Source organism: Anser cygnoides, chromosome 12 (assembly GCF_040182565.1).
Source record: "Anser cygnoides isolate HZ-2024a breed goose chromosome 12, Taihu_goose_T2T_genome, whole genome shotgun sequence".
In the NCBI taxonomy this organism is placed as follows: Eukaryota; Metazoa; Chordata; class Aves; order Anseriformes; family Anatidae; genus Anser; species Anser cygnoides.
Window position 1 is genome coordinate 17,108,439 of NC_089884.1, and position 72,089 is coordinate 17,180,527.

Here is a 72,089-nt window from a genome sequence, read left to right on the forward strand (position 1 = left end):
TTCTAAATTGTGATGTTTTCTTTCCTTGGGCTTTATTTGTACATGCTGCTGTGGTTTTCAAGGGTAGTTGTTATAACTGCATCTGCAACCACACTGACAGGTACTGAGGCATACGCTGGATAAACGTGGTCCTGTTAAACACACGTGCAGATTCTGGTTTTTGCTCACTGAAGCAAGGATTGGCTTTGTCACTCGGACTTTAGGGCCTACTTACCTATACTCAGTCTTGGCATGGGTTGGTTCCCCTTCATATGCTCAGCTCTGAGTTTCTGCATTTGCTGCAGTTGATCACAGGCAGCCAGACTGTGTATCAAATATGTTGCGTGTCTTAACAACAAACGACAGCAGAATTATTTACGCTAACGGCCAAGTGGAGCACTGTATGAGCTGAGCTGCATACAAGAGTCAGAGCTGTTCTAGCTAGCTGCTGTGACAACTGCTGCTTGTCCTCTGTGCACATCAGCTGTGCAAGACTCGGCATCAAATGTGCACCTTCCTGATTGCAGAAATCAAATAATTAAAATAAGCACTTGATGGGCTATTTATTTGCTGGGCAAAGGGTCTTGGAAATGAACTGATCGTACACACCCAGAAGAGCCTGAAAATGAAACCAGGTTTTGGTGTATAAGAAGGAAACACTATTATTCACATGTGAAGAATTAATAAAGAACTTACTGAATTTTTAGATGCTTTTTCTATTGGAAAAATAGAGCAAAATTCAGAAAAAGTTATAGAAATTAGTTTCAGATCTTGAAAACAAATCCATAGCAAGACTTAGAGAATTCAGTGTATTTATGGCCCCTAAGAGTGTGCTACCAGCAGACAATTTAATCACACAAGGGAAAAGGAAACAAATGGATTAAACAACAACAAAAAAATCTTTTAACCAAGTGACAATGCATAAAGAAGTTTGAGTTAAAGAAACTCAGATCAAAACTAGTATACAAACCTAATATTAAGACTGATTAACCACTAGACAATTTAAAGTGGTGTTTTCAAATGAGGGTTCTCCATCATTTGAAATCAAGAGTGGATATCTTTCCAGCTAGATGAAGCCAAGGCTGAGGATCCTCTGCCATGCTTGCCTGTCCTACGCTCTTTCTCAGGCTAGCTCCTTAATCTGTTTGTACTTGCGACCCTCCACAAAGATGTATGAAGTGTTTAATAGAAAACTATTGTTTGTGGCCTTTTTCTATCCTCAGAACAAGGGCAGTAGATAAAACCTCTCATTTTACAACTTCCTCTGTAAATGTTGGCTTGACAATTAGCGTTTTCAAAGACTAAAAGCAACCTTCAAAGACAACTAGAACCAAACAGAAGGGTGATTGTGGAAACAAACATCAGGATTAATGGCAGAGCGTTAACAGAGTGACAAAGTCCACCTCTGGTGTTTATTTAGCATCCTTTTCTGTCCTCACTAATACCGATGTAATAAGAGGATGTCAACTCAAATACTCCCAAAGTTACCTTTGAAGAATATATTTACAAATTCCACATTTGCGTAATATTGACCCAAAGCGCTGGGAACCTGTTGGTGCTCCCTGATCTAGGAGGGCCTGAAACGCAAATCCTGCCGTGCAGTTCTGCCCACGGCCAGGCACAGCTGCCCACCTTGGCCAAAGTGCTGGCCAATGTTGATGTGATCTGACAGATCCTGGGCTTCGCTGCCTTCTGCGTGGCTTTGCTTTGGCCTCTCACTGACAGCCAGCTCTGTTTGCAAGCAGTTAGGGGGAAAAAAAAAAAGGGGGGGCGGGGGGATTTGTCGCTTTTTTTTTTTTTTTGCCAAGTTTTCAGCATTCTTCTTTTCATTCAAGCTCAGTGTATGTAGTTGGTTGAAAGTTGGAGTCCTGACCAGACCTCTTCTTTGGATGCTGACCAAGGCAGGTGTGGCTGAGCCTTGAGCTTCGAGCTTTCAGTTTGTGCCTGTGCCTGGGGCTCTGGAGATGACCACAGCGGTGGTGGTGTACAGGCTTGGTTTGCGGTAGTCTGTGTGGAGTGAACCCTGTAAACACATCCCGTTGTGGTAGCTGTTCAGAAGGACAGGAATAAATCAATCAGCTAAAAGGATCTTACTGTCCATGGAGAGCACCTTACAGTGCTTTTCTCTAATGCCTTAAACTGTGATGGCAAGAGCTGAGCACAATTGGAAAGGACTATCCAGAACTCGTGGTATATAATATAGATTTTCAACAATTCTTTTCCTCGTACAAAACAGAGAAAAGGAAGTTATATACAATAGAAGGAGAACAATGGGAGGGAGGTCTTGACTGCATATTTCAGAGTAAAGTTGGAGGAGAGCAAAACCAGAAGACATTAGCCTTTGCTCACACTGTGCCCTAAAGGCCTGGCAAATGCTTGTAGCTTTACAAACAAAATCAATTTTATTCTTCCATAGAAAATGAAATAGCTTTTTTTTTTTTTAAATCCCTAAGTACCTTTCCCTTTTATTTCTTGTTCTATAGTGTTCTCCAGCCATTTTTTGATTTGAAATTAATATAGTGCTGGATATTAAATAGTTTGGTATACAAATGTTACTATTGCCAGTCCTTCCCAGTGTGCATGGACAGATGCAACTGTTGCCAGATGGAATCCTTTCTGAATAAAATCCTTGTATTCAGTTCAGATTCCCTACAGCATCTCCCACTAACACAGTACAGTTTAGAGAGCTGGTAACCATTAATTAAATTCTGTTTTATTATATATCTTCATATCGTAAATCATCAAAAATGAGGCAACAGAAATAATTAAAAAAAAGTTTTCAGTCAAGTTTACATCTGAAAGTAAACAGCCCCAGTCATGTGTAGTATTGACAGAATTAAAACTTGCGAGCAAAGTTTGTCCAGCTGCAGTTCCAAAGCAGGACTGTTCTGTAATGCAGCAGCATGTGAGTAGGAACCCCTGCCACTTACTCTGGATAGTTCAGTTTTGGAAACAGTCTGTTGGCGGGGGAAATTCAGCCAAGTGCCCTAGAGCAGAATGATAGCTTTCTTTCTTAAGTGTTGTGATGGAATTGCTGAACCCCGAGTTTTTGTTTTGTTTTTAAACAATGCAAATGACAGGTTATTTGAATTTGTGTAAAGAAGGACTTTTAAAACTTTTTTTTTTTTTAAAGCTATTCAAGGTTTGAGCAGCTGTAATTTTGTATGAGCTGAAGGCAAGTACAGAAGGACTGCAGCAGCTGAACAAGGGCTGAGCTGCACTGCTTCAAAGCTGACAAAAAGCTGTTTCAAAATTCTCTGAGAAGAATAGAGTAAAATTGGAGAAGCTTAAGAGAAGAGCCAAAAGCATGAATCAAGATCTGGGAAACCAGTGTTACCTGAGAAAGTAAATCTATTCTGCTTATTGAAGAAGAGGTTAAGTAATGACTTGGTCAGGGTGTATTATTATCTTCCTAGGGAGAAGACCTCATGTTCAGAAGGGCTCCTTTAATAAAAAAGAAGGGTAGAAAGACAAAACAGCTGGAAGCTGAAGCTAGTTGAAATCAGAGCAAAAATTGGACAGACGTTTTTGATATGAATGCTAATTAATCATTGGAATAACGTAGTATGTGGCAATTTTCCATTGTCATTAAATCAAGATAAAGCAGAACACAGTTCTAGAGAGATGCAAAGCTTCATAGTAGAATAATGCAGAATTCCAGGAATTGAAGTGACTCGTCAAAAGGGATTTAAAATTCTAAAAACAATCCATTTTGCAATTTTAAAATTGTAAACCAGAACTTCTGGGACTCTCTTTTTTTTCCCCCAGTCCTTCTTAGGTTTAAACACATCCTCAATATGCCAATGTGTATCGATGACACCTTTGTATGCTATGTTGCAAAAGCAAGTCTTAGGTAAAACCTGGGGAAGGTGGTTTTCAGAAATAAGATTGTCTCCAAAGCCTCTTTTGTGAGGAAAGTGGAAGAAACAGAAAGGAATAGAGAAAGGAAGGAACAGAAAGGACTATTCCTATATGAAATAGTCATTGTCCAGCCCCTCAGCTCCTGCGTTTTCCATCTGCCTGTTCTATTCCTGAACCTCACAGAAGCCAAGGCCAAATCGGTATGAGAACTATGGATTTTGAGGCTGCCGTAGACATTGGTGGATCCTGTGGTTGTCTCAGTCTCTTTGAAAATGTTTATCTGTCCCTCCTCTATCTTTTCCGTGAATAAAAACTGTGTATGTGACCAGGCTGTAAAAGAATGTTAGCGGTGCATCTCGACAGGGCAGGTGGTGCTGCTGAAAGGAGTGGTCCGGCTCTAGCATCCATCCGCTTCCTTTCTCCCAGTGTTACAGCTCTCTGCCTGCCTTCTACCAACTCTGCCAGCTTTGCTGAGCTGACTCAAGTCTGTCTGGGCAGAAAACTATTCTTTTTTCTGTACACTTCAGCAAGTTTATCGGCATAATCTGTTCAGAAGGCCAACACAAGAGAAGAGGTGAGAGTGCGCAACTGAGAGTGGGAGTGGGGATGTGCAAAGGGGAAGGTGGATGGCAGAGACCGTCCTGCAGTGCTGAGCCACAAATCAGCTCAGAAATCTCCTGTGCCCCAGCTGGAGTCACATGGAGTGTGCACACTGCTTAGTGATAGATTATGTTTTCAGTGCTTATGAAACTCAAGCTACCCGTAGACATTTTTGCTACTGCTGCAGCTTTATATAACTGTGGCCATTACTGTTCCTTTTGTCTTTGTTCTCTGGAATGTTTAAGAGAGTTGTGCACATGCTGTTTAACAAGATTTATTTGGCCTGCAAGCTGCAGATGGGCAGAAATCAAAGGAGGTGGAAGTGGACATTGACATGACCTCCAGCATGTTGTTTATGGAGAACATCCTTCTAGTGATGTATGACAAGTCTGAGGTCAATGATTAGTATCTATTAGCTCTGTGAAAAATGGAGAAAGCAATAGTTCCTGATGGCGCATGTTTTTAGATCTGGATAAAATGGAGAAGCCTGATGCGAGGAGAAAAAAATGCTTCAGTGTCTATGTATACAATTACCATACAACACCAGTGCATCTTAACACTCCACATACTTACATACCAAGTTATGTTAGGAAGAACTGTGGTCTAGAGTCCTTCTCTCCCGTCGCCCCCTGAAACAGCTGGATTTGATTATTATTATTCACTTCTTCCTCCTTTTTCCTCTAAATTCTCTTCATTTCTTTTTGTTTTTGTTGAAAAGCTAAATCAAAGAGGAGCTTTACATTCAGTTCTGAGCACAGCAAATGATGCCGTAACATGCTCTTCTGCAAAGCAAGAATTGTGGGGTCGTGTGAGCCACCTCATGCCAGCTCTGTTGCAGTCTCTCCTCCAGCTCAGCCCACATGGTCCAGAAAAGGGCAGGATTTCCAAGAATTTGGGTAACTTCTGATGTAATATTTGCATGAAGAATCTCTGCAGTTGTCTAGAGTAACTGATAAAGTGATTTCTAACTGTCTAACCACTAACATTAAGTAGTACTGCAACAATATTTGCAAGGTTTCCTGTGAGGTTCAGCAGTCTTCTACAGACCTTTTTTTTTCACATCATACAGAATTGAAATAAAATTGATTGGTCATATACATGTAAGAAACTGTGAGCAGCTCCACGTATACCTGAAAAGTGGAGAGCCAGAACTGGCAAAAATAATTTTATTTTACAATTTTATTAGTAAGGAAAAAGTCTTTGTCACATAACAATGGTTGACTCGTCAGGAAAAAAAAAAGTTTCTAAAATTTAGAAGAAATAACACCATGAAGTATTCCTTTGCTTTTATTGTTTATACTAACAACGAGTACTTGCACAGAAAAAATTGTCATGGAGCCCCAAAAGATGTTTGTCTTTAAAATGAGATGGGAAACTCTTTATACCAGCAGTATACTTCAAAGTTGTTTTCTTCAGAAGCAACCCATCTTCCCCACCACACAGTACGTGTTTGAGGTTGGCAGTCCCCGGTGACAGCTACTCTTCGTCTTTGCAGCGCCTAGGCAAAAGGTCCTTTAGGAAAACTGGTGATTTAGCCTTTGCATAAAATTGCTGAGGGGCTGCGTGAGCTGCTGGGACGTGAGCCTGCGATGCCTCTGCGTCTCTCCGACAGGCTGTGCTAGAGGACACGGTCTCACAGAGCAGCTCTCGTAAATTCTTTTGAAATTATTTGAATGCACTTTCAGTAACTGGGGAGGGCTAGCTCTATTGTCTGCGAAACTGAGGCTCGCACGGAGCAAACCACGGTTGATTATAGGTTGACTGAGACATAAAACCATCAAAAGGGCTCCAGAGCCTCTCATTGCCAGTATTTCCTCCTGTTGCTTTGGAGATGTAGCTCAGTGAGCAGCATGCCCGAAGTTCCACATAACTTTGGGTGAATTGTTTTCCTGTAACGGAAGGGATCACCGTTTGTTCCCTGGCAGCTCCACTGCAACAGAGCAGTGAAATTTACTCCGGGGAATACTACGGGTGGGTGTCCCCATGGGAATGTGTACGGGTGTGGAGAGATGATCCTGTCTGTGGTGTGTGCTGTCAGCCAGGTGTGGGCATCTGTGTTGCCAGCTCACAGCAGTCAGATTCTCTGCTATGAACCCCTAAATCTTAACTCAGGCCTCCTGTCTTTAGAAATCCTCTTCTGCAGTTTTTAGCACTTTACACAGCCACACAACTTTTCTTTTCCATTCATAACTCGGAGTCTTATGTCTCTCTCTCTCTCTCTCTTTTTTTTTTTTTTTTTATAAATTCTTCTTTCACAGAAATTAAATGGCAGTGGCTGGCTCCAATCACCACATTCTCTCACTGCTAAATTTCTGCTACAGAGTTCTCCAGTTCTTTTATCTGCACAGCTGTTTTTAATGGGCTGTTCAGAGAAGGAACTGATAATGGGCACTTTGTGCTGTTTGGATTATCACTAGTTCTAAGGTTGGCAGCCAGCACTGGCAATATGCTCTTCTTTAGGCAGCATTTTTTTTAGCTGGACAGCAACCCACTGACACTAGACAAAGCTGCAGCAGCAGGCTGGCTAGCAGCAGCATGCTATCTACTCACTCCGCTTTAGCTAATACCCCGGTGGCTGTGACTATCAACTTGGGAACTGTTTTCCTTTCTTTCTCCCTTTCTTTTTCCCCCCCTTTATCCTTGGACTTGTCTTCAAGCGAAGCATGGGGTGAACCTGCGATTCATCAAGATATGTAATGTACACAGAGGGGAAGCACAGAGCAGAGAGAAAAGACATTGCCATTTTAATAAGCTTCTTTTTTGTGATAAGGCAGGCAAACAGATGTGCAAAGTTGGGGTGTCTAAATATGCTTTTGAAAATGTCCCTGCTTTTCCCAAAATTACTTCTAAGCCTTGTCACTTGTAGTAAAATAATTGTGAAAATGGAAAGGGGCGGATATTGTGTGACCAGAGTGTGAGGGAAGCATAAGGAGGATGTGTATTCCACTGCCATTTCAGGCAGCCTCTCCACACAGTTACAGGTGGCAAAGAGCTGTAGATGGTCTGTCCATTTCTTATATCCTCTTGTGACCTCTAGGTAGATTTCTGCTCTGCGTGTGGATATCTCTATGAGGAGAAAAGCGAGAATCTATGAAAGAAAGAACATAAGCACAGCATTCCTAAGTAACAATAATCTTCTCCTGGTTGTTAATATTGGCCACCAACTTAAGGCAAATACATGTGATGAAGAGTTCAGGCTTATTACTTCAGCCCCACATGGATGCTATCATCATTTTGAAAATCACAATGCTCTTCAGATCAGGTCAGATGCAGAGTCTCTACTCAGTCTGCTTTATGGCAATATAAAGCATTTTATTCATCTCACTGAGTAGCTTAAAATACGAAATCCATTAACTTAGTTAAATTGAAAAAAAAAAAAGATACTAGGTTTGGAGCAGTTTCACAGGGTCAGCCACTAGACAGTGTGTCTTCAGTTGCCAGGGATTTCTAAGAGCTGTTTCTTCTCTGTAGTGTGTACTCTAGTTCAAGTACCAAGGAATTTTATCCACACAAACAGGGCTAGTTTCATGTCGGTTTCTGTAAGTTCACTGTATGATGTCTGAGATGGCAACATTTTTCTGATTTCCACGTGTGTGTGTATATGTATCTTAATTTCTCTTTTGCTTGGTAATTATATTCTGATTTTATTATTTTGGAAAAGGTCAATGTGGTCAGTTTGTCAAAGCTGCAGCTGTAAGAAATATTCTGTGGCAATACTTCTTGGTACTCAATAAAAACCAAAAAATTAAAACTTACTTTTAAGCTAAGAAAGGGTGGGTTTAGATTACGTATTAGGAAGAAATAATTTCCTCAGAGGATGGTGAGGCACTGGCACAGGCTGCCCAGAGATGCTGTGGATGGGGGTCCCTGGAGGTGTTCAAGGCCTGGCTGGATGGGGCTGGGGGCAGTCTAGGCTGGTGGGAGGTGTCCCTGCTCATGGCAGGGGTTTGGAACTGGTTGATGCTCAAGGTCCCATCCAACCAAAGCCATTCTGTGTTTCTATGAAAAACAGAATTGCAAAAGCTTCTCTTTAGTTCGATTACCTTTCGAAAAACAGAAAAAGGAGGTTCAAAAAACTGCTCAAATTCATTTCTGAAAGACAGAAACACCTTCAGGTAGCTAACATTACCGCTGGAGAAGTGATTGTTCACTTTTTCTGAATTACCAACTTTTTTTTTTTAGTAATTAAAAAAGCAATATTTTTTAATTTAGTAATTAAGCAATTTTTTGGTAATTCAGGAAGAGAACAATCACTAGCAAAAAATTGTCATTACATTATTTTAGTGATTCTTGAGGAGTTACCTTTCTCATAGTGGAGAAATAGACAAGTGCAAAGTGAAAGTACCTAAAGGAGATTAAAAAAATGAAATCATATAAAAGGTGCTGGGGGAGAAAAGAGAAAAAATATAATAAAACTGTTACAAATATAATATAGTCATCTTGTACAGAGCCAACATTTGAGATAACCTTGATATCAGTATACCTGGAACATAGCTTTAAGTTAAATCCATAAGGAAGTGTGCCTATTTTTCCAGAAGAAAAAGCTGTATGAACTCAGCGTGATCGGACGATTCTTAAAACCAGTGTGAAATCATCATGAACTTCAATTTCTGAAAAACCGTCTGCATGGTTTTGTGTGTATGCTGAATTTTTTGAAGTATAATAATATTTAGTATTTTCACCACACATTCTGTCTCTTGTTTGGCTTTGCACATATTAATTGTCATGATACCTCTGTGAGGTAGGCAACAATGATAGGGTGAAATGAATAATTCACAATGAACAATTTATTTGAAGAAGTTAGTCCTGTAGTTTTCTGTCAGAATATCCATTAGAAATTTACCACTGCTAAGACTTCAAGCATTCAAAGCTTTTATTTATTTATTTATTTATTTAGCATTCAAAAGGTATTTCTTAATTATATAATTACATAAATAATTCTGTTCAACTGTAAGCTATTTCAGCTACTTTTTGTGTGCTTGGTGTGATCAAATACAAGGTTGAAGTAGTGGCAAGATAGTAAGAGCTTGTAGCCAGGAGGTGAGTACATCCTGGTCAAATCATATTTCCCTTTCGCTCAGCCTCTTAATTTCTCTGTGATGGGCCATAGTACTCCAGGTCTTGGGACATACTTTTTGTGCTAGAGAGGCGGGACTGTTTTCCCTGGTTAGTTAAAATTGCTTTGCCTTAAAATGGAAGAACAGTACCTTGAAATTGAGTCAAATATGTAAAGCCAACATTAAAGAAGTTAATATATCTAAAATCCTGCTATTTATTGCTGCTACAGGACTGCAACAGGATGTTGCCAACATCGAAGGGCAGGCTTCAAATTCAAGAAGTAAAAAAATAAATAATTGTTTTTCTGAATAAGAAAGAATTGAGGAAAGGGAAGGAGGAAACATCGCTACAGGCATAGCATGTTTAAGGTCCTCATCTTTCTGTTAGTAGATGAGCTAGGAGGTTCCAAGGTAGTCCTTGAAATCAAGGGCCTGATGGAAGCCATATGAAATCAATGGGAAAAAGTCCCCAAGTGCTTTGTTAGGACTAAGACTAAATGCTCAATGTATGAATAAGGGGTAATCAAGAGTGTCTAACTTTATGTGGAAGATCTAGAGTGAAAATGTGACCTATACTCACTGTTACAGGTTATAGTAAGAGAAAGTGATTATGATTGGTGGATTTCATAAGATTCTTAGAAATCTTCCCTTGCTTTGGTTTAAAAAATGAGCAGAGACAAAACTTCAGGTGTTTATAACCCATGCTTTATAGTCCGAAGGAAAGTTTTCCACATCAACTCAAATACAATGTGTGTGTTTATATTAATTGCACTACATTGTATTGTCAGCTTCAGTAAACCGATGTTATTATAGACCTAATGTATGGAAAGTGTCGTGAATGAGGCTGCACAAGGGCACACACTATCCGAGACTTTTAAAAAAATGTTATTTAACTTTTAGGAACACTAAAAACACAAACTGTGTCACATAAAATTAGAAATCAGTTCATAAAATAGTAATAACTGACCTGCACAATGTAAATTTCCTGAAATGTGCACTCATGTTGGCAGCAAGTAACAGCTAATGAAGGGAGTTTACAGAGCTGATTAACAAGGCCCTATGCTTTTTATTAGACTCATTTTGTTAATCCCTAAAATTAAGGAATTCCAGGTGTATGGAGCCAAGTATGCAAATGATTTCCTTCCGTCTAGCTGCTGATTTCATAAAAGGTCCTCCAAACAGTGAAATAAAACACAACATGCATAATGTGGAAAGCTTTACTACGTATGAGAGAACAGTCTGGCTTTACAGAGTTAATCACAGTGTGCTGTAAACTCACCACAGATACAAATTTGAACAAAGCTGTAAAATAAGTATAAATAAATAAATTAAAGGAATGAATAAAATGGAAGAGGAAAAAAAAAAAAGGAAAAAGCATGCTTTCAGTTTTCTGGTTGTCAGCTCAGCTGTTGATACAGCTGAAAACAATATACCTAAAATTAAGCTTATCAGACTAGTATAAGGCATACAGATCTCTGCTGCAGCAGAAACAGATGTAAATTGATAAAGGAAACCATCATAATCTGCTGAAGATGTACCAATTAGTCTGGGGGTGCTGTGTTGCCGTCTATGCTCTGTATGTACTAAACTTATGTATTAGTCTATAATGTATGCAAATACCTGGCTCACTGTTTAATTTTGGGTATTCAGGCTTGGCACCATTAAAATCAATGATAAAACTCCCCTGACTAAAACAAATATACACCCTCAAGCTGCTCATTACTTTCACCTCCTTTCATCTTGTCACAGTTCAGCAAAGTACTTTAACATGTGAGGAGTCCCAGTGACTATTACAATTAACCCTAGCTTTTGAAATTCAACAGGCTATAAAATGCTACATTTTGAGCAGACTTCGCTGCTTCTGTGTGACAGAATGGACAGTTCATTTCCACATTAAGGTTTTAGAGCTTATCATTTCTGCAAGTACAACGTTATATGTTTGAGTGCTCTTTCTTCTGCGTAGCCATGGATAGGCGCTGCCCATTCATCTGAGAGCAGCCCTTATTTACTTTGTGGGACGAATGAGGCTATAAAGCATGCAGGAAAGGGAGGAATTTCCAGACTGGCAAACTGTGACTCACCTGGAGTCAGTAAAAAGCCATGAGGCCAAAACCTGGAAACACAAGGCTGAACGAGGAGCAAGTTCAGGGGAAGGTAACATGCTGCTCTATAAGGCATAACACGCCCTTTATAAGAGGTGAGGGCTCCAGAGCCTGAGATGAGACTGGCAGTGGTTTTGACGATGTGATGAGACAGGTACTTATTCCACATAAATAATTAGCTGTCAGTCTTTGTTTGCCGAAGTCCATGGTAATTGATAGAAAACACCCTATACCACTTTATCACTTATCTTATATTATTTACAATGAACTTACCTTTAGAACTTGGTCCTGAGAAGGAATCTTTACTCAGATAAATAGGTGGAGTCAGTAGGAACATCCCTGTAATGTGAGCTTGCTTACAAGTACGCAGGACTGGCTGTTTAGGTAGGAAACTTGTCTGGCCAGAGCATGGCAGGTTGAGCTGATGGCATCTGATGCAGTTGAAGCAAACTACCTAAGGGCGTATTGTGTGCTCTGTCCTGTGTGCTGCTGAGGGATCTAAGCAATCACCTAGCTTCAGGATTGTATCTGCAGGTTACACTGGCTAGGGATTTCTCACAGAAAAGCCCCTGGAAGGCTACCTGTGGGCACAAGCAAGCTCAGCTTCCAACTTCATCTTCCTGATTAAATGACACAGAGATTTTCTGTGTCCTGTCAGCTTGAATTTTGCACATAATGCTCTTGGATTATTCCTTTCACATAAAGGAGGCTTCTTTCAATAAGACTCTTTCAAAATGTTTCTTGGTTTTAGGACACTATTTAATGCACTGGGTTTGAGGCAAAGAAACAAAAATTGCCTTTGTCCCATGCATGTGTGTGATTGCAGTTGCTGCACTCCAGCATTGGTCCTAATATGTATCAAAATGATATTGCTCTGGTGAAATGCTGAAAAACAAAATCATTTCAATTCCAGCCAGTCTCACTCTATTTTTTTTTAAGGTGCTTAAAAGGAGGAAATAATTACATTTATAGCAACTTGGCCATAACTGAGTTAAATGGCAGTAATGTAAATGACAACATGGCCATGTGGGCTCTTAACACACTTGCACTATTCACATGCTTTTATATGAGACACTGAAGTTTGCATCCTCATGAACTAGCCGTGCTTACAGTGCGTTTACTCATGACAAGAAAAAAAAAAGGTTAAGGTAAATATTAAAAGGCTGTTTTAGTTATTTGACTTTCCAGGTTGTTGTATGTTCATTGATAGAGCAGACAACCATAAAGTGTGTGCAGAGGATTAAAGGTACTCACTGTATGCTGGAAATAAGAAATAATCAGTCTGAAAATCCTAGGATTAAGCACCAGTCCTGTTTGGTGAATGTTCAGATGTGAGTCCAACTTTGAATCAATTAGAAATATTCTGATAAAATTGATGCAATTATATTAAGTGCCATTTTTTCAGTCCTTTCTTTAACAGCACTTGCATGTTATATAGTACAAATCATTTCTAACAGGCTCTGGAGCAAAGAGTTCGGATTAAAGTTGGAAGTGTGGCATGTGGTTATTATTACAAATTTTGTCAGGGAAGAGTAGCTGTCAGGACTTGGATTGACAGTGAATGATCACACCACGTTAGTACACAGGGCATCAGTTTGCAGTCAGTGTTGCATAGAACATGCCAGTGCTTTTTTTTCGGTCCCTCAGGAAAGATGTAGGAGGACGTGATGAGAGGCAGTTGTGAATGAGCATTCTTTGACAAAGGTCAAATGCAATTGTTTGCCATCTGCCCTTTGCCAAGTGGGTTGTATTTAATCTCAGTCATCATCTTTAGCAAGCTGTACCAGTGAACTGTATGACACGCTGTGAAAACAACATCTCCAGATACACCTCTCTGACATGCTAGATATACTTTAGGGTTGTAAAAAAAACATTTTTTGAATAAAAATCACATGTAAGAAAAACCTACCATTAAATGAAATCAACAAGTTTGTTATTCAGTCTATCATAAATACAAAAGTAATAACAGATTTCAGCATCCACCATAAATTCATTGCAAAACTGGCATAAAGAAAACCTTTTACAGCTGCAAAAAATACGTCACTCATCCAACCCAGTGGTAACAAGAGTAAATACAGCTCAGAATTGTATTATCCAATGTACAAAACAAAGTATTCTTTCATAAACTCAGCTAATTAGTCCAACTAATGTACGTGTTCAAAGTTTGGGCATTAACCAGATATACACATACTATTATATTCTAAGAATTTTGCAGAAGAATGACAGGATTTTTTTAAGAGGAAACTAAACTTGAGACTTGGATATTTATCATTGACATTTTGTTTTTATATTGGAAAGTCTGCAAACAAAAGCTTGATCCTTGTATTACATACTTTATTACTGTGGTTTTAGGTGAAGCTAATGCATTTATTTATGGGAGTCTGCTGGATATCAAAAGTTGGTTACTCTAGCTCTAGTTCATAGAATTTTGTTGTGAAAAAAGTGCTGTGAATTTGAACAGATAAGTACATTGTGACACTGAAATATTGTTAGACAAATATCTAATAAGAAGTCTGTGAATAGCGTTTCCGTGAATGTAATCACAGCAACTATGCGGATAGTTGTTGTTCCATCCTGTTGTGAAGCTAAATAAGCATCTTCTGTTTCAGATCCTCCTGGAACTCAGCTTTGTCCTTGATAATGAAACGTGCGTCCTAACTTAGCCAAGAGCCACAATCATTTGCAAGCTCAGAAATACTCAGCTTGTGATCTTGATCTAGATTTTAGTACAAAGATGTACTTTTCTGACAGCGTCCTTTTTTTCTGTGCTTATATGCTGGTTTCATGACTGTCATCAGGTTTTCATTGGCAGAGTTGGTGTGTACTAACTGTCCTCATAAAATACTGGGGTAAGAAGGGGGGTATTTGTGATCAAAGCTTGACTTTACAGATTTCCTTTCAAGAATTAGATTCCACCTAAAAACAGATCAAAGAAACTTTTCTTTATAACGATGTTTAGAGGGTAGCTAGCTGGCATTCTTCTTGGCTTTCATCTTCCTGCATACATTTCTGAGTAGATTAAGCCACTGCAGCGCTCTGCTGAGGAAAACAATTCCCCAAGGAACCTCAAACTGCGTTGTCTTGGTGTCACTTTCCGTATTTCTCTAAGGTAGAATTTCAGGCAAAGCCACAGTGACTAGGTTATTAGTTTCATGTACTTTTCAATGTCCTACAAAGCAAGGACTGGTCTTGGTCCTCTCTCCCTGCACCTCAGGAGACATGCTGTCTAGATTCTGTTCCAAAACCCTGTGTCTGACTCTTCTTCCACTGTACATTCTGCCAAATTGAGTCAATGACAATGAGGAAGATTCTGTAAATTCATGCTGTGTATTTAGTACATGCATATAAGTTTAACATCTTATTATTGAAGACCTGGAAATGAATTATTAGTCCTTATGGAACTGCTATTTCAAGCATCCTCTGGGATGCTTTATTGTGAACAATTTAACATATGAACATATTGTAGAACTTAGACTTGAGGGGATTATTGTATCTCAAAGTTATAGAAACCTCACTGCCTTTCTAACTGCAAAAAAGACTGTAGTCAGAGAGTAAGAGTTCATGGTAGGATGCATAGGGGATAAATGATTTTTAAAAAGTATCATGTAACATATGGAGAACTATAGTCAACGTTTGGAATAAACTACCAGAAGCAGCGATAGCAATAATTATAATTTCAGAAAAGTTACACAAGTGTATGGAAGAATAAAATAAATCTACTAGCTCTAAAAATGTTGCAGGAATGGACTAGGCACAGACTTTGGTCTCCTTTCATGTTATAATTTTCTATTTTTGCTTTCTCTTAGAGACTAAAGCATATATTCAATCAAACTCACTGCACTAAATCTGCTATGTAGTTATCTTGAGCTTTAACTTCAAAGTATTTGTACCTATTAAGAAACTGATTGTTCCTCTGTAATTGAAAGAGGAAGAAAGTATTTTCAGGGTTTAAAGATAACACAACTGTTTTACTATAACATGACATACATGTTATAATTTATGTGCATTGGCTCAAGTTCTCTTTCTGCTTACCTGGTCTGGTGCTCTTTTCTTATATGCATGTGACCTTTAGATGGTGGAAAAATCCTTTTTAGAAGGAGGACAAACTGCATTATTACCGAAGGAAAAGAATCCATAGATATGGTGGTGTGATTCAGAGGTTAAATTCAGTTTCTGCCTTTCATGTTCTATAAGACACTCATCCATAACTCTTGCAGTTCACAAGGATGCTAGAAGTTATCTCAAATTGGGAGTTGAGACGAGAAGAAAGGCAGGTTGAAATGAAGCAAGTACTTTTTCATCCAACTAAAATTTTAACTTACACTCTATTTGACTTTTCTTGGGTTTTATTGTAATGTCTGAAAAGGTAGGAAATAATATTTCAAATCAGTTTAGAACACCTGATTACCTGTGTTCCTGTAAGTTGTGAATCTAGAGATTCAGGCTGTTGCCTTGCAGCTCACTTCAGCATTGCTGGTGGCAAAATAAAACTGTGCACACGGCATGTAGGTGGAAGAGAACCTTTGGGGTGTCAAATGGAGTTCCTATTTTCAGAGCAGGGAGCAGGTTGTTTTCTGATCTAAAAGAGCTTTATGCCTACAATATGGGCATAGCATAGGTTTGATTGACTGTGAGCCTTTCTTGCTATTTCTTCTCTCATTCTCCTATAGGCAAAGATCAATTGATGTCACACCTACCTGTTTAAAAGTCATGAGAAGTCTCTGCTGATTGCAGCCAGAATTACAGGCTGCCACAAAACTGCCTCATATTCAGAATGTAATGGTTACTCAGAACCACAGTGTTAATTCCAGCATAGGCAGAGCTCCAGATTCTTGAAACATTTTGTAGAGTAACTAAGAAAAAAAACTTGAAAAGTGTCCGATTTGCAAAAATAGCCTGATCAGCCTAAAAATACTAATGTCTGCAGTGCAGGATAAAAAAATGAATAATCTTAGTGCAGCAATACTTTAAAGATTACATTATTTCTCTCTCTTTAATAAGGAGGAAATCTTTGTCAGATACTGTTTTGGTAGGTGTTAGCTGCTTAGTAATGCTAAACTGTAACATTTTGTGTTAGAGGACAAAAAACTCCCAGAGTGAACATGAATTGCCAGTGATGTTTGGGTGACCTGAAGTTTAACAGCTTTAGCACTAGCACTGTAAATGAAGGAAAAACAAGACAAAAAATACCTCAGACTATGCATTAGCTGCTAAATCAGCAGAACTGTGGTTATTTCGGCAGTTTTTTTTTTTTTTTTTAAGTTGTTAAAAGTTACTGAGCATTAATTCTCATGTGAATGAATAACATGAGCCATTCCATGCAGAAAGAAAATGAAGTTGATGTAAAAACTGCTCCAATGATGTGGCTGCTATCACTGAGTACTACGGATAGAATAGTTAAAACCAAACTGACTTTTTGTTAAATGATAACAGACACTGCAATGTAAATATGGAGCTCTTGTCTGCCTTCCTCATGCACAAATGAATTTAAAAATGTGTTGAACAGCTCAGAGATTTCCCCATATTTAACTTGTTATGAAGTCAAATTGTAGGAGGTCATCCACAAAGTTCAATAGCAAGGTACATAAATGGCACAATAAATGACACAATGTTAACTACTGAGAAGTAGGAAGTAAGTTTAGAAAAAGAAGATCCTCAAGAACAGAAAAATATCCCACCATCCAGCTATAGAGCAGTAGAGGGCTTCATCCTGAGACATTACACATCTGCTGGGTCAGGGTCAGAGCCCAGAGGTGCTCAGCTCACAGCTGCACTGCCTGCTCCTAAACTGCTACTGCACCATGGTGAGGGCTTGAATCAAAACTGTTGAGTTGTTGCTGTTGTTGAGCAGAAATGCCTTTTGAAGTGTTTGGGGTTGCTTGATATCCATAGTACGCTGTGCTAGGCAGGCTTTTATAGACTATTAAAAAATCAGAACTGTGTCTCCCAATCAAAGAATTTGCCCTATTGCCTCGAGGAAGCACACAGAAACTTTTATTCTTGTCTGTGAAACTGTAGGAGTGCAACAGGTGTGTAAAGAGGCAGCTCTGGATTTCAGCAGGGATCTGTGGAAAAAAGGAGATTCCTTTTTAAAATTAGGTATAGCTTCAAGGGTTGTGTCTCGTTCTTTCTTTCACCAGCAGTCTGGCCTCTCCTTATCGAGTGATTCGGTCCCAAGTTATTGGCATGTTTTCCAGGCTACAGAAAGTCTCTGCAGAGGTTATGAAAAATTATTTTAGTGTCTACTGTATAAGTGTGTGTGACTATTCTAATTAGATAGATGTTAAATTATATTTCAAATTTAGCTGGTTAATATGAAAACTATTATTAAGGAACATCTCTTCGTGTTCTAAATGAATGATTGAGTATGTCATTAATTTATTTTATGGCAGGAACGTGACTAGGGGAAGAAATTCTAGGTGACTGTTTGGATAGTAAGTACAGAGATTTAAGATTTGATTGACAATCAAAATTTCTGTTAACCAGAAAGAATTGAAGAAAGAGTCTAATCACTGACAGAGAAAATCCATTCGCTTCAACATATTAAACAAGTGTTTCTTTGTTATAAAAAGGAACATTTTGTTGATTTTTAAAGTATTCAAAATAACAGTTTTAGAGAATCTAATAGTTTTTTATATTTAGGCACCATTAAATTGATTGTTCTGAATGCCTTGAAAATTTAATCATATGAGTAACTATACACACAGCTAGTTCTATTAATTTTGAAGAATTGCTTACATGCACACAGTTATAATTTTCCTCTATTATGAAAAGCTATCCTATATCATGCAGCTGGAGCCTGTCAGACGCTCCTTGCTCATGCAAAGACCATGTAAGACAGTTAGGAGATTTGGTCTGCAGCAAGGAAGGCTTTGCCCAGAGCCCATGTGCCCAAGTTTTGCTGTAGTCACCTTTCGTTGTGGCTTAAGGCCACCAAGTGAGGTGCCTCTCTCTCACCTCTGCCACCTCAGGGCTAAAGCTTTTCCCCTGGAAATAAGCTCTGCCCACTTGGATTGCTGCCTCCCCTCGGACAGGCAGCACAGCTGCAGTGTCCCTTGCCCTGGGGGGCTCTGAAGGACCTGAGAAAGCATTTGGTGCTTGGTTTGGCCTCTCGTACCAATTCCTTCTTGGCTACTTGGTATTCCTGTCTGAAGTGAGCTGTGTTGCTGGTCTTCCTTACAGCTTCGCTAACCATAATATTCACTTTTCTCTTAATTCACAAAAAGCTGTTTTAGTTTCTCATGTGTCCAGCATAAATTTTGATTTCATTTTCCCCACTGGAGGACTGTTCCAACTCAGGAATTGTAATGTCCTGGCAGTTAATGAGGCTTGCAAAGGAGGGAGGGGGGTAAACGAGTTTTAGTACTTCTCTCTTAGGATTTGATCTCTTTGAGACAAAGTCTGCAACTCTGTTTAATTAAGGAGTAAATCTGCAAAACCATAAAAAAAATGCAAAACCTCTGCAAACCATAAAGTCTTTCTGATTCAAACTTCTATCAAGGAGAACAGAATTTCATCTCTTAGTTTGGTGAAACGCGAGGATAAAAGCTTTTTTATTGTTGTAATAGTTTACAGTATAATAAAGTTGAAGACAGAGTTTTTAAAGGCCATCTTCCAGCTGAGGTTTCTTTAAGATGTGTCAATAAAGCAAAGAGTTGAAAATAATCAAGTATGCATGTAAGGGTCTAAACATAACTATTAGCAGTGGTTATTGTAATGTGCAGTTGCAATGGTCACTGTGCAGAAGCTGTGAGTTAGGAGTGGTATCTTTGCTCAAGAAACATACCCGTATTGTACTCTTCCAGCAGTATCATGGACATTTGCACTGGGTGAAATCCACCATGTGCCAGGGGTCAACACGACCTAGTCACCCCTTAGTTCTCTCTTCAAGTGCTGCTTTGAAGGTGTGGGTGATTCCCAGTCCTTGTGCCCTTGGGAACCACCCTGCCCACTGCAGTAGCTCTGGGGCTTGTTACAGCAGGTCTTACTTGGCCACAAGAGAGCCTACGAGCCTGCCGCACTGCTGAGCAATCAGCACAGCCCAAGCTTCATTTTCAGTGGCAGAAATAAAATGGTCTATAAGTAATGTAAGCTGTGGTGCTGCTCAGGGTGACTGAAAAGTGCTGACCACCTGGGGTTGGATAGCACTGACGGACAGTAGTGTTTCAAAGCACTCACCTCTTATGAAATTATCATAATAAAGTCCTCCAGAGAAAATTAATTAGAATGCTGTTCAGTTGCTGTCAACAATATTCCAGCAAGTTTAATTACTTTTCTCTAGGACTGTTACTACATAATTACGCATCTGGCATAAACCATATTATATTTGCACAGTATTGAGAAATGTATTTTAGGGTGCTGAGTGCTTGAACTTTGACTACTACTACTTTTTTGCTTTGTTTTGTTTAAGTTGAAAACTGTTACCAAAACAAAAAAAATCAGGTTAGGTACAAAATGCACAAATGCAAACACTTGCTCAAGGTACACATTTCTACTTGCAAGAGAATACAGTATCACACATTGTACAGTGAACATTTTGAGCTGTTGAGAGATGGTAGTCTGGTTTTACAAAATCTATATATGAGACTAAAGCTGAAAAACTAGTCCACAAAACCTCATTGGAGGTCTTGTGTGTGCATTGATTCTGTAGATACCAAAACAAATGATCAGTAGAATAACAGATTGCAAAAGAGGATGCCTCGCAGGCTGACAGAATTTTCAATTTTATTTCACAGAAGTGGATTTGAAATTACAACACCCTCGTGACCTCTGTCAAACTTTAACTGAGAAGCAGGGGTAGTGCCATGAAGAAAAAAATGAAATGCAGAAGTCAGAATGGAAAACTCCCCTGAACTATTTCAAACTACAATTTTAAGTTATAAGTAAATGTCTCAAATCATCTGTAGGAAGATGTTAATTAAAAATACAATTGGAACACATCCCTCATTGTGCATCTAAGACTCTAGACTTTAATTTGTACCATATCAACAAGATCGTTTTACCTCTTTTCTCCTACAGTGGAGGGAAAGGGGCAAATTTCATTCAAATCTATGGTCACGGGAACTTCAGATTAATATTACAAAGCTCAGACATTGTAGTCAGTAAAATTCCCTCTGTCTTCAAAGACATGGACCCTAATTGCTTTGAGACCCTTTACAGTAAACATCCAAATATATTTAGATTGCCTAAAACATACATCCTTCCAAGGACTAAGGAGTTGTTATTGCCATAGAGACACTTGCAGCTGCCTTTAACACATGCAAATGATTCTAAGCTAGTTTCTCGTGGTTTCAAAAGGTCTCTGAACCAACCCACAATATTTGCCAGACACCACTGATTTGAAGTTGCTTTTTAGCATGCAATACTTAATTCAATATGGCTAATGAGTATCTTGAACTTGTCTCGATCCTGAAGGCGATTGCTAAATTCTTCCAAAACCTTCATCTGTCAGTGGTAGTTTGCCTCATCAGAGAGTGAAATACGTTCCTTGGTAAACAACATGTTTGTTATGTAGGATTAATTTCCTTCCCAGCATTGGACCATAGTGCCACACATTGAGTTTAAGTTCTGAACAGAGGAAGAAATTATCAAAATCCATAGTTCTTGCTCTAAACACATCAGAACACAGTGTTGGAAAAGCAATGTGATATCTAAAGTCAAATCACAACAACACCTGGTTAAACTGGCAGTAAGTAAAATCTGGGTTCAATATCAACTCCAGCCATCAGAGTATCTAATCACCTTAGCAGATGAATGGATTAATTGAACGCTGCATAAAACACTGAACATTTTCTTCTGTTAATCATTCACTGATTCACCTTGAGGGTAGGATAAGCGGTGGATTAACCTAAACTGAATTTGTTCCTTTTTAGGCTCCATACTTGGAAAGAGCCTCACTGTATTTGTGCAGTGGTTTACTCACCAGCTGCACTGGCTGACATCTTATCCTTTCAAAGCTCTGACAGATTTTCAGAATTTATAAAAACATCTGCTGAGTTGTATAGACCTCTAGATGCTGCAGGTGATAATGTGGCTAATTATTTTGTGATAGTAAACTCACTTTATAGTTTGCCCTTTAATGTCAAACTTCTTAAAGCTAACAAAACTACATATTACTAGGTGAAGTTTGGGACTAAGTATTTGCAAATCTTTCTGCTGATGTTGTCATCAGTATCTCTGAAGGTAGTTTCAATGAACGTTTCACATTTTGCATTTCAAGAGAGTAGCTGAGTGCCACAGCTGGCTATCTTAAATCATTTTACAAAACAGTGATTTAATTTTGTCATTTGCTATAGTAACTAAAACATATAAATACTAGCCATGCTACAAAACATTATGATTTAAAGTCACTGAAGCTTACTACAATGTGTTACAGAAGGTATACCAACCAATTTCCATGGAATATATCTACTGCCGCGTGTAAAGCCACAGGGGTTGTAATCACTGGAGATCTGTGCCATGTGCAGGAAGTCCTGCGGTCTGTTTGGAGAAGAGGTTAGCTACCTGTTATCTCTGAGAGAGTTCAGGAGGGTCTTTGGGTAAGCAAAGGGTTCAAGTGGCATCGCTGTCTCTTATGTGACATATATTTGATATAATCATTTGAAGTTTTCATTTTAAGGAGATTTGCCTTCATTGACGAATACTTGTCAATGAATAAAACCACTTTATATGGTATCGTTCAAATAGTAATTAACTGCTTTGTATTCTCTAAGCATGTATGATCAGTTATTTAGTCTGTGATTTTTCTAGAAATCTTAGCTGATCACTTAATTTATGAAAAAAAATAATCAGCGGCTGAACCTTTTTCTTTTGAAAGCTATAAATTAAAATCAGTGAACTCTGTTAAGTGCAGCTTCACAAATTAATATGAAATATAGTGCTTTTTCATAAGGTTTGAGAACCAGATTTAAAAGCATATTGGTGTTTGTGCACAGCAGGCAATAATGATCCATTATCCTGCAAGCAGAGGAGCTAGCAGCAACACATAAATAAGAAGCAATTGGACCATCTGCTTTGATTTCTGTAGCATCCCCAGAGGATGTGAGCAGGAGCTGACACTTCTCTCCATCTGCCCTTACATTATCAATTACAGTTAAATTATGCTGCATGCTACAAGGCTGGCAGATATGGATTGTAGATTGTGGCACCTGAAAAATATCGAAGAAAATACATATGTTGCCAGCCAGCTGTTTATTTACAAGTTCTTGACATTTTTCCTCACTTTCTCTGCTGATGACTTTTTCTAAAGCTTGTAAGGGACATCTCAGCTTAGTGTGAACTAGAGAAGAAATTAGGTGGAACAGTACAGCACCATGCACAAAATGTTCCAGCTCTCTGTTTTATGTTTGAATGGAGGCACAAGGCATCAGGTAGAGCAGATTTAAGTGATGAAAAAAATAAGTCCTGAGTACATCTGGGTCAGCTGCTCCAGCCTGTGTTTATAAAGCATGTTAGAGCAGGGTGGTGACGCACCCTGTACGTGTTTTTTTTTTGTAGCTTAGAAATAATGTGTAAAACTGTAACTTCTATGAAATGTTAAGTGTTTATGAAAGCTCTGGGAGTGGTAGAAGCTGGAGCTGAGGGCCATGGTTGCTGTGTGCTGCAAGCACACGCTCTGTTGAAGTGTCTTACTGCAACCCATAGGAATGCTACTCCCTTTCGACCAGGGATAATTTTGTTCTAAGTTCATTCAATTTTCGACCTGTTTGATGGATGGTTGCCAGTCGTGCTGAATTGCATTTTGGTTTTGTGGTATGGTATTCTGGCCATCGAAGCTGACATATGAACACTACTTAACAACTTTCCTTTTGCCCTGACTGCAATTGGAAGCCTGGCGCATTCATCAATCGCGCTTGCCGGTTAACTGAGGGATGCTCTAAGGCAAATACACTCCAAACTTTGAACATTGTGCCTTTCTCATAGTTTCTAACACTACTCCATGTATTTCCAATATCATTAGTGCTTTCATTAAACAAAGCCTTTAGCAAGTGCTACAAAATAATAAAATTGATTACATATATTATGTTTTAGATAGCCTCTTGCCAATGCTGTCTGACCAGTGCGGGCTATTAGAATACTACACAAGACTGTAATGGGCTGGGGGTGGGGTGGGGAAGACACTCGGAAAACATTAGAAGAAAAGCTTGAACACTACATAGCAAGTAACACCTTATAAAGAAGAACTGAAAAAAAGAGATCGTTATGACTGCCTGTTAAAATAAGCAATATAAAGGTCCTTTCTTTTCCTGATGTTCCAGCACAGGACTGTCACAGGTGAGCTTTGGGAGTTCCAGAGAGGAAAGACAGACTATCTTGCTTATGTTCTCATATTTTCACAGTTGCATATATTCTATGTATTTTGTCTTTGTATATTGGGAACACTTGGCAGTAGCAGTAGTGTTATCTGAGGGAGAGTGTACTGTGGGCTGTCTCATGTACCTCACTCCATAGGACTTTCTGGATACTATTCCACCTTCCTTGAAGCCAACATTTATCTATCTATCTATCTATTTATTTATTTTTATCTTCACTCTAGAAAGTAAGATTTTTTGCTCTCAGGTTCTCTTCCCTGAGTCCTCCGAGGCTTTTCCTTTCCTTTCTTCTTTGTTCCTTGCAGCTGTATTTGTAACTGCCTCATTGCACCATGGCCTCTTCTCTCTGAATTTGCCTTCTGAGGGTTATGTTGACAAGCCCAGTTTTCCAGGGGAAAAAACGTGTTTCTTACTGGCTTCTCACCTGGTCATTTCCATGATAAAATGATAATATTGCTCTCTATTGTAAAGAGACTTATCATGCAAGGGATACAAGAGTTGTCCTTGGATAACAAAAGACAGAGCTCTACTCAGGGTCCCAAGGTACTGGCAAAGCTGTCTTATTTCCTCACTGAAGAGGAATTTATCAATGCGTTTGTGACATGATACATGGGTACCTGACTTAGGCCAGCCTGCTCTAGAGTGTTGTAATCCTTGGCACAGGCATGTAGGAAATTCTCTTTATCAGACCACTGCTACTGAATACGTCCCCAGAGGGGTCAGACCCTCCCTGCACTACTGGTCACAAAGCCCAGCCTAAAGCAGCAAACTGGGTCCACTCGTATGATGGTTGTAAGAATTTTCAAATTCTTGTGAAATGAGACTCTGCTCCATTCTCTCCTAGTTTTCAGGACTTACTCTGTCTGTTTATGCCAACTGTGATTTAAGCTGTGAGTTCTTGCATGTTTGTCTGCATCTGGCCACTTGTTTATTCAGGCCAACTTAGAAGACTAAAGCATATTATTTGCAAGTGACTGAGATGCTTGGCTGTGAGGTTGTTAAAGACGCAAGTGCTGCTATGTGTTTTGCAAACATCAGCCTACAAGACTTGTCCAAACCACATAAAATGACTGTGTTGGAAAAGTTTTTATTTTAAATGAAAATGTCTTTTCAGTTCTATGAAATAGGCTTTTAATTTGCATGCTTATATATGGCACGTAACTATGTGAAAAACATTAGTCTTCTAGTTTACATACATGGTCTATAAAACTAGAGTTATTAGCTCAGTGGGTAATTATTTCTATGAAATTATTATAATAGCTTTGAACAAGGATTTACATTACTATGGTAAAATAACTAACAGTTATGTACAGTATATTTCATTTTTTCAGCAGCAACATTTGTGTTTTGAAAGATTGTCTCTCAGAAACTCTATATCTTTTGGACAGGGAGGGGCAATAAATTAATGTGCATGTTGTTTACACTTGCATTATAAAGAGCAATGCAAGTTATGAATCTGTAAATTAGCTAAAAAGTCACTGAAAACAAAAGAATTAATATTCTCTCTTTTTAAAGAGTTTTTGATGAGATACTTGGTTCAGGTTATTAATCAGATAGACAAAACACCTACTTTACGATCAAGTAATAAGTTATGAGATATTTTGTAAATTATGGAAGACAAATTCTAAGTCTAAACCCAGACTGGAGTTTCAAATGCTATGAATACTGTATAATGGCTGTGTCTCTATAGTAACACTGTGTGTGCTGTAAGTAGAAGTGATAAGAAAGTCCCTAAGAAAGGGTTCCACAACTCCTCGACAAAGCTCAATAAAAAATAAGGTTTTAAGGCAAAAGCTATGCTAGGCCCTTTCACACTTCTAACTCTGTATGATCAGAAGTCACGTAAATCCACATGCTCTAGGTCCACTTCTGGCATCAGGCTTGAGATCTTTGACCTCAGCAATCAGGATACTGCTTTTTGCCAGAGCTGGCCCCTTGTGAACCAGTGCTGAAGGACAAGAAAACAGGAAGTAGAATGGCTGTAAATCCTTAAAGTTGGAACTTTAAAAAGTCCAAACTGACTATCGCCAAGGTAGAAATACCCTGTGATAGATTACAATTCAATAATTCATTTTCTAATGCCTCTGGGACCTGACTGCCTGGTGAAGAGAGGGCCAGGCTATTTTCGGACACCAGACCCTATAGCAGACCACCTGAACGGGACAGCCCACTCCTTGGTGTGGGGAGTGGGACCGAGCCACGCAGCTTGGAGTTGGAACTTGTAGAGCACAGGCCTTCCTATGTTCATTGGGTACTTTAGAGTCCGGTTCATTATAAAACTGGCAGGGAGTTGTAAATCCCTTTCCCAAGCAATTCTGACATGTTTTTGGTTGAACTGGAATGTAACAAAATGTCAAAATCTCACATCCTCCATAAAAAGCAAATAACTTTGTCCACCTATCCTAGCTCAAGGAGTAAAAATTTTGTTTTCACTTAAACTTACCATTTCCCTTTTTCGCACAAAAAAAAAATAAATCTAGGACTGTGTACATTTCTAATAGCAAACATGTTTGATAGAGCAAATGGCAGATATGCTACTGTCCCGTTTTCAGCTAGGATAGAGTTAATTTTCCTCCTAGTAGCTGGTATGGTGCTGTGTTTTGGATTTAGGATGAGAATAATGTTGATAACACACTGATGTTTTAATTGTTGCACAGCAGTGCTTACACTAAGCCGAGGACTTTTCAGGTTCTCACGCTGCCCTGCCAGTGGGTAGGCTGGGGATGCCCAAGTTGCTGGGAGGGGGCAGAACCAGGAAAACTGCCCCAAACTTTGGGGAATATCCCCAAAGGTATATTCCATACCATATGGAGTCATGCTGAACAATTAATATGTGGTGGCTGGCTGAGGTGGGGTGGGACCACTGCTTGGGGATGTGACGGGCATCGGTGAGCAGATGGTGAACAATTGTATTGTGCATCACTTGTTTTGTACACATTATTATTATTACTATTATTATTTATGTATTTATTTTCTGTCCTAATAAACTGTCTTTATCTCAACTCACAAGCTTTTACTTTTTCCTGATTCTGTTCCCCATCCCACTGGGGGAAAGTGTGAGTGAATGGATGTGTGGTGCTGAGCTGCTGGCTGGGTTAAAGCACAACAGCTACCTACTGTCAGTTCCTTTTCTGTCCAGACTTGCATATCTAGAAGAGACAGTATAGAGCTGTTTCTAAATTTAAAGGTGATAATAAATCACTTTCTTTTAGTTCAACAGGTGTCCAGTATCTTTTCAGGGGAAGAGTAGAACTGAAAGGTACAGTTTCTAAATCTGTGCTAACTAGGGCCTTTTGTATTGCAATTGCTCTGAACTCTGAATTCTCTCTCATGTCAATAGCATATCTTTTTAAAAGCCTACTGATTAAGTAAATAATTTTGTAGCATGTGAAAATCTTTGTATTTAATTTGATGAGATGGGAAGCTGTATCTCCCCCTTAAAGTCTAATTAACATGGAGACTATCTTCTCTGATGAGTTCATAAGCTGTTCGCAGACAGTTGGGATGTAGCAACTTTGCAAGACACTGTTTAAAGATCTCTGACATCTGAGAAAGCCACAAAATCCAATAATCCTACTTTCAGAACTCCAGGGTGTCCTCTGAGATCAATCTCATATCTAAACATCACATAAAGGGAGTGCATTGCGTTATAGACTGGTTTCTATTGAACACCAAGTAAGAAGCAGCATTAGACATTCTTGAAGAAGAGCTTTTATCAGGGGAACAGAGAAGGTTGTCGAATCCTGAAAATTTTACCCATGATTAAAGCAGCACTATGAAAATTGTTACATTTTTAACAAAGGCCAGCTTATCCTCCATATAGTTCTCTTGAGATTATTCAGAAAATTATATATTAGGAATAAAGTTGATCAGCTTTCATGTTTATCTGTGCACGTGAACAGAGCAAGCATTAATGCTCTTGTCTCTAACCACCAGGCTCTCACCTCAGATGTCCTTTCAAGTAGTCCTGGGTTCTGTTTTCAGTTGTGCTTTTGGTCCACATGCATTTAAATAAAGTTTTGAGGCAGCTTTAAATACAATGAAATTATCTGAAAAAAAGGCATGTAGGATTAGTGCTGTATTGGCATTTTCATTTTTCTTGTGTATGCATTTTCATGTCCAGGAGTTCAGGAAAATTACCAGTCTGATGTACTGATATTCCACAGCTTTATTTTTCATAGCTTTATTAATGGACCTGAGCATTAAAGATCTTTATATCTGCTCCACAAAAAAAACAAGACTAAAAAGGAACTGGTGCTACATGTTTAATTTGGGCTGTTTAACCCAATATACCAGCCGAGGTATGGAGTTATTCCAGAGTATCTCAGGGGAACGCACTTCAGGAGAAAGTTTTACTTTGCTCCCAACAGGAAAAATTCTCACGCTGTCGGTCGCAGCTTAATAGGGCATAGTAACGCAGTTACAGTCTTGAACTCTTATCCCAGTGTACCTGTTTGCAGGGAAACTCAAATTCAATTTTCTTAATTTGTTAATTAATTGAAAATTTTAAGGACATTTGTGTGAAGATTAAAGGCAAGTTTCCACTGTCTAGCTTCATTCAACTTTTTAGTGGAGAGAAAATTAATTTGATTCTTTTTATTTTTAAAATGATGCAATTAATACGATATTACTTCTTTTCTTTCTTTCTTTTGTTTTACGAAGATGTGTTTCTCAGCCTTAAATCTACATACTGATTTGGGCAAAATTTCTTTTGCACTTCACTTGGTAAACTATTACAAGATTACCACAAATACTTTATATATACTCAAAGTAGGATTCTAAGAGAGCTTTTCAATATTGACCTTTCAGATAATCTAACAAGATTTCATATAAAGCTCTCAATTCTGAAAAGGATGGCCAGATGCAGACATAACCTGAGCAAATGTATTTGTGTCTCTGTATGACCAAACTGGGTAACTGTTCATGCAAACTAATATTGCATTGCACATTAGTAACGGATGCAGCGGTATTCAAATACCACAATACTGCAGGCATGCTGTGATTTTTAAACCAGTTGTGGGATTCAAATACGTAATAGCAAAAGTCTCCTTGGATTATAACCTCTGTATTGTGAATATTTGCCTCTAAGAAATAAGTGCAGTTTGTCTGGAAATTGCATTTGAGTGTTTGGGTTCTGCCTCAAACTTTTAATGTTTTTAGCTGGTCGCGTGTTCTACTCCTCCCTCCTTTCTAGTGCCTCTCCGTTCTCAGAGAGAAATATCAGTGCTGAGGGGCACAGCATTTATGAGCAAAGGGAAAGTAGTAGTAATAGATGCAGTGAATTAAGCAGAAATATTTTGTGCAGGTCTAAGAATGGGAAGTATTGTGTACTAACTATGCCAGACCTCAAAAAAATACCTGTTTAACACGTCCTCTGGGAAACGTGATAAGTTGATGTAAATAATGACTACAGAATAATCAAAGTAAATTAAGATTTATTTTCCTGAACTGGCAGTTAGTAGATGATAGCTGTTTCTAATACCAGTGTAATTCTGCCAGAATATAGACAAGGGGACAGGAGTGTACTCTGCATTCAAAACTGTCCAAAAATAATGTGTCAGTAACACGAAAACACTGACCAACAGCACCACGTTGTCATTTGTCTCATAAATACCAGACAATTCCCTATTTCCTATAGCTGCTACAAACTCTCAGCAAACCAGGATTCATCACCCTGAAGTTGGTTTCTAGTTAATTTGCTTGTGGTCAGGATGTTTTGCCAAAGCATGTATCTCATTTTGATACCTTTAATATTAATGATACGCACATATTTACATGAACAAACCTGGTGCCGGGGCTTAGAGTTCTAAAACACAAATACAGTATTTGTGCTGCCACATTAGAACATTTGCTAAGAAGTACAACTACAGGTACTGTGGTTATGGAGGGCATTTTTTGATGCCTGCACTGCAAAACCTAACTGTGACATCCCTGTCAGCTTGTGAGGAGTCAATGGAAGCATGTTTTAAGACGATTTAAAATTCTCTTTTAATTCTTTTTAATGGTTTACACGTATATTATATTTTCTACTTTATTCTTTGAGTCAATACGTAGCCAATGTAAATGCAGTTCGTTTATATAGAAATTGATATTCTGTCCCTCATTACCTATATTTCTAATGCATTCTGATACACTAGTAAATAGACTTGTCTGATTAATCATTAGCACATGAAAAGAATTAGCTGTCTACTGCCAAATGGAACTATTGACAATGATAATAAGACCAGCTACTGTATCATCTGGAAGCTGGTGTTTTTCAGAAAGGCTGAAAATGGGTGGTATTCCATTTGTATGCTGAAACTGAGTGACAGAAGTCATCTGTCTGTGTAAAAGAAAAATACTAATTTCTCCATACGCATTTATGTATTCCTACCACTAAAATATCATAATGTCTTTGTACTAAGGGTATTGATTGGACAGCTTTCATGCCATCTTCAGTTTGGTATTCAGGCTGAGGAAAAAAAGATAAAATGTATTTTCCTTCAAAGCAACGTGTGTACGTTTCTAGGATAATTATGCGGAGAAAAAAAAGAAAAGCTAAACCCTTGTCCCAAATAGTTTGTCGTTTTGCTACTGTAAGTCAGCTCAGCAAGTCTAGAAGGGTCACCACCCCAGCATTTAAAACTAGTTGTGATTTTTCCTTTTTGTTCACATCATTTAAAAGCATGATTTATAAGCACTCCAATGTAATGGCCATAAATATGCAAGATAACTGTCTGATAAAAGCAGCAAACTAATTTACTAAAATCTTGTGAATTATTTTATTATGGTTTGCACAATATCTGCGTTGTATGATGAATATTTTGTAACAGGTAATGAGAACACTGCTGCTGTTCAGTGGACAAACTGGCTGTTTGAACCTTTTCTCAGATGCTCAGAAATTCATGTAGTGGGGAATGGTTACGAAATGCTGACAGGAAAGCTGAACAGAATTTTATTAACACATCATTAGTAACTTTATATTATTTGAATATATTGGAAGGCTAAAGGCAAAAAGGTGTCAACCATATTATAAATATTTTTAATAAACACTGTGTGCATCTAATTGCATCGTAATACATGCAAGAAAGTTCAAGTATCTAATCCCAACACTTTGAGAACTTCCTTCTGCTCATTGTCTGAGCAGGATTTACCTCAGCAAAATAAAATGGTGTAGAGAGAGCACCAGCTTGTGCTGTCCTTGTTCATCCCTTGTATGACAAGAGGTCACAGGGTGATCCAGAGACTAGCTGTCAGTGTTTCCCCATCTGACCTGTTTATTCTGCAACAATCTGTGTAGTGGCCTTGGAGCCACTGGTTGTTTCCCTGCTGGGCTCGCTACCCCTGCCTAGGAGTGCATCTTCTGCTTCCCATCCCTTATAAATGCTCTCTGGCCTTAGAGTCCTCCATGTCTACATTGACCTACTGTCTGCCAGAGCCTCTGGCAGGGTGCTACGATGGGTGTCCCTTGGTGCCATCACCAGCCTGTCACACGTCTGCACCGACAACTTCCCAGGCCAGGGCTTCTTTTCTGCCAAAGCCCTGCCTGAGCCCTCTTACTACTTTGTAGCTCAGCTTTGGTAAAACATAGCATGCGAAGCTGCTTTGCATGAAGAGAGTACATCAGTTCTTCCTATAAATCTGTAAAGTAGTGGCTGTACATTATGACATTTGCCACTCAAAGACTTTTTCTTCTGGGCATTGGTAAGCTCAGGCAGGATCTGTCAGTGGCTTTTGCTAACTTTCAGACATTCAGTATCATATTATTTAAGACTTTTCACCTGGTGAAGGAAATGAGATTCAGAAATACTTGGGCACTACAATTGTATCCAGTATACTGTATGTACATACCTTATCGTTAGGAGGTAGATATTACTCCTATTTTAGACAAACATACATATACTAGTCTTTCTATAAAAACTATATAGGCAGAATAATGGTGTGCTATCTTAATACTGGAATTCATCGTTTAGCAGAGCAAAATGAGCCTTAGCCACTCAGGCTTTCTGCATATAATATTTTCTGATTTTCTGGACTAGTCTCAGAGGAGTCAAACAAATGACCTGGGATTGCCACCAGCTTTGCAGCTGGGTTAGATAAACTGGTCAGCAAGTACACCAACATAGAACTATCATTATCCAGATACTGTTGAGCAGCAGCGTGAGAATTGTCCTGTAAACATATATATATTGTAATTGGATTTATATTTCCTGTAGTTAGTCTTCACATTAGGAGAACTGGTCGCAACTGCAGTTATTACAGATATATTTTTAGAAAGCCTTTTGAAACTTTGGACCTTGTAATCATAGCGTGGAAAGTAGCATCTTTGTATTTAAAATTAAAACCAGTCATTTCAGATTAAACTCCTTTCCACATGATGCTGATTAGATAAGTAAACATGAGTAGTGCACTGAAAAGCAGATTTATTCATAGATAAGTTGAAATGTTTTTTGTTCACCTGTGATAGCTAAAAACGGATAGAGACTCTACTAAGAAAGTGAATGTTATAAAACATAGAATGTAAAATTCAATCCCTAGATCCTTCTTAATGGCTTTAGGTATCCTGATGTCTTTTTGGTTCCTTCACTATGAAAGGCAGCTGATACCTTCCTGGAATTCAGATTTCTGGTACTTTTTGTGATGGTTTGGAATAGGAGATAAGAGTGCAAAATGCTGCTCTAGCATTCTTATGTGAAAGTAATAAAAGGTTTGTATGGTTCAGAAGTAGGTGTGAATGTAGAAGTGGTATGTAGTGAGCAGAAAAGGTAGAAACAGTAATATATGTAAGTGTGAGATTTTTAATATGCATAGAATTAAAATACAGCTATAGAAAGTAAATTATTGTCAAATACAACACTCAAATAGAGGAAAAGAAGCAACCAAAAACCCTGCCTGAACATGGGTGGAGGGATAACAGCATGTATATGTACATTTTTGTGTCTGTGGGAAGAAGTGGCAGACCAGTACTCCTAAGTCAAATATAGGTTATGAAGTAGCTATTTTCAGATTTTTTAAAAAATCAGTTGAGAACAAAACATTCATATGGACAATTTTAGAAAATTCAAAAGACTAAGTTTGCACAGAATAAAGAACTAATCTGCAATCTCTTTAACCATTCCCATATTTATAACTCTGAGTATGAGTAAAGCCATTTATATTAATATGGATTCACAGGATGGGGCTGTGAAGTTTGCTGTATTCAGCTTTGTTACTACCATATTTATAGTGTTTAGATTGCACAGTATCAGTGCTTCCTAGGTTCACTTACCAGTGCTTTTGAGACTCTGTCCAGGGACCTAATTAGTGCTTGAATTTGCAGTTCTCTTGTAAGAAAAGTGCTACATTTAACATAAGTCAATGGGACTTTTACTTTTGCAAAGACTGTTGGATCAGACTCGTGCTGTATACAAGAAATATTTCAGCTCAATGACCTTCTCTTTGCCATATTTGAAACTGAAGCAAAAAGAAGGTCATTGTTTCATGAAAAATATTAAAAATTCATGATATGTTTTGGTTTCTGCACTTGGATTCCTGGAGTAAATAATACTAATGGTATATTTTCAACATGTCTCTTAGCAATTACTGTATATTATGTAAATACTAGCAGGTAGCATAGAGTAAATCTGTAACTGAAGAAATATTGACTTGAAACAAACTCATTTTAATTGAGAAACAGTGAACTATTTGTGCCTTTTTACTAGTCTCAGATTCATGGTGTAACAAATCCTTAATTTCCTAAGACGGTACACAGAGAAACTGTAAAATGCCATTCTCAGCGTTCAGGGAATAAAGCAAGCAGAAACGACATTTTTAGTAAAATAAACAACTTGACTAAAACCAATGTTGTAAAGTACAAGTGTGAAAATCCCACTTTAATTGTGAAAAAGAAAAAATGCATCCTCACTATGAATAAAGACGCCATCAGCAACATGTACAGAGGGAACAGAGTAGATAAATACCAACATACTACAGTGATCTAACTTCATAGAAGGCAGATACAACAGATCATAAGTTTCCCTCATGACTACATATTGCTTTTGTTTTTTTACTCAATGCAATAACATTGCTGAATGCTTTAATGAAACATGTTCTCTAGTAAATTACCTCTTGCCAGTATTACTTTTTTTTAAAAAAAAAAGAATACTCTGGAGCTCCATTCAGCATCCTAACTCTACACATTAAAAATAGTGTGAGTAAGCTGTGTCTTAAAGATATGCCCTGTTGTTGAGTGGAGTCCTTCATGCAGAGGCCCAGACACGTGGTGTGGTAACCGGTACTTTCTCAGAAATGCAAGCAGGGTCCCTGCCAGGGGTTCCCTGCCAGGTCATGGTGTTGGCAAGGAACTAAAAGGAAATAGAAACAAGGGGGTGTGTACAGCTTCAGATGCCTGGGTGCACTTGCAGATGTGTACATGAGACAGCCTTACCTCTTTGAATACCACACGAGCAACCAGCAAGTGACTTTTCTTCTGTTGGTGTTTTCTGATTTTCATCACTTAGTGACAAAAAGGTTTTTTCTTTTCAGAACATTTCAGAAAAACAATCATTTGTTGTTCTAAAACTAGCAGTGAGATACCAGCAATAGCAAAGTTCTTACTACTACTTTTTCCGTAGAATTATGTTTGCCTTGATGATACCTACTTCCCATAATCCCCAACAAACAAGCTACACTTGCACTTGTGCATATCAGCTATACACGCTTTTGATATTTTATTCATGTCAAATGAAGTAGGGACAAATTTAAAACTAATAATTGAAAAAAAAAAAGGCATATGTTTCCATAAACCTTACTTTGCAGCCTTTTCACTACAAAATTTCCATGTGTTTTAATAATGCCGTGCAAGCCCTAATTCCCTAATTCTCTTCTGTACATATTAATAAACGTTTAGATGGTACTGAACTCTCATTAGAATTAGTGAGCATTAAGGTGCTCTGTGCTTTGAAATGCAAGTTTCTGAGGGACAAGATCACATCTAAAAGTTTTTAGATGATACTTTAGATCTGATACTTATTAGGATTCTATGTGTGGAGTTTTAGTTTTATTTCTCAAAGGAATCTTTGTTAAATATTCCCTTCAGCTTACTGGTGAGTAAGTCATTAAATCAATCTAAGTAATGTGGATTTGGTGTTTTTGGGGGGCTTTTTGGTGGGTGTTTTTTTGTTTGTTTTTTTGATTGGTTGGTTGGTTGTTCTTTTGTTACTTTTTTAGTTTTGTTTTTTTTTTTTTTTATCCTTTCTAAGTACAGGAGCTTGTGTGTGGTGTTGAGTGCCTTTGTCTTCTTTTGGAAGGTGACAGCTTGGCACAGAATAAGATTTTAAGTAATACTAAAGGAAATGATATCAAAAACTGAAGGTTGCCATAGAGATCTGTGTGTCTGGATGTGGAAATACAGTATATCACTGTGTACTTCAAAATCTGATTCCTTCATGCTCCTAAATGTGTAGGGCTCCACTTACACACCAGAAAATGTTTTGTGACAATAGGCCATGTCTTTCTACCTTATTTTTCTGCCTTTGGTATCCTTAGAGCCAACCAGAAGCTGTCTATTAAGAGCTGAAACCATTTTCCCTTTTTATTCTGAGTTTGTTTTAAAGTAACCTTGAATTTAGTGAAATGTCCCTTACATAAAAAGGTATATAGGTTAATATAGGTTAAACATATTGTTAAACAATGAAGAAGCAACTTGGCAGCTCTCTAGCTAAATAGCTATTGGAAAGTACGATAGAAAAATGGAAAGTGCATCATAGGATTTGATGTAAATTTTGGATGTAAAATAATTTCATTCAATTCTTAAAGGAATGAACTGTGAGTTACTGTATCAGAGAGAGTAGAGTCTGATTTTTGAGAAATTTAAACAAAGCCAGTGTGTCAAAGTAATGCTATCCAGTGTAGTGGTATGACAGTGTACTCACATTTTTTTTGTATGAGAGGTGAAGGCTGGAATTCACCAAAACTAGTGTGGAGGAAGGCTGCAGTTTCTTTAGGCAAAAGTTTTGGGAGGGATCCTTCCTCTGCAGGTGGTTTCAAAGGCAGTCAGTCATTTTGTCTGGGGGCTCTCATACTACAGGAGAATGAAAAATTCTAAATATTTATCCTCAGAATATTCTCTATCCAAATGTAGCATTTATTATTATTATTATTATTAATTATTATATTAATATTATTATTATTATTAATAATAATAATAATGATTTTAGTTTGGGGAGGTTTTGATTTATTTTATGTCTTGCATTAACATATGTATATTTATAGCAAACGATTAGTTGTGCCATTATTCTTCGTCAAAACTACTACAAACGTGGTTTTTATTTTAAAGGTTACTCATTTCATTATAAATGGATTAGTATTGTATTTTATAAGCCTTAGCAAATGTTGTATAATGAAAAGGTTAACCCTTAAAATAAAGTAAATGCATGTTCAATGATTAAGTGGCTTGCTCATTTCCATTGAAGAAACTATATAAATTACTTAAGAGCCACATGGACTTTATTTATGAAACTTATAGATTGCTTTTCAAGTTCATTGACAGGGATCCTTAAATTTTTACTCATACCAGATTATACTATAATATTTTAAATATTTTTTACTATGACTTCTGAGTTGCAGACATAAAACAGTTTTAAATGGTTGGCATACTGTGTTTTGTTAGTTTTATTTCAGTTAATATTAATTTGACTATATGATTGAAAAAACATTTTAAAAGTCCTCATGTTCTTTTATACTATATTTTCTAGAACTTTTATAACATAAATACACTGAAAAAATGTGGAGGAGAAATATTGTCAGTAGTATAAACCACGTGCAATTTAAATGTATTTATACAAGTGTATTTAAATATTTGACAGGTATCAGTCAAAATAATATGTAATATCTGTAATCATATAATCAGATCACACATTTACATTTATAGTAACCTTAGGCTTCGTATCATGAAAAAAAAGATACAGGAAAAGTGTATACCAGTATCCTTTTATTTTATCCTAAAATCTTTTATTTATAATTGTCTTCTATAGTGGAATCTTTGTGACTTGTTCATTATTTATCAGGAATATATCAGGAATTTTGTGATAAAGGTTGTGAGAAAGCAACCTTCACATTATTCAAAACTGGAAATTTCCTGTTGAATCTTGCAAGATATACTGCTTGATTTTAATGAAAATAAAGATTTTAATGACTCAGAATTATTCTCAAAGCAAGACTAGAATAAAATCACATCAGATTCATCATAGTTTATTAGTGGATGTTGTTCTTACTCAATTAGATGAATTTTATGTTTCTAGTTCTTTCATTTTCTGGTTCATCTGACCCTCAAGAACAGATGTCTGTAAATGTTATTAAGTTGCTAAACTAAGGGAAAAGTTCTGTTATCAGATGAATGGGCCAGAAAGTTGATATCTAGCCCTACTAAAAGCAATGACAAATATCTTATTCACTTAAAGGCTGTAAGGAGTTAATTCCAAATTGTTAGTAACTTTCTTTAAGTAGCTGATAGTTTATTTTTCTGCATATGTGGAGAAAGTTTAAAGGATGTTCATAATGTTGAACATGGCATGGAGCATGCAATTTTGAATGTGCTGCTTCAGTAATAAATTTTGAAAATGCCTCCAGTTTTGAGCAGTCACTGTATTTGAAGTTTTAATGTACAGAATAGTTTCATAAATAAGCTTCACCTTGCAATTCGCAAAGGTTTTGCAAATATATATATCAAAGTGAAATATCATATAGATACCTAAAGATCTGAAATTCTTGATATGAAATTAATAAAAAGGTTCATCCATCACAGAGAGATCTGGAACTTAGATTTTGGATTTGCCCCTTTTGATTGTTATTTTATTTGAAACAGGTCTTCATGTATGTAGAACACAACCTATGACTATCTGGAGTGTTTATGGGGAATATTTACATGATACTTTTCTTTCTTAATTCCCTTTTCCTTTTCCTTTCGTATACTGCTTTAAATACAACAGCTATGATAGTATTTGCAGGGAGGAATAGAATCCACAATGTAGGTGAGTTTGGAAGAAATACCAAACATTGTCTTCCTGAAAGTGGCACAAATATGTAAATTAAATGTCTGTGTGTTTACTTAAAGCAAGTGTTAGTTTTAGAAACACGTACTCTTCTGTTGTTTCAATAAATGATAACAAAAAATATAGTGGGAATGACCAGTCCAATGAGATTCTCAAGAATAAAGTGTAACAGCACTGAAATAAATGGCCTGAATGATGGGTTACGGGATAACATATTTTGCATGTGTAAATGCAGCGGAATTCTATATAAACTAATACTTAGTTAAAATGCAACAACAACAAACACACACACACACAGAATCACACACACAAAAAAACCCTCCCCAAACCATTTTACCTTCTTGTCTCTTTCATTTTCTCATTAATGTAAAGAGGCAAAGACTAAATGAACTTTATTGCCCTTCATAATGGCCAGAATACATGACAAAGGAAGTTGATCACTATACTGTTTTTATGCAAATAAAATTTCAAAAACTACATGGAGACAGTTATATTTTTTACCCAAAGCAAGTTATAAGACAAAAACACCGATTCTATGTAACTAAAAATTAATGTCCATCTGTGACTTGAAAAACCTAGGATTCTGCTAGGTGGATGGCAAAAAGAGATTCCCGAGAGCTTGATGAAACAAACCTTGAGATACCTTTCTAAGGAGGAAGGGCAGCAGAACTATCCAGGAGAAAAGACCAAAATAATAACAATCATTACTTTTGAGCACAGATGGAACCTAAAGGGACTAAGGGGGCAAACTGCCCGAGAAGGCATCCATCATACCCAGTTTTCATGTTGTAGAAATGATAAGAACAAAAATAAAAATGTTCAGCCTAGGGTAAAGTTCTGTGCTGTGGGACACAGAATCACTTTCTACCATAATGCCAATGGCAAAAAAGCTAGGCAGGAAGGAGTAATAATATATCAAGTGAATGAAGGCATGAAGTTCTCCTACAAAAAGGAAGATACGTACAGGATGACTTTGAGAGATCCTAGGCTGATGCATGTGAAGTACATATACATGGCAAAAGAAAGCTTCCAGCTATTCCTTTAAGGAAAGCTCACTTGCATCAATTCTGCTTTAGCTGGATTACAGAATTCTAGTTACAATATACTGTTTGTCAACAGTAGGTGTTTAATAGAAAATTATGGCCAAGTTTAGGTGAAATCTGACGTCTTTCTGAAACTACCAAACAAGTTATGAAAAAAGTGCTGAACAAAAGCATTATTATTTAAAGGAGGCAAAACAGAGGGTGCAGTGGTTGGGGCAAATAAGGGATTTTTCATAATGTCAAAACACAACCATTCGGTTTAGGCATATTATACCTGTTCAATTTCCATTTCTGAGTGAAAAACAGAAAAAAAATGGTACAGGGTAGAAAGACAGTCGGTTAAAAAAGGTTATCTTGCAGTTCAGCTGCTCAATAGGGAAAGTTGAGCAATGAAGCTCACATGTTGGTTACCTTCACATGCTTAGATATTGCATGAATAAAATGTCTATTGCTTGAGCTATCATGTTCTTTTTGCACATTCAGTTGCTGGGCAGCTTTGTTATTTCTGTTGACGGTGAATAGCAGCTACAGTTTGCAAAGTGACAGAACATTAGCATTAATGTTTCCTACTGCGTCTTTTTGTATGCTTACCCTATAAGAAAAAGGTAGCGATGAGTGTAACATATCTGCACTGTATCCTGTGGTGCACCACAGAAATATTTATTTTTTTCTAATTCATTTCTTCTAAGTTATTTAGACAAAGGGTAAGCCCTGAGAATAAGCAACTAGTAGCAAGGTTTGCCTTCCCTCTTGTCATATAGCTTGACGTATAGCTTCTATTGTTTCTTCAGGATCTGTTTCTGACTTGTATGCTCATGTCTGCTTTCTGTATGTACTGATATAGCTCAAGTGCATGAATAAATATTTGAGAAAAATGTATATTAAATAAGATACCTATATCTTGCTAGGCTACTAACAATTGCAGAGGAGGCACATTTGTTTTCTGAGGAATGGAGAGCAGAATAATTTCAGTCCAGCAGATGAATTAATTCTAAAAGTGAATCACCTCTTTGAATTTATACCCCTATAATTTATAATTGAAGAAAGTGGGCAGAGGAGTTAGAAATGTTGCTTTTGGATGTTTTCAGTTTTCGGATACTGAGAGATATAAAGATTAATAAAACTGGTCAAGACACAAGATGCTTTTTTCCTACTAAGAATTGTTTTTTCCTTAATACATCCTGCTATTCCAATGGAACTCTGTAACTTTTCTCTTTTAACCATCATTGCCATAAAAGATCAAATCTTATAAATTTTACCTTCCAGAATCTTTCAAAGATACTTCTGCAGCCAGTACTAGGTGGGAGAAAAAACTAACCTTTCAGTGTTCATTGTTTCAATATAAAATCTCTTGAAGTGCTTATTTCTTTTGATTAATTCTGGTAGCAATTCTCTTTCCAGCAGATTTTTTTCCCTGTGTCTACTAGTTCTTTTCCATCTAAAAAAAAAAAAAAAAAAAAAAAAAAACTTGAACAAAAATATTCCCATGACTTCTTGAAAATTCATACCAAGACATTGGAACACCAGATGCTAAAGTCTCATAAATTAAAAAGGCATTATATACAGCCAGCTGTACCATATAAACTCAGATTTTTATACCACATTGTGGTGTTCTGTGAATCCTCATTTGTTTTTCACATCTGCTCGGACCTGTACATTCTTCCCATTTATAAATTATAATTAATCATATGCTAGAACATATCTTTTATATTTGGGGTTTAACCCAATAAGAAAGCTATTATAGAATACTTATTGGGTGTTTGTTTACAAATAAAAAATGTATTCTGTTTTCCCTTTTGTTGATTAATGTAAATTGTTTTACTTCCCTACATATTTCTTAGCTTAAAAACAAACAAACTAAAACATAATTGTAGGATAACTTATACAAAAGCATTATGGAGAATAAGTTCCATATAAATAAAAGTTTTTTTCAGTTCCAGTGGGTTATTCACTTCCACGTGAAAATGTTATGCTATTTGGCTCTTTGATGTACGTCCCTTCGTATTGGCATTTCAACGTTCCTCTACCCTACTATTCTAATTTTTTTACGAGAAAGTTACTAAATCCTCTTCTAGACACATCTCTTAATGAGAATTTTAATAAGGCCTTTGCATGATCTCCAAAACCAATTTCAGCTTTCTGTGCGTGAAGGTGACACAGTGAATTAAAAATAGATTACTTGAAATTCAGAGTTAAGGGTTTCAGCTGAGTCTGCATTTTCCTGTGTAGATCCTTTATAGTTTCCCAGTTCAAATTAGAAAATCCAAGGATAAATCCAAACCAAGAATTTTGAATAAAGCAAAGACAGAGTGACAAGTTTATAAGAAAATGGAAATGCTGCAAAACATGTGGCAATTCCCTAGAGGGTGCTCAGATCTACACAGGCAGGAAGGCAAATTCGCAGTTTCTTTCCAAGCAGTGTAGGTTTTCATGTTACTGCTGAGGGATTGGTAGCATCTTGCTTAGAATATCCTGTATCCAGATCTGCTCACCCAGCATCAAGAAAGAGAAGCTCAGATCAGAGCAAGCCCAGGGAAGGGCTGCAAGCATTTGTAGGAGGTCAGGGAGTTTTCTTATGGGACAGGACTGACTGACTTTGGTTTGGCTAGCCTAGCAAAACGGGCTGCCGAGAGACAGAGCCAGCATTGTGGCCGTGGAGCCATGAACCGCTATAAAGTGACCAGGAATAAATTTAGGCTGGAAATACAAGAGGCTCATCACGTGGCACAGGGCAGCTCTCTCCCCGGACTGTGACCCCTTCATTTGCATTGGGAAAAGCAATCCCTGGCAGTGTTGGGGGGCATTAGTCCTTGGGGGCTTTCCTGCCTCCCTGTCATTCACAGGGAGGATATATTCCCCAAGACCAGCGCTTTATCAGAAGGGGACTGGACATTTAAATACCTTCCTCTCTGAGGGTTTGCTATCCTGTTTCTCTGAGAGCCAAATAAGGTAGTCAGGAATAATTCTTTCCCTATATTTGGCTACAACTGATGTATAAATAGTGGATAAAAGGTATGTGGCAAGAAGAAATTTTTAAGAATTGAACGTGCGTAAAGTGTGTAGATTTTTCCATCCTTCATTCACTTCATTAAATGTAAAGCAAGCAAAGTTTTAAAATAACTTTAATAAGTGTTTAATAGTTCCTAACACGTTTGAATGGAAATGGTAATATTATCTTTTCCAGGCAAGAGATACTATCAGGCAATGATTTTAAAATTAATATTTGCAGAACTATATCTACCATGTAAATACTTAAACTTTTAAAATTCAAACCCATTTATGGATTCTGAGAGCCTGATTTTTTAAATATACATTTTTAGTTTGTAAAGGTTTTGCAGTACACTTTGAAACATATATACATTAGGCTTAAAGGCAAAAAGGAAGCAATGAGTGGTAAATTACTAGTGGCTGAAATAAAACAGTGTTTCAGGATCAAAGTGTGGGCCAGCATTAACACAAGCCTCTCTAAATTTTTGAATGTTTTCAATTCTGCAGCTAAAATTGATGCCAGAAGAGTTAGATTATATTTATTTAATTTCCCCCTTTTTATCATTACAAATGCTCTGAAATACACAGCACATAACATGCTCTGCTTGTATTTCCCTGGGATGTACATAGTCTTCTGACTACTGAAAGCATGTGAGTCAGAGTAAAATTTTGTCCTCAAAAGTGTGAACTGAATATACCTGGTGACCATGAGAAACTTGAAACGGATTATATTTGGCTGTCCAATATGGTGTCATTGATTAATAATGATTGAGTCTGTAATAACCATGCAAATGTAAACTGTTCATTTATTCCAAATACATATGAATTGGAGAATGATATCTCACATAATCTGATGTTAGTCTATTCACTGCATCATAAAAATTAATTTGTCTAATTAATGACATTACTCCTTTTATACATGCATAATTCATATTAATTGATAGGTCTGCCTAAAAAGGTACCTTTTGGAAGAAAAATGATCCTATTAGTGCAAGTTTAATCCAAATCAGAGCTGACAAAGCATGGTGCTTTCAAGGCTTATCTCCAGCTTTGTTAATTGTCATAAGCATTCTAAATTGATTATTCTTACATTAACATGGGACATTCCATTCATCAATGCTCTGCTGTAAAGAAAATTTGTCTAATGGATTTGGGTAGCAGCACTAAATAAGTGTGTTGGTCCATTTTTCCACTGTAGCTACAGGGGTATTCAAAGCATATTAATTCACTAATACTGAAAAAATTAACTGCTAAAATATATAGAAATATCATACAAAATTAGATTTCTGACACTGAATAATTTTTGTGATATTTCAATAGTAATTGAGTGTGTGCACTAACACTTTTATTGCTTTTCTGTTTCACAGATGCCTTGATAAACAGCCAATGTTAATATTTCTTATGAGTGATGTTGCTTCACCTTCCAGGGCCACAGGGGCACAAAGCATAGGATAAATTAGTTAAATATGCATTTTAAGGAGCTGCTTGGAGGAGCAAATATTATAATGTAGTCAGGCTTTATAATGTACAACCTTACAGTTAGCATTTTAATAATTTATTTGCAGAAGATCAAGTTTACTATTGGTCAATGAAAGACATCAGAAACAGTCTGGGACTTTAGTGAAACAAGTGAATTTTAGTGTTTCTAGCACACTGCCAGTTAAATTATGTCTCTGATTTAAAAAAAAAAAAAAGTATTTATAAACAGAAAATACGATCTTTACAAATTCATCTGGTTTCTGCTCAGAATGTGAGGGATTGACTTTCAAAAAACTATACTCCTTTTATAAGCATTTGCTGTGTTGGCAAAGGGAATGCACTTTATGTGCACTTTTTATGATACTCTAGTTTCTTTTCCCCATTCACCTGATCTTTGTTTGTCTTGCACTTTCTAGCATTCTGTTAATCACTGGAAGCCACTGCGGAATCAAATCTGTGGCTGTGCCAAGAATTTCAGGAAGCTTTTTATAGTACTTTGCAATTGGAGGCATGCATCATAAAACGAATGGGGAGGAAAGGAAGATGCTGTCCAATAGAAGTTAAAGGTCTGTTCTCTCCAACTCTCTAATCGATGCATATTTTTCCACTTTGTTGAGCCCATCATTGGAAAGCAATCCATAAAATGGGGTCGTGTTTGACTTCCATTGCTTCTGTTGTAGTTTAAATGGATCCATAAAAGTAACAAAAATGCTTTTCCTTGTTTCTACTCATTTCAGTATTAGTCAGAAGGAGTAGAAAAATTCTTCGGTCTAGCTTGGGAGTTTTGAGGTTTGTTCTGTATTCATTTGGGGCTTTGGATTTTCAATAGCAAAGCTGTTTCTGTGACTGTACTGCTTTATTTTGGCTTTCTGTTTTTGCTGGGCAGGTTGGAGATCTCTTTGGTTTTGATATTTGAATAATACAAAAGTCTTTGAGGTTTTGTTCAGATTATTCAGTCAGTGAGAGCTACAGATATTAAGAAAATGCAGCTGAACAACTGGCTAGGTAATTTTCAATACTTTAAACACAAAACTTAGTTGAAAACGAACACCGTTGGTTTGAATTTAGCCCTTCGGGAAGGGATTTTACACTTGCTGATGATTTTATGTGGGAAGTGCTCTGTTACTCTGTCATAAATCCCTGGTAGTTAGATTGCAATTGTACAGGATAGGGTGGGTCTTCAGTTAGCACCAAGCCAGGGATCAACATATCCTTAAGCCTGATGTTGCTTGCATTAAAATGCAGATGCTTAGGAGCTCACTGTTAATGTAGAAATGCAATGGCATGGACCACCTTTGGGTTTACCTCTTTGGTAATTCTGACTGGTTTCAGAAATGGAAAATAGTAAAACATTGGTTTCATTTGATATAGGTATCCTAACACTGTAAATTTGATTCCTGTATATAAATACATTTAGAATCCAGAAAAACAAACAAACAAGACCATTTACTTCTCCTTCCTGAATACCATCATGTGTGTGTATGCTGTCTTCATTTATCACCTTTGACTTGATCCATTTGTAATTTCTAAATTATATATCCTAATAACTGAAACTAGGATGGATTGCACCTTCAAGTTTATATCCATGCCTGTGGTCTAAAAAAAATCCCTTTGTTCCAATCATGACTGGTTTTTCACATCCATTTTTAATCCATATGCCAAGCATTCTCCATAGGGTTCAAATTTCAGTGAAAAAGGAACACTTCCGAAAGTTGTTCAGTTTGGTTTACAGTAGACAATGTTTGGGAAAGACAGAGATATTCCATATCCCAAAACTAAAATATACCATATGTGCAGCTTTATTCTGGTTAAAAACAGATCAGAAAAAAAACATATATAATATTCTTTGTTTCCTAAAAGTAATTTAATATTGCTTTCAACAGCGAATATGATACTCCAATTTTATATAGTAAAAATGGAAAAGCTATATATCTATGATAAAGAAGGAAATGAAAACAAATGACCTATGTTTAAAATCCAATAACATTTGACAAATACCTTCATGTCTGATATTAGTTGAATACATATTTCTAAGCCATGTAAGAATTAATTACCGTGCAAATAATGTCATTTACCAGTGCCTGCATTTAACGGATTGCTGAGGTTGATAAGGGAGTCTGGTGATTTTTATTATTTTAAAATAAATGGAACTAACAGGTTTTTACTGGTCATTCAAGGAAGTATTATTGGGTTCCAGTATGCCTCTCATGTGCTCTGAGTTTGAAGGATAAAAAGCAAAGGGCTAGTTTTTCTCATTAAAACACAACAGTGAAATGAGATACTCCCTTCTTCTTCCTCTACACCACAAGAAGCAGAACACAATATTTCCTCCAAATGCTTTTGTTTGTTAGGGGTTTCCTGAAAGTTTGATTGTTTTAAGAGACAGGAGAAGGGAGGAGGAGTTGAACTTGTTGGAAGAGGTTTAATGATCTTATAGTTGTTATCTTAGCAGTGTCTGCAAGACATTTTTTCCCAGGCTGACTAGGGGGCTTTTAAAATCCATTCACTTTAAGAAGTTAGACTTGACGGAAATGATTGAAGCATAGGACCTTCACAGAATAAAAATATATAAACTACTAAACTGCTTTTCCTTGTCCATATATATTTTTTTAAGCTCAGACAGCTAAACTATATATTCTCCACAGTTTTGATGCCTTTTGTCCAAGACATGTGTCTAGGTGTATATGTATAACTTAGGTGTATATGTATAACTATACTTAGGTTTCTAACTGTGATGAGAATTTTGGAAATCTTTATGTTTTGAATTTTTGGAGCTGAAATTCTGGGTCAGCTGGTTGCAGCTTTAAAATCCTAGCAATGAAATTCACATCCAATTACAATTCTGACTGCAGCGTTTAGAGATGTTCATATCTGGGTTTTTATTTTAGTCTTTTATTTGATTATAGTACGATGGCAGGAACAAATAAGATTTAGAAAACAAAACTATTTAAATGGATTTTTCCATAGTCTAGCTCTCCATTGTATACAGAACTAAAACACATTGCACAAGATTTGTGTTCCAGATGGGTAAGAGAAAAAATGAATTTACTGCAGAACAGCTCACTTATTGAATAAATATATGCTCCAGAGGTCCATTCTGTATGACATCTGTCTGGCAATGTGTACTCAGTCCACACACGGTCCTCTTCTGTAAGTATCTTTAGAAATATTATTTACAGGAACATAACTAATATTGGCTAAACTAAAAAATCAAATGAATATGTATTTTCCAGAAATACATGGGGCCCAGGGCACATGGTAGATTTTATCTACCAATGTGGGGAAGGAAAAACCAAGTGTAGTGGTGTTTAGGCCATCACATTTCTGTACATATGTAAGGGCAAAGGAGGCAATGGACAGACAGATGCTTAGAGAAGAAATTACCAAGAATTAATTTTATGTTTAGAAAGCCTTTGTATACAAAACTGTGTAACTTCCCATTTTAATTGGAAGTAAGAGAAAAAAGGAGCAAGAAAAGTACATATTCTGCTTCCGCTCTCCAAAAATCTTGAAAGACAAGTCTCAAAAGATCACATTTACATCACCCCTGAGTGAGAATATCTGTATTTGTTCTCACAGTACAGATCTCTGTGAGGCCCTGGTTTAATAAGACTTGTCACAGGTTCCTAATGGGAGAGTCTGCTGCGTAAGGCCCAGCAACTGGCTTACTCCCAGTACTTGTCTAGGTCGCGTTCCTCCTCAAGATCAATCGTCTGTAGGCTGGTGAGAGTGAAATGACCGAGTAGCCTCGCCTAGGGGATATTCCTCTACAGAATCATGGATTGTCTAAATGCAGCTGCTAGGTTAGATTCTCTGGATTGAAGTACTGACATTTCAGAAATTAAGGAGTAATATCAGAGCAAAATCACCAAAAGATAGCTTATATAAACTAATTAAGTTGGCAGTGTTCCAGTAACCTTCCAAATTCCAACCAGGTTACTGTTGATGAATTCCTTGCAGAAAGCTGAGGATTCTGTGAGGATAGGTTTGTGGGCTTTTTTATTATTACTTTTTTTTTTTTTTAACCATGCAGTTTCACTAGTTTTAATTTTGAGCCATCACAACACAATGAAAACTGCTTGTCAGAAATATAGCATGGCTTGCCAAAGTGATGCAGCAGCTCTTGCGTACATCAGATTATTGCTTAAGAATATGACATGCCAATTATACCATGCTCTGCTACAAATTAGTGATGCCATGTCTCACTCTGTGAGAAACATTATGGAACACTGCTGCAGATAAAGGGCGTTATATGGCCCAAAACTTTGTGATCATTCAGTAGGAGATAAAAGGTTTGCATTATCCAGGACACAATCAGATTTTCTCTGTCCCAGCCCTAAATGAAATACAAACTTCTAATTCGTTGATAAAAGATTGGCTTTACCATGTTTCCTCTCCTCCCCCATTCCTTTGTAAAGCAATTTCAAAGTAAACAATGGCTTACCACCAAATAAGAGTTTACTAAGAATAAAAATTGAATTTAGTCTGCCTGTTGACAAGCTGATTGATTTGTGAGCTCTTATGACTGAATCCTCTCCTAAATGTGCTCTCATTTATCATGTGTGAGATTGTTTCAGAATCAATACCAGCTTAACACAGAAGCATTTCTGCCATGGACATTTTGAAAGCAACTTGCCTTCTCAATATTGCTTCTAATTTTTTCAGGCAGAATTATCGGAACAGTTTAATTGCGCTTCGCAAGTTAGCACATGCTTACACTAGGTTCTGCTTTGAAAGGAGGATTTTCAAAGTAACTTCTGTATATCATCTTTTTAAAAGAACAAAAATAGATTAAAATTGGATTTTCCTTCCTCTTCTAATGGGGAAATCAGATCGAACTTTCTCTAGTTGTTAAATGTGCCCTTTGAAAACCCATTTTCCAAAAATTGGATTTCTTAAATTAGCTTTTTAACATAATTATTAGCATTCTATTGGAATAAGTACCAGAAAGCAGTCTGGGAGAAACTCTGCTTTTGTATATTCTTCTCCTCTTCCCCAGTGCTTGGAAGTGTTAAAGTTACTTTCGTTTTGATTAAACACACATAAATTGCATTTTAAATGACTGAGAAAGATGCCTTTAAAAGTAAAATATGGTACAAGGAATGAAGGAATGAGGAGAGAAAAGAATGCAGTGGAAGGTTCAGAGCTTTTCAAGGAGTTTGTGTGTTATATTTAGCATGCAACTCTGCCTGTGCAAAAGGGTGGAGAATGGCAAAGTTCAGCTCTACTCCATCCCTCCTGCTGCAGGGCAGCGTACACTGGCAGTGATGGCACTTTCAAAGCAGTCTAGATATGGCAGGATTGATTTGGGAAACTTTGAAAACATTTATTTGCACTCTGATTGAACTCTGAACCCTGCTAGATTTCTGTTGAACCATTTGAATTTGGTGTTTGAAGGACTTGGACTCTGGGAGCTCTCACCTGTGGTCTCAGATGGTTCCTACCTGTTGATCTCAGCGCTCAGTCTGCTTACAGTCAGACAGACGCGCTTGCCTAGTTCTGCCTGTAGGCCACTGGCTATGCAACAGAGCCAGGAAAGAGCCATGCTGTCACGCAGGAACACGGAGTGCAGTTCTAGAAAGCACCTCCTCTGTCATCCAGCCTGCAGGCGTTTCACAGGCTTCCACATCATACATGGATGTGTCACACTCAGAGCTAACCTTGGAACAAAAGACCTGTACTTCACAGGACAAAAACATCCTTATCAAAATTAACTATTACAAACAAAATGTTATTCTATGTAAAAATATTTAATGCATAAGTATACTACTTTATTGTTATAATGCATTATTATATAATTATTCTGTTTAGCTATATTTAGATCTCATATATTTTACCAAGGGGGGGGAACAAAAACAAAAAAACCTTGCATTTTACTTTTTCTGGGAGTGGCTCAGCCTCTAATCAAAACAATTGGTTATTCATACAGCCTGATGTGTTACATTCTTCACAGTTTGTAAAATATTTATTATACTACTTTAAAATCTTCTACCATGTTATCTTGCTCACATAGAAAGCAAATCAGAGATTTATTTTGAATTGTATGTTTGCTCAAAATACTTCCAGGTTTCACCTTGGTTTTCAGACTTCTGCTGAGGTGGTGGCAAACCCTAAATCATGAAGGTAGTGGGCATATGCTTTGTCTCTCCTTAGACCCAAACAAGTTTTTCTGTGACTTTAATTAGTGCGAGACACTGTCCTATGATTGATTGAAATAGTTTCATGACTAGAAATAAAGACTATGGAATAAATTCAGCATTCTCAAGGAAAACAAAAAGACTAAAATAGTTGAAGAGCTAAAACAGTTGATGGTATTTGAAGGTGATTAATGTTGGACACAATTATCATAAATGAAAAATAAGGGGAGAGAAATAAGCATTTCAAATATGATTACTACTATACTACACTGTATAAATTTGAATCAGATCTGGGGTTCATTTCTGCTCTAGTGGGTGCAGATAAAAACTCAGTGTAACACAGGGCCAAAATTATACAATTTAAAAAAAAATGTTTAAGCTTTATACTAAATATGTATGTGTTCAGTTATCATTCTCAAAAGAAAGAAGTGGTATTTTTTATGAAATGTCTGCAACAACCTATTTTTGTACCATAAAGTGCTATTAGGGCTTACCTCAGAGTGGGAGATGATGATAATGTATACATGCAGACAGATAAATGATTCAATTCTTACTTACAAGAACAGCTGACAGTGATTGCTTATGCTCATTTCCTTTATGCACAGTATGTAGACCAGGAAGCTCCAGGTTTTGTGGCCTTTCATGTTCTCCAAAGTAAATCAGTCACTCACATAATAATTATTAATTATTTCATGTTGACAGATTGTTGTACTGGTTTATGACAGTTGAAAGTACCATACAAAATGTGAGAAAATGCAGTAACAGATAAAATACATTACAGCTTCAGTGAAAGCATAAATAATTATCAGCTGTTTGTAAGTAACTAGCCAGGTAAATTGAGATATTGTTGAGAGTTAGCTGACTGCAGTCGAAACCTTCAGCATTGTAGATTATGAAGCTGAAGGTACACAACAAAGGTTTTGGTTCATATTACAGTGGATTTACCCAGGTCATATCTGAGTCTCTACCCTGAATATTAAGAACATATGTGGTTAAACTTTTATTATGCAAGATATACACCAGTTGGTTGTGAATTTCTTGCATTGTGCTGACTCCAATATTTAATTTCAACTTTAGCCCTCTCAGAGCTGTGGTGTTTGGAATATTTCTGATTTTAATCTGAGCTCTTTATCCCGCTGTGCTTTCAAACTGGACTCCTAATCACCTAGCTGAGTTGAACCTTTCATCTGGGCAAGACTATGAGGTATCCTAACCAAAGATCAAATACTCTCAACTGCTGTGCAGCGTGGAAGGGAGCCAAAGTGATCACCAGATGCACTGGGAAAAAGGAAAGGAAGCTGTGATGTTCTTAATATTTTTCTGTATTAGGAACCCCCTCTGAAGCTGCTGAGCTGGGGATATCTGCTGGCAAAGCATGGCTTCTCTGAATAAAACATGGTCCAAAGAAGATAGCTGCTGTCTGTGACAGGTTTTCTTCAGCAGCAGCTAGAGAGCAGCTTGTGCAGGCAAGCACAGGGCTCGAGGCACGTTGCCAGCACTGTGAGGGCCAGGAGAGCTGACCCTGTCATCTCAGCCTTCTCAGTGACTGCCAGCCCCATATGTGTTCTTCCCCACCACTCAGTTCTCTTCCTGCAGTGTTGATATGGTGAAATAGAGCAGCAGAGAGGCTACCTGGTCTCTGCTTTAAACAGTTGAGATGAGCTTCCCCAGTTAATTCTTTATCTGGTTGGCTAGAAGAGTAGATTTTACTTTGGAGGATCTACTCACAGAAGTGGTCACCATGTGAAGAGCTAGAAATGACAACTAAATGTATTCTTGATTTTGGTTTGATGTGTGTTGTAGCCCTTTCCTTTTCTTCTACTAACTCTTTTAAAACATGGTGCACTCTCTTTATGGTCTTTGTACCAAAGCTCTTGTGATAACTTTGGGGGTGTTTAAGGAGAGGGTGGACATGGTACTCAGGGACGTGGTTTAGTGGGTGATATTGGTGGTACGGGGCTGGTTGGACCAGATATCTTGGAGGGCTTTTCCAACCTTAATGATTCTATGATTCTATGAACTGTGGAGTTATACTTGTAGGCAGTGCTCTTATCCACGCTGCAAAGCATACTTTGTGCTTCTGAGTGGTTCAGCTGTTAACCACAAGCCACTGATGCTCTTCTACTTAAAGAGGGTCTAAAAGAATAAATGAGCTGTGCTTTGAATCATATGGACATTGTATATCAGTACTCCTCCAGCATTATTTTTAAGTGAAATGTTGCTACACAAAATAAAATCCCCCCCCCCTTTTTTTTTTCATTTTACCATAACATATCACTATAATCAGGAAGTTTATTCATTTATAAACATATTTTATCTTTAACATCTCAGTCATATGCAACTGAGTTATCATTGTTTGTATTATGTGGATGACTCATTTCCCTTTTGAGGATGTGCAAATCATATGTCATATACAATATCTGACCTTTCTTCTTCCAGTGTCTACAGGCCACCATTTGATTATTCAAACCAATGCTTACAGTAATGATAACAATGTCAAGAAAACCAGTGCAGAAATAAAAAAAAAATGTCCCTTAAGGATGGCTGATATTAGATGCCTGCAATACTTAGATATTACTCCAAAAAGCAGTACTGAATAAAGTTAAAATAATAATAGTAGAGATCACTTGGAAATGAGGAACAGCACGGGAAAAAGAGCAGTGTGACACTAACTGTTTAAGAAAGCCGAGTTTTTACTAGATGAACTTCAAAACATGAAAGGCAAGGAGGATGTAACCCTGAAGACAGACCATATTCCTGCATGCAAATCTGCCATGGCTTCAGATTGCAAATCAGACAGTGTGTCCCCATGATTTACCCGCTTGAAACAAACTTCCAAAGTGTTAACCATTTTGTTTCAGGGACTGTCTCCAGTAACATCTTTGAAGGGAAAGGGATAAGGCAAGGGGATGTCCCTGGAAGTTAGCATGGTTTCTGCTTTTTCCACTAGTCTCTAACCACAGCTGTTTGCAATGCTGTGAAACTACCAAAAAGATGCCTTTCTGAGGTGCCTGGCATTACCCCAAATGGGTGTCAATCATTGTCATCATCAATGACAATGTCAATCATCAATGTCAAGGGTGACACCTCGGGGTGTCAAGTGTTGCCAAAGCATAAGCTGCTTTGACATAAGACATACAACAGGGATCCCCTTTAGTAACTTTTCCATTAGCATTTGTAATGGGTTGCTGTGATAGCTTGATCAGCAGAAAACTTTCAGTCCTGCTGAGGTCTGCACTACTTATACACCAAGCCATGAGGGGAGCCAGCTCAGGTCAGGAGCTCCAGGCACAATACGATGAGGTCCAGGAGAGCTCGTGACTGTACATCACAGCTGCTTTGCCTGTAAGCACAGTCTGGCCCTGCTGGCAGCATAGCTGTGTTTGCTTGGGGTGCTAGTGGGTGAATTTGCTCTGCTGAACTCGGGCTGGCCCCACAAAGAGCTGTCGTGAGTGTCGTGTGCCTGTGGCAGTCAGTTCGCAACACGGCCTCCCTTCCGAGCCGGTGGAGTGACGTCCGCAAGCTTGCAGAGGGTCCCTGCTCCCTTCTCTTCTTCACAAGCATTGTTTTCAACAGGACTTTATTTCCCTTTTTTTCTTTTTTTTTCTTTTTTTTTTTTTCTTTTAACTCTTTTAACATAATTTCCATTACTCTGAGTCATTCTGTTTTGGTTGAAAATCTGTATTCTTTTTTGTATAAAATCTCTGTTTATGACATGTGTCAGGATAGCATATAAACTACTGCTGAATCCCACCTGTACTTTTAATCTTCTTGGAACGAGGAGATTTTACTAGCAATGGATGTTATTGCAATGATTTTAGTGTGTGTGGTTTCCTAATTTGCTAACCTTACTATTAAAATTAATATTTAGGTTTTATATCTTTTAAATGGGAATAATGATGTTAGTTATCTGATGTTTATGTCTTTTAGTCACGAAAATGTTCCTATTTAGGCTGTAACAGGCCACACACATGTAATCACAATAAATAGCATTTAATATGTTTACAATAGTGGAAGGATGAGGTTAACTTCTGTTTTTATATTGATGGACTCAGCTGGACTTGGAATACTATTGTTTACAATTAGCTACATTTTTGTTGTTGTGCTTTACCCTCAAATTAAATCTTTATTTCATCAACTAACCCTAGGGATTCCCTGTTATAATCAATGTAATAAACAGCATTTGTTGATAGCCTATAGCTGATGTTCATTTGTAATTAGGCTTGTGTTTAAAGAAGAATAATTTTCTAAATTTTACTGCAATAATTTTCCTTCAGATTTATTTATGAAAGGCAGGATTAAAAGTTGACTATGGTTTGTCTTGTCTCCACATGTCTTTAAAGGAAGGCCACTCAAATGGGACAGCATTTTCAATGTCTTTTTTAAGCATAATTTCAGAAGGGAAACTGCTAACAGTCGATATGGGCTGCACACCTAACTACCAATTACCCATTCAAAAAATCTGCTCTACTACTTTGCCAAATGCTTGTTAAAGACGTGGCTAACATTGGCTATGCACATAAGACCAAAGCATATGGCAAGTATCAATGACACCCTACTAAACAGAAAAAAAGAAGTAGGAGCAAGATGCAATGGACCAGGGCACAGATATCAGCCTCCATGTGAGGTTTTACTTGCTGAAAAAAATGGCCAGAGGCAGAAGTCCAGCAGGACTGAAATATAAACCTTTAACAACTGTTCTCAGAATGCAGGTGACCCCCAAAGCCTCTACATGCAGCCAGCGCAGGGGCATTGAGTGAAAGCTGCCTTACAGAGGAGTTTTTAACTTTATCCATTGTTATCATTTCTTGAGTAATTTTTGGAAATTTGGAAATGCCTGTCTATGCAACATAATTTTAATCTGATGAGTTGATCTGTACAGTTCTGATCTCACTCTGATGAAAGTAACCTTGTAACATTTGCCTAAAGAAAGACACGACCAAAATTTCTTCAGTCATCTGAAAGAAAACTGATGAAAAGAGTGCTTTATAAAGTATGTTCTTGACCGTCTTGACCAGAGGGAACCTGAAGCTGGAAGAGGTTCCACACTGTGGGTATATCGTTTTATAAATCCTGTCAGATTAAGCCTATTTTAGATAAAGCAGAATGTGGCAAGTAAGATTTGCATCTCAGATTAGACCATTGTTGTTCAGTAAAGGAATAAAGGAAGAATGGAGCTGATGAGGAAAAAAAAAAAAAAGTTAGGTTTTTTTTTTTTGGATACGAGTGGTTTAAAGCATGTATCTTTGTAAGCTCAAAACATCCCTGAGCACATTGCTCTAGCAGTACAAGCTCTCCAGCTTGCATAGTTAGTGCAGTGCTTTATTTCAATCCAGCTTGGTGCCATGTAGATTTACTCTTTGAAACAAGATTAATTCCCCATAAAACCACTACTAATACTCTCAAACCTCCTGCTTATGTGACTGGTTTCCTGCATTTAACTTAGGGAGGAAGTGTCGATCCACCCATTCTGGGTCTCTCTGGTTAACACCCCCTGCTGCCAGCTGGTACGCATGCTGGACAAGCTGAGCTCAATGAGCCTCAGAGCAAATGAACTTTAATTAATAAAGGGGAGAAATACAGGACTGGAAAAGTGGAGCTATGAATGCAGAATTCATTTCACGTGAGAGGCCAAAGGAATTTTTTCTCTAAGCTAGCAATTCTGTGTACTTGTATGGTTCCAGTGATATCTGTTTCTTTATAACGTTCTCTATGAATTGTATTTCCTAAGGTGTTTTTATCGATATTTCAGAAAAGGTTAATAATATTTCCTGAGGTAGTATTATCATATATATTATGAGGTCATGTAACAACTTATGTGCATATTTATAACTTCTTAGGGGACTGAATTGCTTATGGGTGAGTGCAGATCTGGAAATCACATCAATAATGTCAAGAAATAGTATGTGAGCATTTTTTATTTTTATTTTTTAATTACAATGTTTGGAAGACCCATAGTCAAGGCTAAAAAATCATCAACAAGAAAATTCTTCCTCCATGCTTCTATTAGGAATTGTGAAAGTCTGCCTTACTCAGCTACGAAATCTTGTATTTGTAGCCTGCAGACAATCATGTGTTTTGGACTCTGTTACTTCACTAGCAGTGCTTTTGTTGCAGAAAAAGGAAAGAAGGTAATTGAAAAGATAGGTATACAAAATCTACGTATTGATTTGCATATGTTCTCTAGAGGCAACTACCCCCAAGTTTGTCATATTCAATGGCAAAATTCTTAATTTCTAGTTGACCAGGTGTTCAACCTGTATCTAGAGAGAAACGTATTCAGTAGCTCTTCTGTTCCTCAGGTGACAAAAGATTTCTCTCCTAGGTTTGTTCTCAGAGCAGTAGGTCCTTCTTAGTGAAGTTTAAAATAAGAAAAAGATTATGTATGATTATGTATTGCAAAAATACAGACTTAGTTCAGCTGTGATGATTAAAGACTCATGGATCAGGATCTCCACCAGTATTTCCTAGTTTTGTTTTGGTAGCTCTGTGTGTGTGTGTTACCCACAAATGCACAGTGGCAGAGATGCAGGGTGTAGAAGACTAGTGAAAAAGCGTAAAGGTGTTCATCTGCAAGGCACAAGTCCAAATGCCTCTGATACTGACTTGGTATAGGTGCCATATTGCCTATGTGAAACGAATAGAAAATCTCAAGTGGTATTGCAGATGAATGCATATACGTGACTTGGGTTGGAAGTTTGTGGACAAAAAGCTTCTAAAAGTTAGATGCAAGATACTGTTTATATGATTGCTATTTAGGATCACATCTTTAAGCACTAAGATACAGGGCCTCAAAAGTATTTGAGACGCCTAACTGAATTAAATGGTAATCAAGTATAAAAATAGGAGTGAGATGCTGAAATGCCTTTAGGAACCTACATCGAATTGGTTAAGCATATACATGTAAACAGAGTTGTCTTGGAACTATTTGCGGATATCGTGCTAAAGCTGGTGTTCACACTTGTGGTCCTGAAGTTTTCTAAGGAAACCATTACACTTATTAAAGAGACAGAAAAGCAGGGAGAACTAGTTCTCCCATGAAGAAACATGAAGTGAAAAATGATCTTTTCTGCAGAAATAACCCTTTTATAGCAAGTTATATTTTTGAATTCCCACCATACATGCAGATGTCTTATTTCAAATTATTTGCCAGTAGTTCAAATGAAAAATATGCTATATGATTGTGGTTATGACCAGACTGTGAAACTCTTATGTGTGCCGAGTATTTTTCACTCTGCTGTGACAAGTCAGTACGGGGTAGACTGTGACTTGGTGTGCAGCTGTCACCCCAAGTTCCTGGGAAGCCAGTAGAACTACGCTTGGGAGTTGCTGTTTGCCAGCGTAGCAAAGGTGCTCACAATCTGACCTTCAGTGACAAAATGTATTAAAATTTGGGCTTGACATTTCAGGAAACTTTTAAGTGAGAATAAATTAACCACTTTATGCCAGACATCACAGCAGGCCTTGGAGATCACATAATCGTGTGAGGAAATGTGCCTCTCAGTATGGGAGGTTTAAATAAAAATAATTTCGTTTGTATTCAGGTAACATTTTTATAGCAACAATTTTATGATAAACACAACAGCTGCAGTAAGATTGTTTTTCTTGCTGTAAGGCATAGTAGAGAGAGTTTGCCAATTTTCTGTCTCAAAAAAAGGTGTCTTCGCATCTTGATTTAGCCCTGAATAATTCAGCAGAATTTTTAATAACAGACTTGCATGTTATAACATCCTAAAGCATGTTATAGCTTAAAGAGGCAGGAAGAAATGGGATGTTATCATAGGACTGCGATTCATAAAGAGTAGTTTTAAGCATATATCATATATTATTTGGTTTATCACAAGTGAACTTTGCTTTGCCTACATCAGAATCTGTGACCCTGAAACAAACTATATTCCCTTGCTGAACATTGTAAAAGGAATACAGAAAAGTAATATCTTTTGTATTTAATTCATTCTCAGGCAAATGTGTTTTTTTTCCCCAACTGGCTTCTTTCATGGATGTGAAGTAAAATATTAACACAGGGTATCAGATCTCCTATATCTGCAATTTTGATGTACAAATAAGGCAAAGAGATAATTTGCAATGGCATGTAGCAGGTACAAGAGCATTAGTCTGAGTTTTGCATAAGGATTATTTAAATTAATGGAATGTTGTTTGAAAAAAAAACAAGCGCTGACATAAAGAACAAGAACATCTTCAGTACTGAAATAATACATATTTCTATGACTTTCCAAAACTCCTTTACTTTTGATTACAACATATTTACATTAAACTTTCCTGTCTCAATAAGGCACAATCATCTGGAGCAGCAATGGCAAATTTGTGTGTCACATAACCAAATCCTCAGTTAGCTGAGAGGAGAAGAGAGAGAATCCTGGAAGTAGTTTATACATAAAGGCTCCCAGGAGAGTCTGCTGCCCTAGTGAAGGATGGTTTGGGCATGAAGGTGTCCAGGCTTGCTAACTTTTACAGATGGAGATGTGCAGCTGCATTATAATGGCACTGTCTGCCATAGAAATGCTTGGTAGTTGCATGAAGTTTAAAAGCCAGCAGTTGGCCACCCCTGATTCAGGAGACACAGAACCATGTGAATTCTCTTAAAAACTTAAAAGAAATTATTCTTACAGTATCAAATAAGCATTTTGGGAAAATAAAATAAGATATGAGTAGGATATGTTGTTGACAAGCACTAACATAGGAAGAGCAGAATAAACGTGGGCTCGCTGCTGTGCCTAGGAACTGCATGCCGAACACGAACCAGCATAGTGTGGTATTTTCCTAAAACAAAATGGCTGCACAATCATTAAACTAATGGAAAATCTTTACAGCAAGAACTTTCACAAAAGGATAAGTTACATGTTAATCAAACTTATGGCAGCTGCTAGAAGGCTTTGTCAGATTCTTTTATGACAAAAATCCACATGGGGCCAATTCACAATGCCGGCCAAGTTACAGGTGTCACATGTATAAAACATGTAGTTGGTTTAAGATTTAATTAGGACTTTCTTCTCTGATCATAACACTTGAAAGAAAAAAAAATACACCTAGGATTTAATTTTCTTTGAGAGTGGTTATTAATTTGATGTGATTGATGTTAAATGGGAATTAAATCATAAACGTGATTATGCTTGTGGTTGGATGTTGTCTCAGCAGATTGTTTCTGCTTGTCACTTTTGAATGAGTGGTGACATGATATGGCATGTTGATTTTTATTATTGCTTAAAGATTTCACTTTATCATCATTTGTCAGGAAACTGATTTTCCTCTTAGTCCCATTAATATTAAATCTGTCATAACTAGATTAGGATAGAATTGTTATCTACTGAACCTCTGAGCCCTAGGCTAAATTTTACTCCCAGGAAAGAGACAGCATAGTAATACAGAGGGGAAAACCAGCCAACTAACAAAAAGCAAAGCTGGAATATGAATACCAACAGATGAGAGTAATTTTTTCCCCTGTAATTATGGTGTGTATTTCTGCTCACTTGCCTAAAACAGATTTATGAAGTGTTTACACCTGAAACTGGAATCTCACTAATCACTACTAGAATGGGTAGGAAAAACTGCTAAGATAAGGCATTCAAAGATGGACTGAGAATGCCATATCTTTTAAACAGAGTAATTTAGAAGTTTAGAGAGAGAGTCATTTGGTTTTCTGGCAGGGAACCTGCTGTTTCTGAGACAGTTGAGAACTTCTGTGGGCAGCACCCATCCCATTTTGGTTCAGAATACACCTAGAGGAATTGTAGGATTTATGCTGACTTGCAGAATAGACCCAGTGTTACTAACACGCTGTCCTCTTTCGTCCTGAGAATTGGTGAAGATTGGTTGGTGCAATATACCCTTTTAGAATCAGAGTCTAGTCGGAAGACCACTAGTTCAATTAAATGGACTTTTGTGGTCTCACGTCAAGCCTTACATTTGTTGCTCATTTGCACTAACCGGTATTCTTCTCTGGTACTTATTTGATGCCTATTACTGTGATATCTGAGAACAAAGATCATTTATAACAGATACTTATTTCTACCAGAAAACAGAATTCTGTATTGTTGTAGGAGCAGAAGAATCCTATTAATCCACAAAGCACATCAGAGTATGTTCCACACAATGCAAGCCATGTGCATTCTGTACACAAGCCACAGCACACAAGCTGAGATATAGCTGTGGCAGATCCTTCACAGTTGGGGAAGGAGGGGGAGTAAGAAAAAATGTGTTTGCTTTTTTTCTTAGTATTTGGGGTGGGGGTGGGGGGGAAGGAAGGAAGAAAACTTCTATAGCCAAAGTTTTGCTTTCTAGATAACATTTGGGTCTAGAAATAAGTATAACCTTGAAAAAAGAGTTGGTGTTTTTTTGTTTGTTTGTTTGTTTTTTTATACACGATCCCTACTTTTGTATTAGTCTCAAACCTAGTATCTGATTTGTTGCAAGCATCTTTACTGTGGAAAGAAATATAGAATTTAGATACCTCCATGCTTGATTGATCTGCCATCCACTATCAATCTTTGAGCCACACTGTGCAAGGTATGCCATCAATTGCAAATGACACGCAGGAGGGCAGATGTCTCGGAATGCTCCTGTTTCTGGGTTTATGAGAAGTGGTGTCTGATAGAATATTGTTAAATGAAAAGCTAAACTGAAGTGATAACTGACATTTTTGTTCTGAGAGTACCAAGAATTTACAGGGTTTTAAAAATATTTTTAGAACTGAGAAATCAGTAAAAAGTAAAACTTCCTTGCAAATACTTCCATTTTTGTAAAAATACCACTTTTGTCAAAAGAATTTCCCTCTGCAAGTTACTCTTCAATATTAATGATTAGTAAAAGATAAACAAATGAATAAAATTTAAAAGTGAGACACTCTGGCAGCAAGTGGAGAAAAGCAACACCCCAAGAACATTGTCTAAATTTTTGAGTATTGTACGTTATTCAAGGATCTTTTTCACAAGAAAACCTATTTTCAAAGAACATCTTTTTATATTACACAATGTGACTCTGAAATTCAGCATCAGTCACGTTACACTGCAGTTCTGTTTTGTTTAGAGGATCTGACTTCAAACATACTGAAGTAGCTTTTGTGTGCAAATATTAGCTGTATTACAGAACCAAAGAAGGAAGGGGTGAGATTCTGCACAGTAGATATGAAAAATGGGAGAAAATGCAACTGAAATACATGGAGTTACAGAGGAGTAAAGCTAGTCAGAGTTCAGAATCAAGCGTTTGTTGAAAAAGCTTATGATGTTGAATATTAAATTAATCTAATTTGCACTGTCTGATGGTGGCTATTAGTGCCTGAAGTAGAGGCAATGAAATGCTAATGTGATTAGTTAGGAACACTAAAAACAACCAGTACATTTTTTGTTTGATTGTCTGTGTGTTTAAGAATATTTCATTACTCCTTCTTCCTTTGAAATAAGGGTAAGATATAAATCATAGGCACAGATATAACTAGCAGTTGTGACATTTTGTTACAGAGTTTAATTACATGAATCATAAAATATTGCTACAATTTTCCAAACTGTTAAACCTTAATTAATATGAACCCACAGGGACCACCTTGATGGTTCATAATACTCTGGAATCTCTCCTCCTACAGTAGTAGTTCATATGGTTGAGGAGTGCTTTATAATTTACAGAGAGTGATCAATTATTAGAAATGAAGCCAGACAAATCAATTTAATATAAATGGGGTTGTATGGAGTTTGACTAATTCTTTTTAATTACCTAATGTTATTTTTTCAATAGTCTAACAAAGGGAACCATTATTCTTCCCCATGTACAAATTCATTAATCTCATTACTGTGCAGTATTAATATAATTTTATCACACATTCCAGAAGTGGAACACATTGACAAACCATAATGAATCACAGCATTAGTGTACTATCACTACATTAATTTCAGGACATGCCTAGCTCATCTGCAATTTACGTTGAGACTTAGTATAAAATGAGCTGAATAAGCATGTAATTATGACATCTGCTTCTTTTCAGGTACCTCTTTGTAAATCAGTGACAAAGGAATAACAGGTTTAAATATGTGTTAACACTCTGATAGCATGTATAATTGCAATATGGCAATGTGTAATGAAGATTAAATTAGACTGCAGTGTACCTGACATATGCAAGAGCATAATTGAACCGCCGTAATTGTGGAGTGAAAAAGATGATAAAGTACTAATATTTTAATTCAGAAAGGTAAAAACAGTGTAAAGAAGAAATATTAAAATGACTTAAATGTAAATTATTTTTTAAAGAAGCATTATTTATGTTCATAGTTCTTATCTTCAGTATACTTAACATGTTATTCTTGGTACAGGGTACTGTTGGGTACAGTTTTCACAGACTTTACTCTTGGTCCTTTTGGGATTTCACGTGTAGGCCCAGTTTCTATACTTTCTCTCAACAAGAGAAGAAGATAATACCTATTATGCAGATATATTACTGTCGCATGATCTTGTAACATGCAGCAACTGATCTTCAAACAACTACTACAGTAAAAAAAAATAAAACAAATGATTCACTGACACTGTGTCTTTGCATCAGGGGTTTGAGGAAGGTTTATGTACTTTGTCCTCTATATGAGACACAACCTGAAACATATGGGAGATCAAACTGTAAGCCAGAGGGCATTGCAAATTATTAACCGCATTTTAACTGAAGTCATTATCACATAACTGGTAAAATATTTATTTGAGATTTGTATCATGCTATATTTCAACTTCAAATCACTTGTGGGGGACAATTAATTCTAAAGGCTAGTATAATAGTAGGTTTTGCGTTAAATACTATTATTTGGACAAAAATATACAAAATCTGTGAATATGACTTCTGTGAAGTCAGTGACGTTAACGCCAGATGTTTGTTATAATGGAAAAGATATCTGTATAATTTAGGCAAAAATTTATTTGCTACATGAACACAAGCTGAGCTACTAATATACAACAGGCCATTATATTAATGAAATCTCGAAGATTATTTTGTTGTGTCTCTTAAAAAAACATAGAAACCTCTTCACGCTTATGACAGCACACAATAACATCTTAAATATAATCTGTGATGTCTGTCATATAAATACATATGTATGTGCACATGCCCATGTGCCTATGTTTATAAGGAGTCTAGTGACTGCACAAAAATATATTTCCTCTGAAAAAGGACGTCTTAAGAATTCTGCAGCTCCTTCTACTTTCTTCTTACAGTAGCTTTTCTCCTGTGCTAACAAGTTGGAAAGCAGCAGTCCCTCAAAGTAGAAGTCACACAGAAATTTGTTAAAAATAAACTGCAAGCTATATAGAGAGACTTTCAGTGAAGCCATCAGAACCTGAGCAACAAATTAAACAACACATGACCCTTTAAAGAAAGCGGTGACTTTTTTTAGCTCATGCTGTATTCCCATGTTTCAGAACACTCCATGGCTGTCATTATACAGCTGGCAAAGTGAATTCTCTCAGGATATTCCAATAACGGCACGTTGAGCAGCCAGATAGGCCCGCACCACAGGGCAGGTTTCATCTGGGGCGAGGACTCCAGTTTGCTTGGAATTTCTCGCACGGGAAGTTTACTGAGCTTCACATGGCCAACAGCCACGGAGACTCGTTTGGGTTGGACAAGGCCCTAAGAAAGCACGCTCTGGCAAATATTTTCAGAAATTTATCTTTGCAAGGCTTTCTAGTTTTCAGTGAGTGTCTAATGTGTTATTACATGTGCACGCATGTATAGATACCCATCCCCATTAATAGCTGTTTTATCAATTTGATTTTAAGAGTAGGCTGGCCCTCATGGAAAAGTAAATACAACTTTAGTTTTGATAATGATAGGCTGGAATTACAGAACTTAGTAGCTTTTTCTGTAGTTCTACTGCTCGTGCTTGTTAATATTTGTATTTTCCCTTTGTTGGTTCATTGGGATTCTGGGTTTTAAGCAACAAACTTTCCATCTGATAATCAATAAAAACATTAATAGAAATGTATGACATTAGACCAGAAAACTGCAAACTTTCAATGTAATGAAATGTTGATATTTTATTTTATTTTATTTTATTTATTTATTTATTTTCCTGGTGGTCTTAGTCAGTAAATAGTCAGAAATGCTAGATCTTAACTAACCATTGTTTTAAGACACATGAGATGGTTTAAGATTAGAGGAATCATTAGTAAATTGAGACTTTTTAATGGTTTTAAGTAGTATTTAAATAACAGTTACTATCAAAAAAGGTAAAATTAGTAGTATAAGGAGGAATGTATTTTAGTTGAAGTTACACAAACTTAGTGTTATCATTACCTTATAAAAAAGCATCTAAGTCCTGGGAAATAGAAGCCTCCAAGATTTTTAAAACTATAAATTGGCTATGTAAAGCAGATATTAGTATTTTTATAAAGGCAATTTCATACCAATATAAATATAAGGTTTGTTTAAATTGAATAGTTGTAATGAGTAAAATACAGAAGAATCATAGGGGCAGTAATTTAATCTGCAATTATGGAATGTGGGCTAAATAATGCTATATTTTTTTTCTGCTGTGTTGTAAAATCAATACTAAAAAAATAAGCACTCTTCTAACAGTTCGTATCATAGAATCACGCAATATCCTGAGTTGGAAGGGATGCACAAGGACCATGGAGTACAACTCCTGGCTTCACAAAGAACTACCCCAGATCAGACCCTATGTCTGATAGCATTGTCCAAACACCTCTTGACCTCTGGCAGGCTCGGTGCTGTGACCACTGCCCTGGGGAGCCTGTCCCAGTGCCCGACCACCCTCTGGGTGCAGAACCTTTTCCTAACACCCAGCCTGACCCTCCCCTGTCCCAGCTCCATGCCGTTCCCTTGGGTCCTGTTGCTGTCCCCAGAGAGCAGAGCTCAGCGCCTGCCTCTCCCCTCCCCTCGGGAGGAAGCTGCAGGCCGCCGTGAGGCCTCCCCTCAGCCTCCTCTGTTCTGGGCCCAACAAACTAAGGGGTCTCAGCTGTTCCTCTTGCCCTTCATCATCATCTTAGCCATCCTACGGACATTCTCTGTGTTACGCTGTGATGCTCAGAACTGTGTGCATGCAGTACTGGAGGTGAGGCCACACCAGCACAAAGCAGAGATGGACAATTACTTCCCTTCACTGGCTATGAATTACAACGCACAAATTCAATTTAGTAATTAATTAATTTACATGAATGACAGTTAGAAGAACCTTTCAAACATTTCTTCTACTGTCTGAAAATTATTAACCTATAGGAATATTTTTGCCATTCGATGCTAATGCCACCTGTGTTGAGAAAATGAATAAGGCTGCTTGCTTTTTGTGTGAATTATCACTGAATAAATTTAAGATTATTTTATTGATGTTAACAGAACCATGGGTTATCTTATCTGTATAAATGCAGGCATTTTCTCCATAACACGCTTGCTAGTGCATTATTTTATTTAGTTTCAAAATTTGCTAAATAATAGAGAGGATCTAGACATCACTTCCTTTCTTCCACCAGTTTAATGCATCTCACTTTTAAGAAGTTTTCCTGATATTTACCTGACATTTTTCCCTTTTTACATTAATCTTCTAACTCCTAGTTATATTCCATGAACACCACTAGATAATTCTTTTCTCTTATTTGTGTTTATATTCTTGCAATATTTATAGACTGCTACCATGCCTCACATCCCTTACCCAGTCATCTTTTGGCCAGTCTGTTACCTCTTGTAAATCTTTCCTCATAAATCTCCTTCCCTTCCCTAACCTCTTTCGTTGCTCTTTTCTGAATTCCCTTCATTTTTCTATGTCTCTCTCATAGTGAGGTGGCCTGTGCTGGACACAGCACTCCAGACACCGTTGGCTTCCAGGCATGTTGACAGTGGCCATGGCCGTTACCTCACTGTCCCACGCTGTGACATTTCTGCACAGACTATGTTTTGGCTTTTTTTTTCTTTGTATACTTCTCAGTGCAAATTCGTGTTCAATGTATTATTAGCCAATTATTAGCCAATTTCTCAGGTTTCTCTCTTCATATTGGATTATACATGTTTATTTTCCTTGAATGTATGAGCAAATGAGCCTCCCCCCCACACACACTGTTCCATCTCCTGTGCCTAACGCATGCAGAGTTGAGTTACAGTTCTCTCTCTTCTCCCTCACGTTTGCTAACAGGCACAGACCTGAGTTATGGGGCCATCAGGAAGATATTGATGTTTTTTCTACCCAGGATGTCCTGCCTCTTTTCCGATTACACAAATATGTGGGCTAAATTATGTTCAAGCCTTTGGGTATAATAGTACAGGCTTTTAAGACAATATACATCAGATTATCACAGCCCTGCCCTCCTTCTATCCTTAAATGTGTGCTGCCTTTAAAGACAGTAATATGAATTCAGGAAGCTGAGACGCACAAAAAAATAGTAATATATTTTTTTTGTTTGGTACACTCTGTGCAGCCTAGGAATACAAGTGCTGGTGTAAGGGAGAGGGAGGAAAGGCTTGGCAAAGGCAGGGGAAAGCTAGACCCCTAGCAGCTTTGGCTTAGATTGGTTTAAAGTTGCAGGGAAACTGTCAGTATTAACACTAACTGGTAACAGTGGATATGCACTATCACATTCCTTTGAAGGAATAATACTCTTGGTAAATGGCCAATTTAGTCAGATATTTTGGTTTATATTCAAGTATTCATATTAAAATCTATTTTTATCCTCACCTTAGAGAATCATACTGTATATTTATTGGATAAAAGCCTTCAATACCCTACACTGAGAATTTTTTTTTGCTCTCTGTTTTATATGTACATTATTACTTCATACATATACATTTCATGGGTTTAATATGTGATTTTTTTCCCTTAGAAAAACTTAAAAACAATTTGCATAGATCTCACAGCTTTAGTAAATTAAAGCTGTGCGAATTGATGGATTCTCATGACTTAAAGTAGTGGCCAAATTCCTAATTATTACAGCTGTAATAATATTGAAATAAAGAACTTTTGAAAACAGCTATATTAATTTTAAAGCTATCTTTAGAAAACTCTGCTTTTTAACTGAGCAATAAGCTAGCGAATGAGCTTGACTTTTTCTTCTAATGGATTCGAGTTTTGCCTTTTTTAGTTCATAAGTTAGCATGATAATATTCAAAGTATTTAAAGATGTCATGATGACTCTGACTTGCTGCAGAAATAAATAAAGATGGAATCCATATGTTTTTCTTTTGATGGATTAAGGGCCATGTTTACAACAACATAAGTTTACACTGCTGCTGGCCTCAAGTATTCTGCAGAACTTCATGGGTCAGCTCCTGCAGAGGCTCATTCTTACTCAAGAGTACAATTACAGTAACTATTTCCATGGTTAGGGAAACAGTCTGTTCTGAATAGAACATCCAAAATGATGTATTTGTTTTATTAAAAAACAAAACAAAAAACTTTAGAACATTTTTTTTTCCTAATAGTGGTTCTTCAGTGTTTACACATTTAGTATAGCTTAAGATTAATATTCTTCAAATATAATTAAAATATTTTCATATTTTCATTATGAAAATGAACATACTTTAAACATAGGCAGATTGTTTTTATGTCACAGATAATGCACAGACTTATTTTTCTAAGAAATATGGAGTATCATTTTGTAGCTATTATCCTTCCTTTCCCTATTTCTCTGTTTCAAAATCTTCACTGCAGTGTTATCAGTGCTGCAAAGATCATAAAATGAAGCTGTAAGCAAATGATTCCCAGCTGCAATTCAGAGAATATATTTAGGAGTTACATCTTCAGTGGCTTCATTTTGCTGCTCTTGATTTTGTCTGGAATTAGCAACAGATTAATCTGGGTAATATTTTTGCAATGTTCATGATGCATTGAGATAAATGTTGAGCTCTTGCACATGTTTATAAGGTCAAGTTTTAAAATGTATTTATTTATTCCTGCTAGTGTCACAAGGCCATGATTTGAAGAGTACTTAGACTTGATGAGCAATTCTTGGTATTGGTGTTTATAGACTTCAGTCCATAATGGGAAAAAATATTTGCTATTGATCACTGCCAACTATTAGCCTGTTGTTGACCAAACTTACCCCCAACGAGCATTGCTTTATTCCAATAGCCATATTGACTTAAGTGGATGAGACCATGTCTAGCACTTAATGCAAGTGTACAAGACAGTGTGACAAACAGAAGACTAGCCCAGTTTCCCAGCCTGTGGAATAAAAATCTGCCCTGGTTGAGGTTCTGTATCTTTTATGGCTAGAAAGCTGTCTAGAGATATTCCCATTCCACAGTTCCTCAAGGCCTAATATGGCAGAAAAGAGAGAGAGCTCTAAGAAATAACATGAACTATATAGCACATGTCCACTAAAAGTCAAGGCCTCCGAGGAGATCTTGGTGTAGGTTTATTCATGAACTTTCTTGCAGCACTGCAGTTTTGTGTTATGTGTCTCTTTTGTTCAAAAGATTGAAAGTGTTGAAGTGAGCAGTAGAGTCAGGAAAAACTTGATAGCAGTATTGGCAGAAGGTGTTAACATGCTTCATTTGTAATATTTAAAATTATTATGGAAATATTACATAGGTGGATCATAACTCTTGAAATAACTTCAGTAATGGAGGGGAGGTATATTTTCCAGCAATAGATTAAGAGATTTTATTCTGAAGGTAGATGAAAACAAAACAAAACAACAACAACAAAAACACCTGGCAGTTCAAAGATAAGAAAAATCTTTTAGCTCTAAGGAGAGGACAGAAAGCCACGCGATCTTCTGGGATTGTTCTCTCTATTGACACTTTTGTAGATATTAAATATATGATGATGAGTCTATGGCCTTTCACATTTTTGAGAGACAAACCAAAACTGATTGTGACTCAGAGGTACAGAGCCTGTTTCTCTGAGCATCCTGAGCACCATGTTCTTCCTTGGAGCACTATATATTTTCTACACTTTCAAATTTCCCCCGGCCATTATTTCTTCCACTAAAAGTTCATTTGTTTAACGGTATAAAAAGCCCATGTTTCCACTCTTGTCCTTAAGCCATTTTAAAAGAAATTCCTTTATATAAATATACAACTAGACTCAAGCACTTCCCTTAGCCTGTGTGTCCTATTGTCACTCCAGTGCTTTCCAAACGTTAAGCACTGCCAGTACCATTAATTTAATACGATGTGAACAGATACCATCAGTCCCAAGCAATAGTCCATAATGACCAGGTGCTCTTTTCTATTGTTTCATATAAGTTACATACATTTTTCTTGCCATTTTTGTCTCAGTTGTGACTGGTGCAGCAGACAGACTACAGACAATTGGTTTTCTGTAATTCGGTAGGCTTGTTAAGAAGACCAAGTATTTTCATAACAACATGCTCCTCCCAATCCTTTTGGTTCCGAAAGACTTTAATGGTTTGAATTCTGTAGATTATTTGGTAGTTTTAGACTACAAATTCCACCTTCAGATATTCTTGGGCCCTACAATTTGATCCTTACCCTGTTGCTAAAAGAGGAAGGGATGGCATTATATGAGAAATGAATTCCAGTCATGAAGCTGTAATGTGTACCAGCCAAAATATTCATAACAAGAAATGTGGAGCACTGTCTAATTACTTATATACATGCTGAACAAAGAATGCAGTAAACACTCCCCTTTAATTATTTCATTTCCATTAAAATTATTTTTCTTAGTTTAAATGCCAGACATATTTTGCTCCAGCTTGTCATGTAAATTATGGTGATTCAGTTTTTGATTCCATTCACTAATGTATTTTCAAAATATGCCTACCTATCCCTAGCTGGAAGACAACCTTTTTTTGATTTTATTTATTTATTTTTTGACCAATACATGGACATTTGCACATTATGAATTTGGTTTGAGCACATTTCGTTTTAGTGAATTTGTATTGATGAAATTCTCATATATATAAATACTTTGTTCACTTCTATTGCTATTGTTTATTCTTTTCTATATAAACATCTTTTGATGGTTTGACTACTCAAATCTTAAAACATAGATCAAGGGAGACTATTGCTCTTCTTGCACGTTTTAAAAAAGAGTAGAGCTATTGAGGTATTTTGTTCCTTAAAAGTAAATATATCATGGAATTACAAGTACCTATTTGGAGAATCAGAAGCTGGAAATGGTCAAATAAGTGTTCATCTTGTGTTCTACAAACATGACTTCCCAAAAGCAGCTGCATTGTGCAATATTTCCTGGACCGTTATCTACAAAATGTGTGGTCATTCATTTGATAGTCATTGCCTGGAGAAAATAGTGGGGATATTATTAATGGCCTTCAGCATTTTATTATCTATGTGGTGGGCTTACTTCAGCAAAGGAAAGCTGTCAATGACCACATAACATGCTGTTTGATGTGACAGTGGGAAAAGGTTAGGTGGTTCCCACATTAGAGCAGTCATTTCTGTTAGCACACAAGTGCTCGGTTTTATGGTGTATTGAAAGAAGCCACTTGGGAGGCAGACTTTGTCTTTAGAGAAATGACTGATACTAACAGGTTGGAATATGGAAAGCAAAACGTCTTGATTACATCACATAAAAACAGAAACACATGAAAATTTAGGTCAAATACTCAGCTGCTAAAATTTGGTTAATTGCTAAGTCAATTAACTACTGAAAAGGCAGAAGATACAAGAACATTAAGGAAAATGGATCCCTTGGATGCTTATCAATGATATTTAAAAATAACCTCTGCAGTGTTCATTTTGTCTCTTTTCTTTAAGTGACATTATTAGGGCAGCAGTGGTAGGTGGGTCAGTACTAAGACCAGAATACTGCTTCCTGAAAATTTCCCAAACCTACTTCTTTTCTGTTGTTCATATCTTCAACAATATATTCTATTCAACTTTTTCAAGATCTTTTGCAAGATTTTTGGGAGAGGGGAAATACAATCAGGTTTATAGTTTACATAGCATGCTAGGAGCTCAGCTAAAATAAATTGCAGTTTTAAAAGTTACAGACTGCTAGAAAACAAGTGCTGTAAATTGAACCTCAGCAAATTTAGAGAGGACAGACCCCAAAATAAATAAGCTAAAGTAGAAAATTAGTATGTCAGACTAAGGACTCAACTTCACCCAGTGTTTGAATGTGTGAGAAGAGTCATAAGTGATGATAAATGAGTATGTGACTGACTTTTCTCTCTCTTTTTTTTTTTTTTCCATGGACCATGGAATCAGTTTTGAATTGTAAAACTAAGGCACAAGTATATTGTAGATTATATGTGGAATACAGAGTCTGAAGAGCTAGATTTTCAGCCAGGATATTTCACAAATTTTAGCTCTAGGGATCTTTTTGTTATAAAATCTTGATTTTGCGTATTGCTTTTTAAAACTGTCATTTGGTCAAATGTAGAGGAAATATAATCAGTTCAAAAGTAGATGGAGAATAGACTGATATCATCCATGTCAATTAGTGTATAAATATAATACTTTATCTCCAAATTGTTTGTTACTGCCTCTGTTATACATCATTTTTAACATGGCTCACAGCACCTATTGCAAATAGCAACTTTTAATTCCCAATTGTAAGGCCCACAAAACTAAAACATGATTGAAAGAGAAGCCAACTAGAATATGAATGATCTCCTCTTTGCTCCTTTCTTTCACTAGTGTAAGTTACACTGAAATGGAATATTTTACATTCAATAAAAATGAAAATAGTTTCAGAGAAATCTGAAGACTAAACCAGCCTTCCTTATTGTGTAGTCGTTTACACATGTTCAGAGAGAAATGATTTTCCAGCTCTTTTGCATGCCTAGTAGAAATTATGTATATAAAATAGGAGAGAGAGGAGAAATCCCATGGAGAGCTGTGTTGGTTCAGAGATGCAAGGAGATAGTCACTTTCAAGCACCTGTTCTGTCTGGGAAAAGGCTAGATACCTGTGTGCACACCTCAGATGTGTGTGGATTCTGGTGTAAACACCTAGCCATGAGACACCAGTAGTCATGCCAGTTTTAGGTGCCTCAGCTGAATTAATATAAACAAAAATCCTTAAAAATAGAATTTACACTCTGATAAGTTAATTTTTCTCTAGACATTCCAAATTTCTGTCAGTTTATTCTTGGGAAAAACATTATGTAAAATAAATCACAGATAAGCCTTATAAATGCAATTCAAAAATTTTCAAGTAAATACCAGCAAGTGTCTCTAGCAGAAAGATCTGCATTATTATTATCTGCATTATTCCTTTGGAATTAAAATACTATGTTTCTTATGTTATAATAGCAAAGGGACAGCACAAACAAGTAAGAGACATAGCAAATTCTCTCTGTCTTTCAGTGAAAGGAGAAGTAGGTTATGAGTGACTTAAGAAAAGTCGTGTAACGTATCCAAAACTGAAGATGTCTTTTGTTCCTTACAAAACATAGAGTAACCTACAATCTAGGAAAGCAGTTGTGCATATAATCACCGAATCTGGAAGCACAGAAATAATTTAGATTAGAAAGGTCTTATCTTATAAAACTGTAGTTTTGTGTGTCCTTGAGCAGCACAACTTCAGAGTGAGAGTTTATATCTCTTATGGTAAACTTGAGCTGTGCTGCAGGTGTTTTAGTTTATCACTGAAAGGA